The sequence below is a fragment of the Capra hircus genome, chromosome 5, assembly GCF_001704415.2.
Source record: "Capra hircus breed San Clemente chromosome 5, ASM170441v1, whole genome shotgun sequence".
Lineage (NCBI taxonomy): Eukaryota > Metazoa > Chordata > Mammalia > Artiodactyla > Bovidae > Capra > Capra hircus.
Window position 1 is genome coordinate 27,095,969 of NC_030812.1, and position 71,309 is coordinate 27,167,277.

At 43.8% G+C, this 71,309-nt stretch overlaps 4 protein-coding genes across 4 annotated transcripts; all 4 read left to right on the plus strand.

Moving 5' to 3' along the window:
* KRT5 (keratin 5) lies at nt 288-6,544 on the plus strand. Its single transcript, XM_018047718.1, is given in 11 exon segments — nt 288-1,099; nt 1,664-1,878; nt 2,638-2,698; nt 2,809-2,851; nt 2,854-2,903; nt 3,507-3,671; nt 4,019-4,144; nt 4,373-4,593; nt 5,366-5,400; nt 5,873-5,958; nt 5,960-6,544. Coding segments are annotated over 11 exon segments (1,779 nt in total). The 5' UTR covers nt 288-541; the 3' UTR covers nt 6,179-6,544.
* KRT6A (keratin 6A) lies at nt 18,451-23,854 on the plus strand. The gene is made up of 9 exons (XM_018047719.1): nt 18,451-19,194; nt 20,112-20,326; nt 20,670-20,730; nt 20,869-20,964; nt 21,090-21,254; nt 21,729-21,854; nt 22,644-22,864; nt 23,081-23,115; nt 23,227-23,854. The coding sequence occupies exons 1-9, from the start codon at nt 18,655-18,657 to the stop codon at nt 23,448-23,450; spliced, it is 1,683 nt and encodes a 560-aa protein (XP_017903208.1). The 5' UTR covers nt 18,451-18,654; the 3' UTR covers nt 23,451-23,854.
* On the plus strand, nt 35,495-40,748 carry LOC108635997 (keratin, type II cytoskeletal 6A-like). The gene is made up of 9 exons (XM_018047721.1): nt 35,495-36,109; nt 37,007-37,221; nt 37,562-37,622; nt 37,763-37,858; nt 37,985-38,149; nt 38,592-38,717; nt 39,540-39,760; nt 39,977-40,011; nt 40,123-40,748. Exons 1-9 carry the CDS (start codon nt 35,570-35,572, stop codon nt 40,344-40,346), a joined length of 1,683 nt encoding a protein of 560 aa, XP_017903210.1. The 5' UTR covers nt 35,495-35,569; the 3' UTR covers nt 40,347-40,748.
* LOC108633262 (keratin, type II cytoskeletal 6A-like) lies at nt 55,140-60,400 on the plus strand. The gene is made up of 9 exons (XM_018047723.1): nt 55,140-55,763; nt 56,661-56,875; nt 57,216-57,276; nt 57,417-57,512; nt 57,639-57,803; nt 58,246-58,371; nt 59,193-59,413; nt 59,630-59,664; nt 59,776-60,400. Exons 1-9 carry the CDS (start codon nt 55,224-55,226, stop codon nt 59,997-59,999), a joined length of 1,683 nt encoding a protein of 560 aa, XP_017903212.1. The 5' UTR covers nt 55,140-55,223; the 3' UTR covers nt 60,000-60,400.

Genomic DNA, 71,309 nt, shown 5'->3' on the forward strand with positions numbered 1-71,309 from the left:
CTCCCTAAAGGAATAAGCAGAGCAGACCACTGCCAGTGGGGGACTCGCTCTGCCCCCCATTCGTGGACAGTGTGCAATGTGCTGCGATGTTTGATGACATTCCTGATCCTGGAAGGATCCTTCAGGACCTTGGCCAAATGCCCCCTTGCTTCCCAGCACCCTTCTTTGGGCTACTCACAGCCCCAGGCCCCGGTCGAAAGATTTGCTGGCAGCATGGCCTATTCGCTGCCAAGATATCAGGGCTGCGAGGCAAGTTTATCCCTAGCTGAGCAGAGCCTGCCAGGAAGACAGCGTTTGCACCCCACACCGCTGCGCAGGTGTGTCGGTGAGCTCACAGCTGCCCCCCAGGCATGCCCAGCCCACTTAATCATTCACAGCTCAACAACTCTCCCGCCCAAACCAGGTCTAGAGGATAAAAGCGGGGCTTGCGGCTCCCAGGTAACAGAGCCGCCTTCCGCGTCCTGTCCCGCGCTGCTCTTTCTCTCCAGCACCTCGCGACCGCTAGTTCCCGCTACTCTTACTCCACTAGGAACCAGCCATCATGTCTCGCCAGTCAACCGTGTCCTTCCGGAGCGGGGGCAGCCGCAGCTTCAGCACTGCCTCTGCCATCACCCCGTCCGTCTCCCGCACCAGTTTCACCTCCGTGTCCCGCTCCGGGGGTGGCGGCGGTGGTGGCTTTGGCAGGGTCAGCCTCGGGGGTGCTTACGGTGCCGGTGGCTTTGGCAGCCGGAGCCTCTACAACCTAGGGGGCTCCAAGAGGATTTCCATCAGCGCCAGCGGCGGTGGCTTCAGGAACCGATTTGGTGCTGGTGCTGGAGGCGGCTATGGCTTTGGAGGTGGAGCCGGGAGTGGATTTGGTTTTGGCGGTGGAGCTGGCGGTGGTGGCTTTGGGCTCGGTGGTGGAGCTGGCTTTGGAGGTGGCTTCGGTGGTCCTGGCTTTCCTGTGTGCCCCCCTGGAGGCATCCAAGAGGTCACCGTCAACCAGAGTCTCCTGACTCCCCTCAACCTGCAAATCGACCCCACCATCCAGCGGGTGAGGACTGAGGAGCGGGAGCAGATCAAGACCCTCAACAACAAGTTTGCCTCCTTCATCGACAAGGTGAGAACTGATTCTTGGTCGAAAACCACCATGAATGTGGGGTATGTGCTAAAGAAGTGGGAAGAGGGGAGATTTCCTGACCTTGCACAAATATCTTCCTATGTTTTTCTCTTTGTGTCCTGGATTTGTGGCCCACTTTCTTAATTAGACTGGCAGCTTGGAAGAGAGGGTCTTAATTCATCCCCTTCATAGTTGACCCCCTGAAGCCTCTTTACTGACTGTTGGGAAGAGAGATGCATCCTGTGCTCCATGTAACGGGGCTGATTGCATGAAAAGGTGGATCTATTCACTGGACAGTAGCCTGAGCGCCTTTACAGCCACCCCTGCCTGGGCCATGCTCCGCCCAGCCACAGCCAGTGCTATTTGTGCCCTGAATAAGTGTCCTGTCTCCCCTAGAAGAGTGAGTTTAGATGCTTCACTCTGGACCTGTCCTCCTCGGCCCAGGTCCAAGCACTGCCCATGGGAAGATTTAGGGGGACAGCATGAGACGGGAGGAAAACTGGAAAGCTGATCATTGAAACGTGAAATTCAGACGTCTCTGTCTTCAAACTCTGCCCCCTCCAGGTGCGGTTCCTGGAGCAGCAGAACAAGGTCCTGGACACCAAGTGGACCCTGCTGCAGGAGCAGGGCACCAAGACCGTGAGGCAGAACCTGGAGCCTTTGTTTGAGCAGTACATCAACAACCTCAGGAGACAATTGGATGGTATCCTTGGGGAGAGAGGCCGCCTGGACTCGGAGCTCAGGAACATGCAGGACTTGGTGGAGGACTTCAAGAACAAGTGAGCTGGGGTAGAATGGAGACAGGGCGAGTCTTTGCACCAAATATACTTTATAACCAGACCACTGCTTATGCCTTTCCCAAGGACTGAAAACAGATACATTTCATGGACATCTAAAGTGCCGGGGAAAAAATTAGGTCCATGGTTAGAAAGTTCTAGCTGCAAGCTCAGTCCTTCTGTAAGATACTTCGCCTCCAGCCAGAGTAACAAGCTCAGTGCCCTTGGCATGACCTGGTGAAAAAAGCAGTCATGTAATCCTTGCTTTGGGGGACCTTCCTCCCCAATATACTCAAAGTACACAACATGGACTTTTTGATGGATTCCCCTCAAAGCAGGAACTGATGATGTAACCTAGGTTGGTCTAAGTACTAAACAATTTCTTTAGTCCTTATGAACCAGCAGCTGGGCTGCTAGTTTTTTGTTTTTCAAAGGCCATGAAAGCTGAAAAATTAAGCACTAGAGAAATGGACTAGATGTGAAATTTGAATGAAGCTGTATAGCTTTTCTACAGGAATGTTCCTGAAGTGACTGAATTACAGATTAATAGAATAGCTATCTGCTAGGCAATTACAGAAGAAACAGTATCCTAATGGGTAGGGAGCTTGCCCGAAGGTTCTTGCTCCCGGTGTCCCTCCCTCTCTGTCCATATAATGTGAGAGGCCTCTTCCAGGGGGAAGGTAGGCTCACAGTTGACTATGTGCAGCACAGGCCCTAGGCCTCATCCTCTGATAAGCACTTCCCATTCCTTTTTACTACCAGGTATGAAGATGAAATCAACAAGCGTACCACTGCCGAGAATGAGTTTGTGATGCTGAAGAAGGTATGTGGGTAGCAGAGAAACTGTCGCCTGTGGTTATGCTCATTTAAGGTATTGTTCATTTAAGTCAGAGTGGAAATGGGGTGCAGTGCCAACCACCCATGTTTCTCTAGGATGTGGACGCTGCCTACATGAACAAAGTGGAACTAGAGGCCAAGGTGATGCACTGATGGACGAGATCAACTTCATGAAGATGTTCTTCGATGCGGTAAGAAATGTCCCTTGTTCAGGAGCCAGAGAGATGGTCACTGGGACATCACCAGGGATTAGGGTCTCTAGGAGTAAGTGACTTTCAGTGGTTCCTGTGGCATGGGCACATATTTGTCTTTTCTACTTTTTCAGTACTATTCACACTCTATTACTTAATAAACCCAATTCTCTCTCTCTTTTTAAAGTTAAAGCAAAAGACCTCTACAATAATCAGTCTGCAGAGTGAGATTTAGAGTGAGGTATTAGAAGCCCAGGTATACTTTTCCTAGCCATCTCCCTTTTCTGGAATACTATCCTGTCTCTGCTAACTCCCAGCATGGCAAACCACACCATCAAGTTCTTTCCAGATCAATTTTGACCTAAGAAGAGTCAAGTCTGAGAGGTTACATGGTAGGGGTTTCTTGATGTTCAGAGTTATTAAATTTAAAATATAAATTTAGTAGTGATTTGAATTATTTATTAACTGACCTAAGTTTTTCATTAATAGGTAGGAGGTTATTATTTTTTTCCTCAGGTTGACATAGAACAATGAATAGAAGATTTGAATGGAATGATATTAAATAAAATGGACTCATATGATTGACTTCAAATCTCCCTGCAGGAGCTGTCCCAGATGCAGACGCACGTCTCAGACACATCCGTGGTCCTGTCCATGGACAACAACCGCAGCCTGGACTTGGACAGCATCATTGCTGAGGTCAAGGCCCAGTACGAAGACATTGCCAACCGCAGCCGCACAGAAGCTGAGTCCTGGTACCAGACCAAGGTGGGTGCTGTGGCAAAGTGTCCTGAATGAGGGAAGGACACATGTCAAGTATTCCAGGCCTTGACCAAAGGCTAAGGATGGGGCTCCTGAGACCTGCTGAGGCCTATTGGGAGGAATTATGAGACATGCATACATCTGCCACATAAATTCAAGAATCTTATAGAGAATCTCACTGTTTCACACCAGTGTCTACAGAAAAGCAAAGGGGCTAAAGAGGAAATTAAGACCGGCTCCAGGCTCCCCAAAACTATGCCACTTACCGCCTTGTGGTAGCTCCTACCTGTGAACTTGGGAAAGCATTTCCACCCTCGTGTAATGGACTCTTTCTTCTTTTCCGTTGGCATCAGTATGAGGAGCTGCAGCAGACTGCAGGTCGCCATGGCGATGATCTCCGTAACACCAAGCATGAGATCTCTGAGATGAACAGGATGATCCAGAGGCTGAGATCCGAGATCGACAACGTTAAAAAACAGGTAGGGAAAGAAGGCAGGGAAGGAGCTTGAGTTCTTAAAGGGGAACCGACTTTGTTTTGCTTTCCAAACATATACACGCAGAGCTGGAGCAGGTACCAGCACTTCAGTATTCCACCATCCACAATGACCAGGGCAAATGTGCTGGCTTCTCTATGCAATCTCAGAAAGAGACATCTCAGGCCCAGGTGATCCTCTAAAGTGTCCCACCCTTCCTTCCTTCCCCTCTAGTGTGCCAACCTGCAGAATGCCATCGCTGACGCTGAGCAGCGTGGGGAGCTGGCCCTCAAGGATGCCAGGAACAAGCTGGCGGAGCTGGAGGACGCCCTGCAGAAGGCCAAGCAGGACATGGCACGTCTGCTGAGGGAGTACCAGGAGCTGATGAACACCAAGCTGGCCTTGGACGTGGAGATTGCCACCTACAGGAAGCTGCTGGAGGGCGAGGAGTGCAGGTGGGTGACACGGCTGACGTCACAAATCCACAGTGGCCTCACGTTTGATAAAGTAGAGCTTCTGCTCCACTACCAGCTGTCAAAACACACACACACAAGTGGCCACTACCTTGTACCTGGTGATTATCCATCATGAATCCAATGATCAGATCCAGCCCAATCTGACACACTGACATACAGCTGACCTACACAATGTGACCTCAACTCACTTTTCTGACCCACCACCAGTATTCTTCGATGCTGCCTCTCCTTCAAACAACTTAGCAACCTCACACACATCTTTCTCATTCTTCAAGTGCTTCTTCCTCCAGGAAGCCTTTCATGATTACTCCAGTTGAGTTAAACTCATCTGCCTTTGGATTCTCAAACTACTGCATTTTCTTCAGTCTTCTGACTGAGCTGACTGCCCATTGCCTACTTCCTCCTTAATGTATTTCTGTCCAAGCCAAGTCTTCTCACAAGATGTGGCTCCTATAACGCAACAATATACATATGTATAGTTCCCACAGCCTCTCCCTCACATTTTCCAAGTAATGGGTAGAGGAGAGTGTGAATTATAATCTTCCTTTGATAACCTGTTCCTAGGTTGAGGCCTATTCTTTTAGCAAGTCTCTCCAGAGAGCTATCTCTTTCTCTAATTCAAGCAGTTTTTCAGGCGTGCAGTCTCCTAGCTCAGAGAACAAGCTCTAAACATGACTACTGGAGTTATCCACAGAGATTACTGCTGTCTTTTGGGGTGGGATTTTAACTCATTTCAAATTTTCCCTTTCAGACTGAGTGGAGAAGGAGTTGGACCAGTCAACATCTGTAAGTAACTTTGAACAGACATTAACAATGATGACAATTCAGGGTATTTGGTGCGACTCAGAGTCCCACTGTTTCTAGCTACCAGACATGCCCATCTCCCAAATGGTTGTTTAATATACTTAGTGAGAAGCAGGTGGTACAGGCACAAAAACACAGGTTGAGACAGGAAGCAACAGGGCTCGTGTCTTATCTCCTAAAGGGTGGGCCCTGTATCTTACCCATCTTGGACGGTGCCCCCAGCCTTGCCCTGACCCCCATTCCCTGGGGGGACTTAGCACCGTCCCTTGCCTACAGTGTTCACCAGCTTCCTATTAGGGAGCTTCACTAAATGACTTAGTTCTTCTGGGCTTCATCTGCAGCTGTCTAAAAGGGGCCACGTACAGTGCTAACAGCAGCAGGATCAAATAAATTAGATGCATAGGAACAATCTGCCAGGCTGGTCTCACCAAGTTTTTCCCTCCTTTCTCTGCAGCTGTCGTCACAAACACCGTTTCCTCAGGCTATGGTGGTGGCAGTGGCTTTGGAGGTGGCCTGGGCGGTGGCCTGGGCGGTGGCCTGGGAGGAGGTCTGGGGCGGAGGTCTTGGCGGAGGTGGCAGCAGCAGCTTCTACTCCAGCAGCAGCGGGGGTGTTGGCCTAGGCAGTGGGCTCGGTGTCGGGGGCTCTGGCTTCAGTGCAAGCAGTGGCCGAAGCTTGGGCTTTGGCAGTGGTGGGGGCAGCAGCTCCAGCGTCAAATTTGTCTCCACCACTTCCTCTTCTCGGAAGAGCTTCAAGAGCTAAGAGCCTGCAGCAAGTCACTGCCTCCCAAGCCCAGCAGCCGGCCGTGGCATCCACCTGTGGCATCCACCTCTTCTAGGTGGTGTCTCAAGCCACGTTTCCTCCTCTTCTGGAGTCTAGTCAATGAAGCCTATCGCAGACCCACATTCTTTGGTTCCTGGAAGGCCCAACCCCCAGTCTCTAGCCTGGTGTGTCCTGATTCTATGCTCTGCTCCCAAGCAGCCTTTGAGTCTCTATAGCCTGGTCCTCGGTGACAGAAGAATCCAATGTTTTCCAGTATCTAAACCATCAAAACGGAGTCCTCACCCCAATCCCATCTGGTCTGACTATCTCCAGAATGTGTTCAATAAAACGCTTTCATAATATAAACTGTTGGGAAGAATTGTTTTTTCAAGATCTACACCCAACCTAGAGATTCACTGAGGGTCCATCTGTCCAGATGTGATTGGTTCCTTTGATTCACAGGGGGACAGAATGGCCTTGAAAGGAAAGTGACCATTGTGGGTGGTTCAGAGACTCCAGGAGGCATGAGAGGTGGATGCTAATGCCTCTAGGATGAAGGAGTCTCTGGAGGGCATGAAGGGGAAGCTTCCTTGACTTGTAGCTTATATAGATAGTAGAGCTGCTTGTTGGAGGGGGGCCCATTCAAGTTGGACTGATTTTGCAAGTTGGCTTAAGTCGAATTTGTAAATAAGGAATTTATTGTCTTGAAGCCTCCAAAAGGCATATAGACACCTTTTATAGATGTTGGTCCTGTTCTAATAATGTGGGTGCTTACAGGGTCAGTAGCTTATAGTTCCTCAATAGTGTCAGGGATGCAGGGGCCTTCAAATGAGCAAATATTTCAGGAATTTAATGGAGATGGCCAGAATTTGCACTATGTGTGGGATCATGGCCCATCCTCTTTTCATGAGCTTGTCTTTGCTGATCCTGAATGAGGGTGTTTAATGAATCTCTTCGAACAGGAATTCATCAGTGCAATGTCATGCCTGCACTCCTGGCATGCATTTAAGATCTTGCCTGCAAAGACTGTGTGATGGCAGGGTTGCTGAGGTGCCCCATCAGCATGTGGGGGGAGATGGATTGTGTCCCTTCAGAGATGAAAGCACTGTGACAGAGGCTGTTGCAATGGGCATTGAACAGAACATTTATCAACCAAATCCTCAAGAGTGAAATATTTACCACTTGCTGTTTGAACAGAGCCAACCATTTCAGAAATATTGGGTAGGGACCTTAACAGGTATGACAATGGCATTAGGATTTTGGTAACCCACTGTGAGGCATCTTTATTCTTTCCAAGTTTAAAAATAGGCCAAACTGAGTTGTTGAATGGAGAAACAGTGGGCATAATCACCCCTTCTCTAAATATATTCCCTATAATGGGTTTCAATTTTGAAGGCCCTGTTTTCATTTACACTGGAGCATATTAACTATACCCAAAAGTCCATGAAGTCCTATTGTTACAAGCCAGTTTTCAAGTGTGGAGGACTTAATTTAATTTTAGTGTGTTGCTCATTGGATCAGAGTGTCCATGACTACTGTGAGATATATTGGGGGCGGGGAGCAATAAGTGGTAAGATCATGTGAAATTGAGGCAAGTCAGTAGTTCTGATAATTAAGGTGAGGTGTACTTGTTTGCTCTCTCTTTGGTGCTCAATGACTTCTTCAAGATTACAGGCGAACCTTGTTTAAATTTAGTGAGATTACCAGTGTAATTTGAGCTCCAGTATGGATTAAGGCCATGAAGATTGGCCAACTGGTGTATTTCTGCAGACATTAAAGTCAATTTAGAACCTGTGTGGTAGACGTGCAGAGCCAGTACACATCCCTTTTGATCTTTCTAATGTATGATTTTTTTGGTAAATTTCAGATTTCCAATTGGATCAAATTGTGTGTGTGTGTATTTGTCTCTTTGTTTCCTCCCCCTGTTTTCAGGTTTCTTTCTTTCCTTGCTTCCTCACTCTGATTCTCTTCCTTCCTTCTTTCCTTCCTCCCTCTCTCCTCCCAGTTCCCTCTTCCCTCCCTTGCCGTGCCCCCTCTCTTTTCTAGGGTTACTAGATTTACTTGTGAGAGGAATTCTTGCTACCCTGCTCATATCTATACATTTCTTCCTTCAGAAGGCCTCAAATAAGTATCATCAGGGTTTGAGACTTTTCCCACAGTTGGTTTAACCCCTTACTTGTGCCACCAGGGTGCCCAATGTATTTTCCTTGGGAAAATACAATTTTGTATGTGGGGAAATACAAATACAAGAAGAGAATTTTCTTGGCAACAGAGGCATAGGCAGCAGCAGCAGCAGCAAAGCATTTTGTAGGGTTCTCATACACTATTTGCCTTTAAGAGTGTGGTCTCAGTATGCTACGGTGTAATTGCCCTTCCACCCAATGAGTGATCACCTGATAGGGTCATATATTGCAGTCTTTCCCCTGAGTACTTCATAGAATGCGGGCCAATGCCTGCTTAAGATACTCAAAAGTCTTCACAGAACAAGAGTCATTCCCTTGAGCTTGGCATCAGTCATTGTTTATAAAGGAATCGAGAAACACAACTCAATATGAGACATACAGATAGGTCTGGACTGAGACACATGACACTTTAAGGAGGGCTCCTAATTGTCCCATCATTGTCTCCAGATGACAACGACTGAAGCTTCTGATATAGGTCAGCTAAGTCTATAACAGAGGCCGGGATAGAATTCAGTAAATGTAGCACAAAGCAGTACAGCTCAAGTGCAAGCTTGACAGAAGGTGGCAACACAGCTCAGAGAGCCCACCAGCCATAATGCAGCAGCTCAAAGTGCATATTGCCATACTGCAAGCCAGAACAAGAAAAGAAAGATCCCAGTGATAGCAGTCATCATCTAGACATCTGGCTCACAACACCAGTTATTGTGAACACCCTCACTCAAAATGTAGTTCTACCGTTGAGACTGATGACTTCACACACACACACACACAGATGGTATGAAAATGACATTACTCACATAAAAGGGCATTCTGGAAAGAGCAGGGCAGGCCTCCCAAGCGGGTTCACTATTGTTTAAAAGAGACCAGAGTGGGTTTTTTACGGTGATTAGGGATGGGGCCAGGCCAAGGAACCCCGCACATACTTCGAAATTTCCACTAGTTATAAAGGAGGGGTCACCCTGGCTTGCTTACCAGTTTTCTCAGCTGTAGGCAGAAGGGGAAAGGGGATGGGTGGGGCTTAGAAGCTGTCAACATTCATCAGAGTAGAAAGAATGAAAGTGTACAATCTATGTTCATATCAAAAATATAAATAAATCAGAAATGAATAGCAGATAACTGGCTATACCCCCAGTACAAAATAAAAAATTTAAAGGGTGAAAAAAAATTAAAACCTTCTGCTCTGCAAAAGCTATTGTCAAGAGAATGAGAAATCAAGCCACAAACTAGGAGAAAATATCTGCAAAATACATATCCTTTTAAAAGACTGTTATCTGAAATATATAGAGCTCTTGAAACTCAACAATAAGAAAACTAATAATCCAAATAGAAAATAGGCTAAAGATCTTAGCAGATATTTCACCAAAGAAAATATACAGATGGCAAACAAACATATGAAAAAAATGCCCACATCATATTTCATTAGGGAAATTCAAGTTAAAGTAATGAGACACTACTTCACACCACTAGAATGGTAAAAATTCAAAACCCCAAGAATACCAAATGCTGTCCAGAATGTAGAACAAGAACTCTCATTCACTGTTGGCCAGAATGCAAAATGATACAGCCACATTGGAGTCAATTTGGGCATTTCTTAAAAAACATAGTCTTACCGAGCACCCCAGCAATTGCACAAATTAGTATTTATCCAAGTGAGCTGAAATTTCGTTCACACGAAAACCAGTTATGTGATGTTTACAGCAGTGTAGATTCATCGTCTGTAAAAAATGTACCACTCTGATGTGGGATGTTGATGGTGGGGAAGGCTATGCTTGTGAAGGGTCAGGGACTATATGGGAACTCTGTACTTTAAGCTCAATTTTGCTGTGAACCTAAAATAGCTCTAAAAATTGCAGTGTATTTAAAAAATGATTCAATCATTTTTGAAAACATAGACATTTACTTGTGTGTAAATGTGTGTGTGTGTGTGTGTGTGAGAGAGAGAGAGAGAGAGAGAGAGAGAGAGGGGAATGGAATTTACTATGGTTCTGGTTATGTACACACACCATGTAGCTGGCTGGACTGGTTGTACATTTACTGTTGATGCAACTACATTCCTAGGTATTTATTTAAGCAAAATGAAAATGTATGTCAACACAAAGACTCACAAGTATGCTTACAACTGTTTTATGGAAGGTAACTTCAAACTGGAAATATTTTAGGAAGCCATCAGTCAAAATGGGTAAAGAAACTGTGGTTTGTTCATACAATGGTACTTCACTCAGTAATAAAAAAGGATGAACTACCAATATTCACAGCCATCTGGATGAATCTCAAAAACATTTTGCCGACTGAAAAAAATCTAGACACACAAATATATACATATATATTTACAAATATGTACGTATAGGCTGTATGATTCCATTTATATAAAATTCTAAAATAAATTGATTCAAGGTGTAAACATCAACACAATGATTGTTTAGGGGCAGTTCAGTTCAGTTCAGTTCAGTCACTCAGTCGTGTCCGACTCTGCGACCCCATGAATCACAGCACACCAGGCCTCCCTGTCCATCAACCAACTCCCGGAATTCACTCAGATTCACGTCCATCGAGTCAGTGATGCCATCCAGCCATCTCATCCTCGGTTGTCCCCTTCTCCTCCTGCCCCCAATCCCTCCCAGCATCAGAGTCTTTTCCAATGAGTCAACTCTGCATGAGGTGGCCGAAGTACAGGAGCTTCAGCTTCAGCACCATTCCTTCCAAAGAACACTCAGGGCTGATCTCCTTCAGAATGGACTGGTTGGATCTCCTTGCAGTCCAAGGGACTCTCAAGAGTCTTCTCCAACACCACAGTTCAAAAGCATCAATTCTTCGGGGCTCAGCTTTCTTCACAGTCCAACTCTCACACCCATACATGACCACAGGAAAAACCATAGCCTTGACTAGACGGACCTTAGTCGGCAAAGTAATTTTTGAATATACTGTCTAGGCTGGTCATAACTTTTCTTCCAAGGAGTAAGTGTCTTTTAATTTCATGGCTGCAGTCACCATCTGCAGTGATTTTGGAGCCCCCCAAAATAAAGTCTGACACTGTTTCCACTGTTTCCCCATCTATTTCCCATGAAGTGATGGGACCGGATGCCATGATCTTCGTTTTCTGAATGTTGAGCTTTAAGCCAACTTTTTCACTCTCCACTTTCACTTTCAGCAAGAGGCTTTTTAGTTCCTCTTCACTTTCTGCCATAAGGGTGGTGTCATCTGCATATCTGAGGTTATTGATATTTCTCTTGAATCCAGCTTGTGTTTCTTCCAGTCCAGCGTTTCTCGTGATGTATTGCAGTGGGCTTAAAGAGAAAAAGCACAAAAGAATTTTCTGGAGAAATGGAGATGTTACATATCTTGATATTGTGTGGATACTGAAGTGTGAAAATTTGTCAAAATTGATTGAACGCTACACTTGAGTTCTGTGCTTTTCACTCTATATAAATTATACCTCAAGAAAAAAAAAAGTTAAGACAAAGAATATTTCAGGTTTCAAGCTTCTAAAGGGGAAATGGGAAAGAAAAAAGTAAATTGGGAATAGAATCTAGATTAGCCAAATCAACAGTTTCTGCCACAGAGTCCAAACTTTTCTAGCCATCTTAAGCACTGTTCTGGGCCTATCAGAAAAACCCAAGGTATTTTCTGGGAGTGGCTGAGGGAAGAGCAGAGGAAAGGAAGTTAAATGTATCAGATCCCCCTGAGGCCTCCTGTGCAATGTTAGTTGTGCAGACTTGTGTCGGAGTATCAGTGATCTGTCACTAATTCCAACCCCAGGCCTAAAATGAGATTATAAAGGATTAACAAATGGAAGTAGCCACTGAATGCCAAGAAATCTCAGAAGAGACAGAGGCATGTTTGCTTTCTAGGACATTCAGATGATTTTGAGATGAATTCTTTTTTGGGGGGAGAGGGTAGGAATTACTCCAGATCATCCTGAATTGGTAGGAGGAATTATCCAGTGCATTCATAATCAATCAATATTTTCCCTTTACTAAAATAAAGGGAGCTTGATCAGAAGACAGAGGTAGTAAGACATCAGGTCTAAGGCGGCATCACATCCGCTCATATTGTTTGAATCAGATACTTGGTATGTCTGATTAAAGTTTTGGAGTATTTTCACCCAACTATACTTTTCTTTTAATAACACAGTGTAGTGAGGTGGCTGCTGCAGAAGTGAGGAGATGAAAAACCAGAAGCTCAAAGAGGAGGCAGAAATAAGAAGGAAGATGGGGATGTGAGGGAGGCAGTGGAGAGAGAAAGAAGCGAGTCCACTGGGAGTTCTTGGACACTTCCTTGGTCCCCCCTTGGAGCCCTGCTTTGACCGTCTTTAACCCCTGTTTTTACTGAGAACTGAGGACACATGATAAACAAGCATCTGGCTCCTTGTCCTCTCTCCATGCTCTTTTTTGCTGCTTATCCTACCCATGCTTCACACTAGCCCTGGAGTTCAGCCTGTTCTCTCCCATCCTTACAGCTTCTCTAAAACAGTTCTCATCTCTAGCATCACTATTGCCTCAGAGCATCAAAATGCCTCACTCACAAGATATCCATTGTTCTTCCTCCAACTAGTTTCCCCACATTGATTAGGAAAGCCAGGGGTTATCTCTTCATCCAAATATGCCCTTCAGTCCCAGCCCAATGATGTACTTATCCCTGACTTACACTTTCAAGTGCAAATACCTACCCAATACCAGTATAGAGTATTGTATAGGGCGAGTTGAAAAGAAATGGACACTTTCAAAAATGTATAAGTCAGTAACTAGGTTTTAGAAGAACATGTACTAAAACCAGTTGAAGGAAATAATCAGGTTTTTTTTTTTTTTTTCTATAACTGTACAAACATTCAATTTGTGTCCCTCAGGGCACATGACATGCCCCAATTCTATAAGATTATATTGCACCCCAATTCATTCCAGACCTTTTGCTGCATATTACTTTTGGTTGTTGAAATGGCAGCCACAATGCTTTCCTTCATCTCCTCCAGGCTATGAAGAAGAGGTCGGAAAAATACAAGGTTCTTGACTTATCCCACTGGAAGTCACGTGGAATGACATCTCGGGGTTTGGGACTGCAGTTCCAGAAGTCAATACTTTGAACTGAGCATCACACTGAGCATGGTGGAGGTGTTTTTCCATCATCTCTGGACCCCAAGATCAGCCTATGGTTGAGCCCCATCCTGCTGGAAGAAGGAGTTGACAGAAACTATCTGCAGCCGTGGATAAAGCCACGCAGATATCATATCCAGATATGTGATCTTTCACTGTGTTCTCTGCCAAATATGGGTGGTCTGTGGGTGTGAAATTTGAGAAGGGGGACATTCTACCATACATGCTCATAAACAGCCTGGTTACTAAGTAATACAATTTTGAAAGTTTCAGTATTTTCTGAACCACTCTGTAAATCATAGAAGGCTGCACTTTTCACTCCATCTTTGGTGCTGAGACAAGCTGGGACCTGGGACCCTTTGTTTGCACCTGGACAAACAGCTTCCATGGCAACAAAATACAAAGAAACTAAAAGAGATTAAAAATAACTGTGCACATGGGCAGTTGAGGCAAATTATGAACAATTAAATACAAAAAAGACCAAAAACACACCCCAGCTGCCACTTCTGAAAACCCAGAGCAAAAGCAGAGTGTGTGTGCTCTCTGCATACAACATCACCAGAGGCAGGGGAGGCAAACCACCCAAGCCACCCCTCCGGCTGAACCTCCGGACACACCCTTACTCTCACCCCCTTTAAGGAACCAGCTGGCCCCTGGGCTGACAAGGACTCTTATTGCTTGTTTTCACTCTCCCTTGCTGTAGTGACTTCCCTGGTGGCTCAGACGGTAAAGCATCTGTCTATAATGCTGGAGACCCAGGTTCGATCCCTGTGTGGGGAAGATCTCCTGGAGAAAGAAATGGCAACCCACTCCAGTACTCTTGCCTGGAAAATCCCATAGACAGAGGAGCCTGGAAGGCTACAGGCCATGGGGTCGCAGAGAGTCAGACACGACTGAGCGACGTCACTTTGTTCTTTCGTTCACTTTGTTCTGCTGCAGTAGGAGCCCCAGAAAAGCTTTGCCTGAATTTTTCGTCTGACCTCTGATCAGTTTCTACTGATTAAGAAGGCCAAGAACCCTGATCAGCAACAGATCTCCTGTCCCCGTCCTTCACACATGTGGCTGCATGTGTTTCTCTTTCGATGGGGGCTCCCCTGGGACAGGATTATGTCTGGGATTCCCTGGGAAGGACATCATCCCACACTGGGGTTTGTAGGCTTAGGATTAGGAATCCTACTCTGGAGTTTGCAGGATTAGGCACTTAGTCTTGAGCTTTTGATGGAATGTGACAATGGCTTGGTCCTCCTTCTCATCTGTCAGCTCCACCCAGGGAGGCAGAAAGACAAAACAAACCCTCTTGATGCAGACTTGCCACGGGCTCAGGCTTCAGGGGATCCCTCTTGCCTTTCACCATGCTGGGAAAAAAATGGCAGAGTACACACAGGTTAATCCCTAGGCCCTAGAACAAAAGCCTTCCTCATTCCATGGCCATCAAAGACAGCACCAGCCTGGATGGAGGCTCCCTGGGCACAGAGTAGAGCCTGGACTTGGCAGCCTGCTGGGGAGGAGGCTGGCTGTTGTCAGAGTTACTCATGCTGCTTTGCTTTAGTTTCTCTCACATAGTTGCCTGAACGATCACTCTGTTTTAATCTTATTATGACTGGCTTCCCCACCCTGCTCCTCTGGGAAAATATAACTCCCTTAGGCTCCATTATAGGACATGATCCGGGATCACCGAGGAGATTTCTTCTGTGAAGTCAATTCTCTAACCATCAGTGGGTCCCCATTGCCTATGAATACAACCCTCCCCTGGGCACTAAAGCCGGGGAAGAGTGCAGAGGACCAGACTTGGGAGGAGGAAAGAGGTACAGTTTAGTCCAGGAGGCAGTCTGAAAATGGTTAGGGGACACAGGGCACCTCCCACACCCAGACAAAGACAGGGAAAATCAGGGACAAATGAACCAAGCTCAAACTTGACCTTAAAAGGGTAGTGGGTCTGGGAAAAGGGGGACAGGAATGGATCTGTCACAGGGTCTCTCCTCTCGGACTCCCCCCTCCACTGAATTTCTTGTCTGGCCTCTGATCAATTTCTATTGATTAAGAAGGCCACCTCTACTGTCTCTGGAGCCCTCATCATCTCTCATGAGCCCTGTCAGCGGACCTCACTCAGGGTCAGGGTCCCTGGAACTGGTTCCCAGGACATCATTCCCTGGCAGGTGGTGATGGAGATTTGGGGGAAAAAAGACTTTATATATATATATATATATATATATATATATATATATATATATATATATATAATATTAGAACATATATATATAGAGAGAGTATATATTAGAGCACATGTATGTTCTAATATAGTAATCTAATATATTAGAATATATATATCATGTTAGAACATATATATATATATATGACTAATACATCTACCAGTAGGAGACATACTTGTGTCAGAAAATGAAAGAAACATGATGCTTTACATTGCTGGTGCTGTCTAGTACACAGGCCAAACTTCGCATTGGATAACATGTTGAAGTTAAACCGTCCTCTGATAGGCCCCTTACTAACGTGGCACAAGCCAGCAATACTGGTTGCATTTTCTCCCCCTTCATAGACAAGTATAGGCTGCTCCTGTGTTCAGTTCTTGAAGTGAATGTGCGGTTCCTTCTGCAATTGAATTATACGCTTCCTTTGAGGGTGAGTCTGCTCCCACCCTGGAAAAGACACACACTTAGTCCTAGAAGAGGAACAGATCTGATCACCTATGCTGGCTGATAGAAGCCTGTTTCGGTGTGCACAGCCCGGACAAGGACCCAGCAGAGGGTGGCGCCAGGGAACTCGACTCCACAGGAAGGAGAGGGCAGCCTGCCAGGCTTCTTCCAAGGACTCGGATTCTCCCTCCCTCTGACCACAGGTTTTCTTCCAGCCTCTTGGGCAGGGAGCCTCATCTGCTCTGGAGTAGAACTCTCCTCTGACTGCTGCGGTGAGTGCCAGCAAACTTGCAGATCACACTTCTGACCTCATGCCTCTGCATGGCCTCTGGCAACACTCAGCAAACTTTTATCTGTGGCTTTTGGTCCTTACTAATGTGGTGCAAACCGGCAATGCTGGTTGCATTTTCTCCCCCTTCATAGACACTTGCAGACTGCTTCTGTGTTCAGTTCTTAAAGCTTCTTGTGGATCCCTGAACACACCAAACTTCTTCATACTTCCATTATAACTATGATATTAGCTCATCTTGATTGAGAACTTACACGCATACAGAGTATAAAGACCTTTACATGAATTATTTCACATAATCCTCACAGCACTGTGAGATAGGTACTATTTTCATCCTCAGTTTACAGCTCCAAAAATGAGTAATTTGCATAAAAATATGTGAGCCTAAGTACCTTGCTTGTCTCAAGAGCTCTTGCTCTTAGCCAGGGGTTGGCAAATTTTTCTTTAAAGGGCCACCTAATAAATCTTTTAAGCTTTGCTGGTCATACACCATTCTGTTGCAACCACTACTCAACTCTCCTATTACAATATGAAAGCAGAAACAGACATGGGACATTGACATAGACACAGGGCATTGGAAAAACGGGATGTTGCTCCAACTTGACTTGCTAGCCCTTCCTACCCATCCCGGCCTCATTCATGTCAAGCTTAAAGACTTTATCCCAAGAAAGTAGCTCAGAACACCATGCCATGGGAAGGAAGACTTCTTTCTCAGAATTGGGTGGGAGAATGCTTCTTGGTAAGGCATTGTGCAACCAGGGTGGAGGAAGAGGAGCTGCTTCTATGGCCTTGAGAAGATATCTCCTTCCTGCCAGATGCTGAATAAGCACTTCTTTGGGTAGGGAATGCCCTGCTCCACTGGAAACTGCCTCCATAACACTGGAGAGATTGAATTGCTTATAAAATAGTCGCAAGAGCTTTTCTCAGGCTCATCTCAGTGTGGGAGTTGGTCTTTCCTCCCCTGGCTGTCCATTTAATCAGATAGTCCTATAAAACACCCTGTCTACAATTGCTCTCAATACTCCTCCATAGTGCTTAATTTATGGACTAAAACAATCAATCTCCTTCCCCCTTAAACCAAACACCATGATCACTTGACAGCCTTCCCTCCCTCTAAGAATGTGCCTAGAGATTTAAGATTTCAAGCACTGAGATTAGGAATATAAATTTGGAAGTTACTTGTGACATCATCATACCTGTAAAGACACATTTTTATGATTCACTGTTTCTATATGCCCCTCAACTTTCTGTATACACCCCATTAAGGTGTCTGATCTTGACTCCTAAAAAATGTCAGCATCTATGAGAATATAAATTCAGTGAATTCCATTAATGATTTTTGTCCTACTCATTTTAGATTCTTAAAATTAAGTTCTAAGTGAACATTCCAAAAAACTGGAGAAAAGGGTGCCTGTGAATTCCATTTGGTAGGGAAGAAAAAGTGTACACAGTCACCAGCTTAATGGGAAAGCAAACACTGGGGAGGAAGGTGCAGGCACGGGTAGAAACCATGAGAAGTCAGCTTTTGGGGCAGAGTGGGCTTGCGTGATCTCTTATACTATATCAGGAAACTGCCAATTCCACACAAGACAAGCTTGTTCTTATGCTGTAAAAACGCATCTCCTTTGTCCCTCTTGCCTTTCAAAGGAATGTCATGTCCCCAGAGTAGCCCCCAATTCCCAGGCCAGGCCACCAGAAAGGCAATCAGGAGATCCAGAAGGACATGTTCAAACATGGCCCCAAACCACCACAAGACACTTCTTGCTCAGACCACAGGGCAAATGCCTATTAGACCTCAGAGACAGTTCAACCTGATGAGAAGGGTGGTGTGAGTGGAGGAGAAAACCTGTGTGGGAAGGGGGCAAGAGAAGAGTGTCTGAGTAAGCAGAAGGAGGGGACAATTATCACAGATCAGCTCCTTGTCTCCTTTGTTTGAGAACATGACTAACCCATGACTTCAGTGAATTTACATCCAGTGGTATTGTGTTGGGATCAAGTCAAGGCTAGAAGCCAGAAGAGTTTCTCCATGACTAAAGGAAACCAAAGAAGCAATATTCATACTTCATACCTTTCTAGAGGCAGGGGGTGATCTCACTATTTGTAAAGCCCAGCCCTTTCCAATCTGCAGGCTCACCTTCCAGGACGGAGCCCGGCCCATTTTTTCCATATATAAGCTGCTGCCGGGAAGCTCCTCTCATAGATCTGCTCCTTTCAGCTCTGCCTTCCACCTCTCACACCCTTCTCAACCTCTTCTTCTTCAGGAACCATGTCTTACAAATCCACTGTGAAGACCCAAAGCATCAGCCGCAAGGGCTTCAGTGCCGGCTCAGCCAGAGTCCCTGGCGTGTGCCGCTCTGGCTTCAGCAGCGTGTCCCTGTCCCGCTCCAGGGGCAGTGGCGGCCTCGCTGGAGTGTGTGGAGGAGCTGGCTTTGGCAGCCGCAGCCTCTATGGCCTGGGGGGCTCCAAGAGGATCTCTATTGCAGGGGGCAGCTGTGCCATTGGTGGTGGCTACGGCGGCAGAATTGGAGTTGGCTATGGCTTCGGAGGTGGAGCCGGGAGTGGAATCGGTTTTGGTGCTGGGGCTGGTAGTGGCTTTGGGCTCGGTGGTGGAGCTGGCTTTGGAGGTGGCTTCGGTGGTCCTGGCTTCCCAGTATGCCCCCCTGGAGGCATCCAAGAGGTCACCATCAACCAGAGTCTCCTGACTCCCCTCAACCTGCAAATCGACCCCACCATCCAGCGGGTGAGGACTGAGGAGCGGGAGCAGATCAAGACCCTCAACAACAAGTTTGCCTCCTTCATCGACAAGGTAAGCTGGGAGCGTCTGCCTCCAATGGGGATTGCAGAGTGCTCAAGAGAGACCCAACCAATGTCCGACCAGAGGGAGCCTCGGGATATTCAAGAGAGAGGGGACTCAGGCTAGCTCTCCACTGGGATGCAGGGCAGGCTTCATGGGGACCCCAGGCAGAAGGTGATGGTAACCATTTACAATTACTGATCTCTTAAATGTCTTCCATAATTGTGAGGGAAGCATTCACAATTCTTGATAACCCTGAAGCAAAGAAATGAAATGAAAGAATGGAAAGAGTTAGCTTGATCTGTTGAACAGTGTAAGAAATAAAAAAGGGAATTACAGTGGAAAATGTACTTCAGCCTTAGTTGAGCTGGTGGGTGTAGGGGCAGAGAGAAAGAACATTTTTTAAAAATGGAAATTCCAAGGGAAAAAAAGACTCAAAAATATGTGAATAACCATAGAAATACTCAACTCGTAGAACCAGATCATAACCACTAAGAGAGTTTATTTTAGAGGGACTCATACTCTAAATAGGAAACAGGATTAAATCCAATTATTAATAGGATTGGAATTTAATCATTAGATTATAGACATTTTAACATCCCTTTAACTGAGATATGCTCTTTAAAAACCTCCGTGCAGTATATGAGACAAATATGATTTTTAAATTACATTTGTGATTGTGCTTATCAAAAGGAAGAACAGAAAGGTGAAAAGTCACTGACAGACGTCTCCAGAATTGAGAGGGAGGGAACATCTGACAGCTCACTGGGGAAACTTGGCCATGAGACCTGTGTGGTGTGAAGCCAAAGAGTCAGGGGAGCAGAACTGTCAGCCTCTGTACAGGATCTGGAGCAGCCCAGCACCACCAGGACCACCAGATTGGCCCGGGGACTTGTCAACTCACAGATCACCATCTGGTCTTCCTGCAGGTCCGATTCCTGGAGCAGCAGAACAAGGTCCTGGACACCAAGTGGACCCTGCTGCAGGAGCAGGGCACCAAGACCGTGAAGCAGAACCTGGAGCCTTTGTTCGAGCAGTACATCAACAACCTCAGGAGACAGCTGGATAGTATCCTTGGGGAGAGAGGCCGCCTGGACTCGGAGCTCAGGGGCATGCAGGACACGGTGGAGGACTTCAAGAACAAGTGAGTTACAGGAGAGAAAACACCTTAGATTCCTGAAGCCCACACTTCAAGCTAATTATATGATCAGATTCAAATGAGGGCATGATCTTAGTAAAACATGCCCATGAAAATGAAACCACAGTTCTTACTTAAAGAGAAACTCTGGAAAAACATAAGGGCCATGCAGGTAGATGGGGAGAGTAATGGAGTAAATAATATAGTGACCACAAAGTTCACCTTTGAAGATTACTGGCAGGAAAGTCCCATTTGCATATATCCATTCTGGGAAGTTGAAATTCCAAGCTGCCTTTTCTGTATCATCTTCACCCCTGACTCAGTTAGATTTTATCCTTTCTAATTCCAGGTATGAAGATGAAATCAACAAGCGCACAGTAGCAGAGAATGAATTTGTGAATCTGAAGAAGGTGAGAGGAGTCAGATCGGGGTTCTGGTTTCTTTGCTGAAGGGGAGGACTCTGAGAAAAGTGTATCAGGGAGACCAAACTGAGCAGCAGACTGGGCAGGAAAGCTCGTCTGATCCCAGCCTGTTGGCTTCTTCCCCAGGATGTGGATGCTGCCTACATGAACAAGGTTGAACTGCAGGCCAAGGTAGACGCTCTCACAGATGAGATCAACTTCCTAAGAACCTTCTATGACGCAGTAAGCATCTTTTCATATTCTTCTTTATTGATTATACTGAGATTTGCAAAGGGTGGAAAATCTCTGGCTGGGTACCTCTTTAAACGGCATGACCAAAGATGACTGAATGATCTCTTGTTCTGCAGGAACTGGCTCAGATGCAAACCCACATCTCAGACACTTCTGTGGTCCTCTCCATGGACAACAACCGCAACCTGGACCTGGACAGCATCATCGCTGAAGTCAAAGCCCAGTATGAGGAGATCGCTCAGAGGAGCCGGGCTGAGGCTGAGTCGTGGTACCAGTCCAAGGTGAGTGGGGAGGCGGCAGCTGACGAGGAATCCCTGTGCCTCCTCTGTGAGCATCAGTGAGGCTGTAGACTTCAGTGGGGAAACTACAACTAAGAAGTGGGGGGGCCTCTCAAAAGACATGTACCCTGATCTAACAGGGTAGATCTTTTGGGTAATTATGCCCAAGTCTCGTAGGTCAAAGACCTAAATGTAAGACAAAAGATACTGTAGATAAAGGCAGAGTGATCTTTGCTTCACATTTACCCTGATGCTGGTTCTCAGCAACAGTACAGAACATTGCTTGTCCTGAAGAGAACCAGTCAGTCAGTGGTACTACCAAAGATGATATGTGATGGGTACACAGCGTCAATGACCTAGTAACACCGATTCTCATACAATGTCTTGTGGAGAAACCATTAGTTCTGACTTGATAAAACCTTGATTAGTGTTCTGTGAAGCCCATGGACAGCCCCCTTGTCTCCCTCTGGTTCATAGTACGAGGAGCTGCGGGTGACGGCGGGCAGACACGGGGATGACCTGCGCAACACCAAGCAGGAGATCTCTGAGATCAACCGCGTGATCCAGAGGCTGAGATCTGAGATTGACCACGTCAAGAAGCAGGTATGGAGGGGTCCACAGAGCAGAAAAGCATCGTTTCCTTCCTAGACCATCAGGTATCATCAACAATCATGTGGGAAATTTCTGGGCACTGAGGGAAAAGCAAGAAGAGCTCCCTCAGGTTAGAGATACGGAGCCCAACTTACAAGCAGGAAACAAACTCAAGACAGACCAGTTCCCACTGGTCAGTGGGACAAAGATACAGTCTAGAGGCATTGAAATGAGATTCTGAAAGGGGAATGATTGATTTGGGAATACAAGACACGTGTAGGCAAAGAAAATTTCAGGTCAGAAAGTGTGAAGAAGACTGCTGCAAATATGCTCAGATTCAATATGAAAAAGAATCTGAGAAAAGACACAGGACGAATGAGGGTTATCCAAGACTGTAAATGGAAGGAAGGCAAGGTCTCAAGGGTTTGAAATGAAATTGTCTTCTCAGTGAGGATGTTTGTGGTTTTGTATAAGTTATTGTATATCCACATGAACTTACCCAAGCTGTCAACATTCAACACAAGGCAGCAGTTCCATTTCTTCCCATGTCCCCGGCTTCATTCTGCTGTGGCATGTCCCAACCCCATCCTCAGTGATGTGGTTAACACAAAGGGAAATAGGCTTTCATTAGGGACACTGAGACTAGTTAATGTTTGTAGGTTGGAGAAAGATTGGACAATGAATCAAACCTCCATTTCTGTGAGGTCTGGGCTCTAGAGCTCTTCCTCACTGGGAATGTGGAACGACGTTTCCTCTCCCCTGGAGTCCAGATTCAGGCTCCCCTGCCCTCCTCCCCTCTAGTGCGCCAGCCTGCAATCCGCCATCGCCGACGCCGAGCAGCGTGGGGAGCTGGCCCTCAAGGACGCCAGGAACAAGCTTGCTGACCTGGAGGACGCCCTGCAGAAGGCCAAGCAGGACATGGCCCGGCTGCTGAAGGAGTACCAGGAGCTCATGAATGTCAAGCTGGCCCTGGACGTGGAGATTGCCACCTACAGGAAGCTGCTGGAAGGCGAGGAGTGCAGGTGAGTAACTCACACAGCCTCCGCAACCACCTGGCTCCGTCTCCAAGAAGTCCTGCCAATGAGCCCAGGTGGAAGGCACTCTAGTGGTGGTCATAGTGCTACTCCCAGAAGAGCACTGAGAAGGCGGCTCCTGGGGACTCTCCTCACACGGAGGTTTCCCATGCGGGGCCAGCTGTGGCTCCGGGTCTCATCATGGCTGTGTCTTCTCTCTCCTAGGCTGAGTGGGGAAGGCGTTGGACAAGTCAACATCTGTAAGTACCTTCACCTGCCCCCATCCCTTGCCCTGGTGTCCCTCTGACTGGACTCTGTGTGGCAGAGTGAGCTCACCATCTTGTCCTGACTTTGTCTCTTCACCTCCACAGCTGTGGTGCAGTCCACTGTCTCTGGTGGCTATGGTGGTGCCAGCGGTCTCGGCAGTGGTTTAGGCGTAGGCGGAGGAAGTGGCTACTCCTACAGCATTGGAGGTGGCTTCAGTTCTGGCAGTGGTAGAGCCATAGGGGGTGGCTACGGCTCCTCTGGGGGCAGCAGTTCCACCATCAAATACACCACCTCCTCCTCCTCCAGCAGGAAGAGCTACAAGCACTGAAGTCCTGCCATGGGCTCAAGCTCCCACAATGTCTCAGACTCCCTCTCTAGCTTCACCGCCCTCTCCTCCAATTACTTCCTCTCTTCTGCTCCCTTCTTCTCTTACTCCTTGAATTAGAACTGAAATTACTGATTACCCTCATCTTCTCTCTCCCAAAACCTGTTACCCATGAGGTTCCATTGTTCAGCATTGGAAGGTCACCGCTTGGGTCCTATTCCATAACAGGGCAATCCTACTTGCTTTCCACTGGCCCAGGAGACCCCATCTCAGAGATGTTGTGTTCCTCCCTTGCAGTGATCATTAAAGTACAAGTGGTTCTTTGATGTACAGGGTTTGTATCCCTGTGGTGCTTCCTCTGCTCTTTCCCCCCTTGTATTGCTAAATAAAGCAGATTTATAATATAATGCGTGGTTTCATATAGCCTTTCTTTGTCACCAGTGGTTCTTGACGTTTTCATCTGATAAATGCCTTCTCGGGAATGAAGCATATGCCCAGGCCCCATGTGCTTCACTCTCCGTGTTTAGGTAAATTCAAGAAACAGCAGTTTGGCATCCTGATGCTCAGCAGTCCTCCCATAACACTTTGGCATGCGGAGTGGGAAGGATCTGGCTCCATCATCATAGTGAAGTCTGGTTTTACCGCTCGGATCAGGTCTCAGCAGTTTAGTTTTTCTGACTTGTCTTTATGATTCTACCTCCTTCTGCACCTGTTGTCATTCATCATCCTCAGAGAATCATATTACAGTTTAATTAGATCAGAAAAACATTGATTAGAGGGTAAGATGTTTGATATATTCTAAAATGCCTCATGACCAAGAAACTGTGCCTGACAACATGTATCAAGAGTAATTCAAATGCCCACATTCCTGAATTGAAAGTATGCTTCTAGCAATGTATCCTGAGGAAACAGTACAAATGCGAGAATTTTACTTCTTGGATGAAAGTGAAAGTGAAGTCGTGGCCGACTCTTTGCAACCTGGTTGACTGTAGCCCACCAGGCTCCTCTGTCCATGGGATTCTCCAGGCAAGAATACTGGAGTGGGTTGCCATTTCCTTCTCCAGGGGATCTTCCTGACCCAGGGATCGAACCCAGGTCTCCTGCATTGCAAGGCAAACACTTTAACCTCTGAGCCACCAGGAAGCCCATATGAATCCCAATAAACTCTCTACCAGGAAATATTGGAAACACTGGTTAATTTCAGGATCCACAGACTCAGAAACAAAATGCAGGTGCTAATTTTTTGAAGTGTGGAGACAAAATAGGAATGGGAAGGCCTTCTTCCTCACCCCAAAAGCCTCTCACAGAGACTCAAAGAAGTCGAGTCTTTGCTGCTCCAAAGACATGGTCTTGAAACCTCTCTCAGCTGTGTCTTGGCTTCCTTTGACTTCTATGAATGGGAAAGGAAATGTCAGGATACAGTGCAAGGTAAATCAGTCATCTTCTTCCTGAGAGTCAGTCACTGCTTTGTCCATGTCCCTAATTCCAGTTTACACCTCTGGAAAATTCCACCTAATACCTTTAGGAATTAAAGTTCCCTTCTGAGGAATTAAGGAGATATAGGAGATTCAAGAAATCAAGGAGATTCTAGGAATGGGGTGAAATATATACAAAGATGATCTTGGAGCATCTTTTAGTGCCAAAAAGTGAAGAAATAGTCAAAAAAAGACGCTGTAAGAACTCTTAGTAGCCAAAGTGGAACGACTTGAGCCATAAATAGATAGAACATAATGCATTGGAATAAAATACAAATTGTGAAATAATTATTCATGGAAACTACTGATGTGAATGTGGTTGACTAAATTAATTAATAAGGGATGATTGTCAAGTCTCAGGCAAAAGAATTTCCTTTAATTACATATGTGGTTCCCATTCAAAGAAGGAGTGAACAAGTACTCCCTGCTGTGTGGGCTGGGCACAATGAACTCCTTCCAAAGAGTACAGTCTAAAAATGGGGGGAAAGAGTGACTTTACTGCAGAGAAATCAATCAAACACTTCCTCGGCCAAGTGATCAAGGCTAATACCAACAGCAATAAGTTTTTTTCATAGCATGTATCCTGATATGATGTGAGAGAAGTGCAGGACACGTCTGTGGTCTTCCTCCCAAACACCATAACTCCAGTCTATTCATGAGACAACATCAGAAAAATCCCAGTTTTGGACATCTACAAAACACCTGGGCAGAGTTCCTCAAAGCTTTCTAGGTCATGAAGACAAGAAAAATCTAACAAAGTTTGTTACCCAAAGAGGGTCTAAGGAGACACATGACTAAATGAAAAGTAGCTATTATGAAAAACACTTAAGCTATGGGGCTCAAGGTATCACCTGTATTTTTTACTAAACTAATTTTCACACAAAATCAAAGCAAGAAAGGTAGAGAAAGAGTCACAAAGAAACAGAAAGACAGCTGGAGGGACAGAGATGCAGAAAAATTATTGAATGACATGTAAAAATAATATTGATAATCTCGTGTTGATTTTAACTCCATTACTGTATTTTTTTTAAGTTGTGTACTTTCTATATTTTCTGATGTCGAACCTTGTTATTTCAAAAGAGAAAGTGTATTCCCCATGATGTCCTCATTCTATGACATCTGAGATTAAATGTGGTTACACTTTCTGGTATTAAGGAAGAAAAGATTCAATCTCTTGATTAAGGTGCATGAGATTAAAACTTTCAGAATTATTTATTTTGCCCATTGATGACTGAATAAGAAGAAACATATTTCTTTTGAAACAGCAGAGACTTGTTTTTGAAACAAGGAAGAAATCAGTAGTACCAAAGGTGGTTAGATACTGGATTTGACTCCTAAGGAGGCTAGCCAATTGCCTCCTTCAATATCAGGTCTGTATACCTGGAAAATACGGAAAATACATCTTTTAAATAACAACCTGGAATAGAATAATTTTTTCCAGTTAGAAGCTATATCCAAAATTCACCTTATCTGAATCCTCTGTGATCCGGGATGATCACTTGCAAGCCATACAAGGTAGATTCTAGCTACGTTGGCTAGAATCCCCAGCACAGATTAATGAATGACATCACAGCTCATGGTGGGGGCAGAGGGTTCAGCACAGCAAGAGGAGGGAACATTTCTACAGGTTCTGATTTCTCTGCCTGCTGCATGCACCAGGAGGCATCCCTATGGACTCCCATGATAGCTAACTCTTCATTATACTTGGCCTTGAGAAAACCTAACAGTAGACCTCAGGACGAGAGGAAAAAGGTGTTAAGGAGTCCATCCCTGACAGCAGCTGGATCCCTTGGACCATGACTTTCTCCGGGCCATCCTTTCTCTTCAAGGCTGTCACTTGCTGGACTCCAAGGGTATTCCTTTAGCACTAGAAAGTGAGTAGGGGAGGAAAACCATCCTCTTTGGGTCTTGGAGGCTGGTCCACTCAGATGTGCTATTTCCCAACACTCTTACTGTCCCCAGACTCCACACGTAACTATAGGGCCCCTTCTTGAGCCCCACTGCCATCTGTATCTGTACTCTCTCACTTAAGACAACTCCTCTCCATCAAATTGAATAATGGAAGACCAATCTTTTCCTGCTTCTGTTTGCAACTGCAAGGCTAGAGTTTATCTGGATTCTGATGAAAGTTTCCCTTCATCCCCATTTTCTGTCTCTCCATTCCTCTTGCCTAGTCTGACTTTTTCATAACACGTGGAGAGTGTAACCGCAAAGAAATCAGAAATTGCATTTGGTAGACCTTTCTTTTGTCTTAGTATCAGCGCTGTTATTTTGCTACTGGCACAGGTTTGTTGTAGGGTAGAGCAAATAAGCTAATATGTCATTCAGAGCTGAGCTTTCCACAGTTCATGAAATAAATACAGTTTTAAAAATCATCCTGTTTTCTTCTATTAAAACTTGAAATATAGCTACAAACTTCTGATTTAAGTATTTTCTAATAAGTTTTTACATATTTCAACCTCTGTCTTTTGAAAAAGACTTCAAATCTAGAAGAACCCAGTAATGAAGAGCATGCATAGCATGAAAATTCTAGCTTATAAATATCACTTCCCAGTAAAGACACCAGAACTACTCACAGAAATGGCTAATTTCATGTCTGTTTCAAGATAAGTATAAGATAACCTTAAGAGAGTTGTTCCTGTCAACAAAGAAGCTTTCAGAGTCTAATGGGGCCCTATCAAAAAGACGCAGGAGCCAATCTGAAGAACTCAAGTAGCCTAAAATGGGATGGTTTATGCACCAAAAGGATTAATGCCTGCAATGGACTGAAACATATCAAATATGTTTTTTCAACTGTGAGTTTATAATTATACAAAACCAAACTAACAAGCTAAACTTCCTTGATTGCATTTGGAAATTACTGTGGTCCCAAATCAGTATTATAAAAAATTCAAAAGTACAAGAAAGAAGCACTTATTCTGCCTTTCCTGTCTGAATAATATACATACTAGGTTATCTAAAAAGTAAACACTAAATATTCCATCTTTATAGATGACTCCCAGTTGATAAATGAGGAGGAGGGATATTAAATTCAAAATTGCGAATTTGCAATGTCTAAAGAAATAGTCAATGTGGGAATTGACCAATGAATGTTAAAATATTAGATGACAGATTTACTCAGCACTTTTTAATGAAAGGATAAGGCTGGAACTACAGCTAAACTACAGATCAGTCTTAACATCACTAAACTGGACAGCTAGTATTATGTGTCTTACAATTTCATGCAATATAAAGCACACAGGACTAGCTGGGACATAATTTTTCCTGAAACAATGGGATAAATTTAATTTGCCCATAGAAATAGTACACAGGAAAAACTGGGGTTAGAAGTTATATGACACCAACAGGAAACAATGACCCAAATCCAGAGTGTAGATATACTAGAAAAACAACAACAACAACAACAACAACAATTTGTCCACAGAAGAATGGCATTCAAAAGGGATCTATTACAGTATGAAAGAATCTTAAGAGACACAAGACTCTACTTAGGATGTTCCTTCAAGTAACCAGCATAAAAAGACATCTTTTAAATGATCAGAAGAGTGTGAACATAAATGGGCAGTTTCATTATGAAGCAACTGTTGCTATTGATATAAAACTGTTATACAGTTAGATTAAAAAGTCATTCTTACTTAGGCATGTATGCAAATATCAAGTGAAGTGTCTTAACGTCTTAATTTTCTTGAAGATACATCAACAAAAAAGTAGAAGATTTCAATAGGAGAAGTAGGGGAATTAGATGAAATAATACCAAGAAACATGGATCAGTATTTAATATGGGAGATTGGTGCATGGCTGTTTGTTTACACCCTATTCCCTCTCATTGTATCCACTGGACTTCCAATGATGCAAATTTTGATTAAGTAGTAAAGGAGGCTGTTCCACTGAGAACACTAATATATTTGGGAATGAAATTTCTGATGATGGTAAATCTGATGTATTGTAGACAACTTTCAGGTGACCCCATCAGGTTCAGGAGGGGGGCCCTGAGTAATGATGTCTTCATTGAACCCAATAGTTTCCATGCAGTGCAGGAAAGGAAAAGTAATATTTCTAGCAGCAATTATTACTTAATATTTTAAATGCTGTGTGTTTTAAATATAAATATAAGAATGAGAGACTTTTGAACATAACCAAATGGAGGAAACAAGAATATCTCCTTCTTAGAAATTGCCTTAAACCAAACAAGGAGAACAAGAATCATAAAAGTAATCTCCACCCTCAGCCACCAAAAGGAAAACATCTTAAATTCTTTCAATTAAAAAAAAGAAAGAAAGAAAGAACAGAAAACTCTTCCCACAGAAAGAGAGAAATAAATCACAGATGTTGGGAAAACTCAGAGAGAAGATGCCCTCAATGCACATCTCAGAAAATCCAGTGAAGAGCACTCTCAAACAGACGGATCAAAACTAAGCAACGTGGGAAACACAGAACAGTACACTAAGCTAACCCTGAGGTCTTCCTGTTGCCAGGCACCTCTGACTCATGCGACTCCTACTACGTGAATATGAAGAACACGTCCTCAGGTGCATAACCAAGAGTCAAAGAATCAGTCTTTGCAACAGTCACAAGTGGGTGTGTGGGCTATAGGCAGGGCCCATTTGCCCTGAAGTTTCAAGACACAGGGAAGGCAGGGTTGAGTAAGGAATCAGAGGCAATGCCTATTGGCAGCTTGTTGTTGGAGAAGTAAAGAAAACTGAGACTGAACTGTGAGCCGCTCTGCAGACATCTTCCTTGGCTTGGATGAATTAAAATTAAAGGAACTATTTACACAGCCTGTGTCCTACTGAGAATTCCTGTTATTCTGGTTGTGGCCTCTCCTCCCAGGAGACTATCTGTAAAGGCAAGTCCAGAAGGATCTGAAATCCTTCAGAGATGAGCCCTTGTTAGGAAGGAACCATTCCAAGTCCCACGAAGGACACTTTACATTAAAGCAAACAATAAACAGGCAAACAAAAAACACAAGGAAAAGGGAAAGCAAGAGGCACTTGAAAAGCATTCAACAGAAAAAAGTCAAAATGAAGTATTTCCTAAAAGGCAGTGAAATAAACACCATGATGAAATAAGAAAGCCAAGGGGCAATAGATTGAGAAATAAATGATTAAATATTAGCAGGTAGAGCTCAGATAAACAGCAGAGAAAAAAAGATAAAGCCACAAGAGAAATGAAGGCCAAGCTGAAAAAAACACAAGACCTTGCCGATGCACAACAACAGACCACAGGATAAAGCCGAAGAAAACAACCCGTAGGAAATAGCACTTGAGACTGCCATATGAGAACTGAGAAAAAACAGAGATATGGGAGAAAAAGTACATAGAGTATAAGCATAATTGCAAAAGAGAATATATATGTGTTTCATATATATGTATCAGTTCGGTTCAGTCACTCAGCCCGACTGTTTGCGACCCCATGAAGCACAGCATGCCAGGCCTCCCACCAACTCCTGGAGTCCACCCAAACCCATGTCTATCAAGTCGGTGATGCCATCCAGCCATCTCATCCTCTGTCGTCCCCTTCTCCTCCTGCCCCCAATCCCTCCCAGCATCAGGGTCTTTTCCGATGAGTCAATTCTTCGCATGAGGTGGCTAAAGTATTGGAGTTTCAGTTTCAGCATCAGTCCTTCCAATGAACACCCAGGACTGATCTGCTTTAGGATGGACTGGTTGGATCTCCTTACAGTCCAAGGGACTCGCAAGAGTCTTCTCCAACACCACAGTTCAAAGGCATCAATTCTTTGGGGCTCAGCTTTCTTCACAGTCCAACTCTCATATCCATACATGACCACTGGAAAAACCATAGCCTTGACTAGATGGACCTTTGTTGGCAAAGTATTGTTTCTGCTTTCCAATATGCTGTCTAGGTTGGTCATAACTTTCCTTCCAAGGAGTAAGCATCTTTTAATTTCATGGCTGCAATCACCATCTGCAGTGATTTTGGAGCCACCCCAAAATAAAGTCCGACACTGTTTCCACTATTTCCCCATCTACTTCCCCATGAAGTGATGGGACTGGATGCCATGATCTTCGTTTTCTGAATGTTGAGCTTTAAGCCAAATTTTTCACTCTCCTCTTTCACTTTTATCAAGAGGCTCTGTAGTTCCTCTTCACTTTCTGCCATAAGGGTGGTGTCATCTGCATATCTGAGGTTATTGATAGTTCTCCCAGCAATCTTGATTCCAGCTTGTGCTTTCTCCAGCCCAGCGTTTCTCATGATGTACTCTGCATATACGTTAAATAAGCAGGGTGACAACATACAGCCTTGATGTACTCCTTTCCTGATTTGGAACCAGTCTGTTGTTCCATGTCACAGTTCTAACTCTTGCTTCCTGATCTGCATACAGGTTTCTCAAGAGGCAGGTCAGGTGGTCTGGTAGTCCCATCTCTTTCAGAATTGTCCACAGTTGATTGTGATCCACACAGTCAAAGGCTTTGGCATAGTCAATAAAGCAGAAACAGAGGTTTTTCTGGAACTCTTTTGCTTTTTGATGATCCAGAGAATGTTGGCAATTTGATCTGGTTCCTCTGCCTTCTCTAAAACCAGCTTGAACATCTGGAAGTTCACAGTTTATGTACTGCTGAAGCCTGGCTTGGAGAATTTTGAGCATTACTTTACTAGCGTGTGAGATGAGTGCAATTGTGTGGTAGTGTGAGCATTCTTTGGCATTGCCTTTCTTTGGAACTGGACTGAAAACTGACCTTTTCCAGTCCTGTGGCCACTGCTGACTTTTCCAAATTTGCTGGCATATTGAGTGCAGCACTTTCACAGCATCATCTTTCAGGATTTGAAACAGCTCAACTGGAATTCCATCCCCTTCACTAGCTCTGTTTGTAGTGATGCCTTCTAAGGCCCACTTGACTTCACGTTCTAGGATGTCTGGCTCTAGGTGAGCGATCACAGCATCGTGATTATCCGGGTTGTGAAGATCTTTTCTGTACAGTTCTTCTGTGTATTCTTGCCATCTGTTCTTAATATCTTCTGCTTCTGTTAGGTCCATACCATTCCTGTCTTTATGGAGCCCATCTTTGCATGAAATGTTCCCTTGGTATCTCTAATTTTCTTCAAGAGATCTCTAGTCTTTCCCATTCTGTTGTTTTCCTCTATTTCTTTGCATTGATCGCTGAGGAAGGCTTTCTTATCTCTCCTTGCTATTCTTTGGAACTCTGCATTCAGATGCTTATATCTTTCCTTTTCTCCTTTGCTTTTCGCTTCTCTTCTTTTCACAGCTCTTTGTAAGGTCTCCTCAGACAGCCATTTTGCTGTTTTGCATTTCTTTTCCACGGGGATGGTCTTGATCCCTGTCTCTTGTACAATGTCACGAACCTCCGTCCATAGTTCATCAGGCACTCTTTCTATCAGATCTAGTCCCTTAAATCTATTCCTCACTTTCACTGTATAATCATAAGGGATTTGATTTAGGTCATACCTGAACGGTCTAGTGGTTTTCCCCACTTTCTTCAATTTCAGTCTGAATTTGGCAATAAGGAGTTCATGATCTGAGCCACAGTCAGCTCCCGGTCTTGTTTTTGCTGACTATATAGAGCTTCTCCATCTTTGGCTGCAAAGAATGTAATCAATCTGATTTCAGTGTTGACCATCTGGTGATGTCCATGTGTAGAGTCTTCTCTTGTGTTGTTGGAAGAGGGTGTTTGCTATGACCAGTGCATTCTCTTGGCAAAACTCTATTAGCCTTTGCCCTGCTTCATTCTGGACTCCAAGGCCAAATTTGCCTGTTACTCCAGGTGTTTCTTGACTTCCTACTTTTACATTCCAGTCCCCTATAATGAAAAGGACATCTTTTTTGGGTGTTAGTTCTAAAAGGTCTTGTAGGTCTTCATGGAACCGTTCAACTTTAGCTTCTTCAGCATTACTGGTGGGGGCATAGGCTTGGATTACCATGATATTCATTACCATGAATGGTTTGCCTTGGAAACAGAGATCATTCTGTCATTTTTGAGATTGCATCCAAGTACTGCATTTCAGACTCTTTTGTTGACTGACCATAATGGCTACTCCATTTCTTCTAAGGGATTCCTGCCCACAGTAGTAGATATAATGGTCATCTGAGTTAAATTCATCCATTCAAGTCCATTTTAGTTCGCTGATTCCTAGAATGTCGACGTCATTCTTGCCATCTCCTGTTTGACCACTTCCAATTTGCCTTGATTCATGGACCTGACATTCCAGGTTCCTATGCAATATTGCTCTTTAAAGCAACAGACCTTGCTTCTATCACCAGTCACATCCACAACAGGGTATTGTTTTTGCTTTGGCTCCATCCCTTCATTCTTTCTGGAGATATTTCTCCACTGATCTCCAGTAGCATATTGGATACCTACTGACCCGGGGAGTTCCCCTTTCAGTATCCTATCATTTTGCCTTTTCATACTGTTCATGGGGTTCTCAAGACAAGAATACTGAAGTGGTTTGCCATTCCCTCCTCCAGTGGATCACATTCTGTCAGATCTCTCCACCATGACCCACCCGTCTTGGGTGGCCCCACAGGGCATGGCTTAGTTTCATTGAGTTAAACAAGGCTGTGATCCGTGTGATCAGACTGGCTAGTTTTCTGTGATTATGGTTTCAGTGTGTCTGCCTTCTGATGCCTTCTTGCAAACACCTACCATCTTGCAAACACCTACCATCTTACTCGGGTTATTCTTACCTTGGACGTGGGGCATCTCTTCATGGCTGCTCCAGCAAAGCACAGCCGCTGCTCCTTACCTTAGACGAGGGGTATCTCCTCACGGCCACCCCTCCTAACCTTGAACGTGGAGTAGCTCCTCTCGGCCGTCCTGTGCCCCTGCATCCGCCGCTCCTTGGACGTAGCGTTGCTCCTCTCGGCCGCCGCCCCTGACCTCGGACGTTGGTAGCTCCTCTCGGCCGCTCGTGTGCTGACGCAGCCTGGCACTCTTGGTCGCCGCCCCTGACCTTGGTAGCTCCTCTCGGCAGCGCTTCTGCACGGTCCTTCGCAGCCGGCGCACTTCTACGCGGTCCGTTGCAGCCAGCGACATATATATGTATGTATATATTCAAAATATCTTCTCACATGCATCACATGTGATGCTTCAGTCGTGTCTCTCTGTGACTCCAGTGACTGTAGCCCCTCAGGCTCCTCTGTCCATGGAATTCTCTAGGTAAGAATACTGGAGTGGGTTGCCCAGCTCTTCTCCAGGGAATCTTCCAGACCCAGAGTTTGTACTAGCATCTCCTGCAGCTCCTGCGTTGTAAGCAGATTCTTTACCACTGAGGCACTGGAAAGCCATATGCATCACACATGCCCCAGGAAAAGCACAGAAACATTCAAATGAGGTCACTACAAGGATACACAGGGAAGTAGCCAATACTGCATGATCTTCCTATACAGGATTGGGGAACGGCCTTCAGCATGTAATTTTTTCCTCAGCTATGTATTACTTATTAAATATTTTAAATAAATAGGAGATGTCTAATATCAATATTCTGCATCTAAATAGACACTCTATGACATTTATATCTGTAATATTTAAAGTGATAGCATATTAAACTTCTACTTTGAATTGTCACTTCATAGGATACACGAAGGACACAAGACCACCTAAAACAAGATGACATGATTATGCAGGTTAAACACTCCAAGATGGGACAACTGCAGAAAACAAATACCCTGTTTTTTCTTTGTCACAAATAAACTGTAAGGGGAAAGGTGGACGCAGATTTATTGACCCGCAATATTATAAAGACATAATACATTAAAGACATATGACCCAAACACAAAATAAATGGAATTTATTAGGATCTTGATTTGGGAAAATAAAACATGAATAATACACAGATGTACTTCAAGGTTGAATAAATACTCCTTGATGTTAATGAACATCTAGTGTTTAAGGATATATAAATGGTCGTTAGTAATTTTAGAGAGTAACTCATTTAAATTTAAATATTACATTGTATTCTAAAGATATAATAAGATATCTGGAAATTGCTTTCCCATATATTAAGGTTAATGAGTAATTGCATGGTAGCATAGAAGAAATAAGGCTGACCATGAGATAATTTTTATAAAAATAGATAATCTATAGATTATTATCTATAGATAATAATACCTATAATAGATATTCAGAGACTCATTATATTACAGTCCTATGCTCCTATCTGTGGGAAATTTTTAGAGAGCTAAAAAGTCACATTAACTTCACTAATTAATGACAATTACTAAAGTTATAGGAAAAGCAATAGGTATTTTGCTTTCCAGGATCTCTGGCTGGTGGGTGAAACACCATGGGAAAAGAACTCTACATTTCACACACGAGCATTACATGGAGAACCTTTCTGTGAGCTGCTGACTAACTCCCAGCTCACTGAGTTGAGACTAGTCTTACTGTACTCAGAGCCCTCAAAGCTGGAAGGCAGGAGAAGTTTTCCCTGACTAAAGGAAAACAAAAATGCAATCTTCACATTTCATAACTTTTCTAATAAACCAGTTGTGATCTCACTCTTTGTGAAGCCTGGCCCTTCCCAACCTGCAGGCTCACCTTCCAGGACTGAGCCCAGCCCATTTTCTCCATATATAAGCTGCTGCTGAAGTTCCTCTTACAGACCTGCTCCTCTCAGCCCTGCACTGCACCCCTCGCTCCTTCCTCAGTCTCTGCTTCTTCAGGAACCATGTCTTGCAGATCCACTGTGAAGACTCAAAGCATCAGCCGCAGGGGCTTCAGCGCCGGCTCAGCCAGACTCCCTGGGGTGTGCCGCTCTGGCTTCAGCAGCGTGTCCCTGTCCCGCTCCAGGGGCAGTGGCGGCCTCGCTGGAGTGTGTGGAGGAGCTGGCTTTGGCAGCCGCAGCCTCTATGGCCTGGGGGGCTCCAAGAGGATCTCCATCGCAGGGGGCAGCTGTGTCATCGGTGGTGGCTATGGCGGCAGAATTGGAGTTGGCTATGGCTTCGGAGGTGGAGCCGGGAGTGGAATTGGTTTTGGTGCTGGGGCTGGTAGTGGCTTTGGGCTCGGTGGTGGAGCTGGCTTTGGAGGTGGCTATGGGGGCTATGGCTTCCCTGTGATCCCCCCTGGAGGCATCCAAGAGGTCACCGTCAACCAGAGTCTCCTGACTCCCCTCAACCTGCAAATCGACCCCACCATCCAGCGGGTGAGGACTGAGGAGCGGGAGCAGATCAAGACCCTCAACAACAAGTTTGCCTCCTTCATCGACAAGGTGAGCTGGGAGTGTCTGTCCCCAATGGGGATTGCAGAGGGCCCAAGAGAGCCAACTAAGAGACCTGTTCTACTGGAGGGGAGACTCGGGGGAGAGGGGGTGGGACTCAGGCGAGCTCTCCACTGGGATGCAGGACAGGCTACATGTGGACCCCAGGCGATGACGGTGATGGAAATCATTTATAACTACTCATCCCTCACATGGCCCCATTCCTGTCAAGGAAATAGTCACAGTTCTTGATAATCCTGAAGGAAAGAACAGAAAATAAGAGAATACAATGAGATGGCTTGATCTTCTGGATGGTCTAAGAAAGTTAAAAGGGTATTGCAGTGGAAACTCCATTTGAGTCATAGATGGATGAGGGATGGAGGAAAGAAAGCAAAAAACTACAGGGAATTTGAGGGAAAACAACTCAAATATATATCCATAGAAATAGTCACCTAAGAACCAGAAAATGAGCATTAAGGGACTTTGTATCAGCCGGATTCGGGCACTATATGGGAAACAAGGTTAAATCTAATCATTAATAGAATTGGAATCTAATCATTAGACTATAAACATCTGATATCCCTTTAACTGAGGTATGTGCTTTGTAAAAGGTCTGCGCAATATGAGAAAAATGCGATGATAAAGTACATTTGTGCTTGTTCTTGTCAAGAGGAAGACAGGAAGGGTTGAAAGTCACTGACTGACAGACTCCATAAGTGAGAGGGAGGGAACATCTGACAGCTCCCTGGGGAAACTTGGCCATGAGACCTGTGTGGTGTGAAGCCAAAGAGTCAGGGGAGCAGAACTGTCAGCCTCTGTACAGGATCTGGAGCAGCCCAGCACCACCAGGACCACCAGATCGGCCCGGGGACTTGTCAACTCACAGATCACCATCTGGTCTTCCTGCAGGTCCGATTCCTGGAGCAGCAGAACAAGGTCCTGGACACCAAGTGGACCCTGCTGCAGGAGCAGGGCACCAGGACCGTGAGGCAGAACCTGGAGCCTTTGTTCGAGCAGTACATCAACAACCTCAGGAGACAGCTGGATAGTATCCTTGGGGAGAGAGGCCGCCTGGACTCGGAGCTCAGGGGCATGCAGGACACGGTGGAGGACTTCAAGAACAAGTGAGTTACAGGAGAGAAAACACCTTAGATCCCTGAAGCCCACACTTCAGTCTGTTAGATGACCAGGTCCAAATGAGGGCATGGTTCTTAGGAAAACATGTCAATAGACATGACATTACAGTTGTTACTAAACACAAACCCTGAAGAACAAAAGGGCCATAAAAGTTGAATGGGAAGAGTAATGGAGTAAAGACATTGGAAACCACAAATTACAACCTTTAGGCTTATTGGCAAAAGTCTCATTTGTATGTACCCGTTGTGGGAAGCAGAGATCCAAGGCTGCTTTTTCTTGTATCATCTTCACCCCGACTCAACTGGATTGTATTCCTTTTAATTCCAGATATGAAGATGAAATCAACAAACGCACAGCAGCAGAGAATGAGTTTGTGAAATTGAAGAAGGTGAGACTGAGTCAGATCAGGGGTTCACGCTCCTTTCCTGAAGGAGAGGGTTCTGAGAAAAGAATCACTGAGGAGGCTAAAACAGGAGCAGACTGCATAGGAGGGCTCATCTGATCCCAGGCTGTTTGCTTCTTCCCCAGGATGTGGATAGTGCCTACATGAACAAGGTTGAACTACAAGCCAAGGTAGATGCTCTCACAGATGAGATCAACTTCCTAAGAACCTTCTATGATGCTGTAAGTATCTCTCCACATTCGGTTTCATTGCCTTTAAAGAGATTTGTGAAGAGTGGAATATCTTTGGTGTAGGGGCCTCTCTAAACACCATGAGCAAAGATGGTCAGATGATCTCTTGTTCTGCAGGAACTGGCCCAGATGCAAAGCTACATCTCAGACACTTCTGTGGTCCTCTCCATGGACAACAACCGCAACCTGGACCTGGACAGCATCATCGCTGAAGTCAAAGCCCAATATGAGGAGATCGCTCAGAGGAGCCGGGCTGAGGCTGAGTCGTGGTACCAGTCCAAGGTGAGTGGGGAGGCGGCAGCTGACGAGGAATCCCTGTGCCTCCTCTGTGAGCATCAGTGAGGCTGTAGACTTCAGTGGGGAAGCTACAACTAAGAAGTGGGGGCCTCTCAGGGTCGATCTTTTGGGTAGTTATGCCCAAGTCTCGTAGGCCAAAGAACCCAAGCTAGCATGAAAGCTAAAGTAGATCAAGGTGAGTGACCTTTGTTTTAGCTTTATTTCAACGTTGACTCTCAGCAATAGTACAGAACATTGCTTGTCCTGAAGAGAACCAGGCAGTCAGTGGTCTTCCCAAGGATGGTGTGTGATGGGTGAAGAGCATCAATGACCTAGTAACACCAGTTTTCTTTAAATGTCTTGTGAAAAACTATTAGATTCCTTTTTGAAAGCCTAGCTTGTGTCTCTGAAGCTTATGGACCTCACTTTGTCTCCCTCTGGTTTACAGTACGAGGAGCTGCGGGTGACGGCGGGCAGACACGGGGATGACCTGCGCAACACCAAGCAGGAGATCTCTGAGATCAACCGCGTGATCCAGAGGCTGAGATCTGAGATTGACCACGTCAAGAAGCAGGTACAGTGGGGACCATGGAAGAGAAAAGCATCCTTTCCTTCCTAGACCATCAGGTATCATCAAACATCATGTGGGTAGTTATTGGGCACTGAGGAAAAAGCAGAGAGAGGAGGACATGTCATGGTTGAGTTTTCCTAGGTTAGAGAGATGAAGCCCAACTCAAGAGCAGGAAACAAACTCAGGATAGGATGAATCTCAGCTGGTCAGTGGTTCATACAGACAGTCTCGAGGCATTGAAATGAGATTCCATAAGGAGAATGATTGAGTTGGGGAGGCAAGACACAAGTTGGCAAAGAAAAGCTCAGGCTAGAAAGTACAGGGGAAGAATGCTGCAAGTATGCTCATACTCAATGTGAAAAAGAATCTGAGAAAAGACACAGGACGAATGAGAGTTGTTCAAAAAAAAATCTGTGAAGTGAAAGGAAGGTGAGGTCTCAAGAGTTTGAGATAAAATCGTCTTTCAGGGAGGATGTTTGTGGTTTTGTATAAGCTGTTGTACATCCATGTGAACTTATCCAAAGTGTCAACATTCAAAACTAGGCAGTAGGTCCATTTCTTCCCATGTCCCCTGGTCTTCAGTCTGCTGTGGTATCTTCCAGCCCCATCATCTTTAGGATGGTTAACAGAGAAGGGAATAGATTTTCTTAAAGGACTCCAAGACTTAGTTACGATTAGCAGCACTGAGGAAAACTGGACAAAACGAATCAAACCTCCATTTCCGTGAGGTCTGGGCTCTAGAGCTCTTCCTCACTGGGAAAGTGGAACGACGTTTCCTCTCCCCTGGAGTCCAGATTCAGGCTCCTCTGCCCTCCTCCCCTCTAGTGCGCCAGCCTGCAATCCGCCATCGCCGACGCCGAGCAGCGTGGGGAGCTGGCCCTCAAGGACGCCAGGAACAAGCTTGCTGACCTGGAGGACGCCCTGCAGAAGGCCAAGCAGGACATGGCCCGGCTGCTGAAGGAGTACCAGGAGCTCATGAATGTCAAGCTGGCCCTGGACGTGGAGATTGCCACCTACAGGAAGCTGCTGGAAGGCGAGGAGTGCAGGTGAGTAACTCACACAGCCTCCGCAACCACCTGGCTCCGTCTCCAAGAAGTCCTGCCAATGAGCCCAGGTGGAAGGCACTCTAGTGGTGGTCATAGTGCTACTCCCAGAAGAGCACTGAGAAGGCGGCTCCTGGGGACTCTCCTCACACGGAGGTTTCCCATGCGGGGCCAGCTGTGGCTCCGGGTCTCATCGTGGCTGTGTCTTCTCTCTCCTAGGCTGAGTGGGGAAGGCGCTGGACAAGTCAACATCTGTAAGTACCTTCACCTGCCCCCATCCCTTGCCCTGGTGTCCCTCTGACTGGACTCTGTGTGGCAGAGTGAGCTCACCATGTTGCCCTGACCTTGTCCCTTTGCTTTCACAGCTGTGGTACAGTCGACCGTTTCCAGTGGCTATGGTGGTGCCAGCGGTCTCAGCAGTGGCTTAGGCATAGGCGGAGGAAGTGGCTGCTCCTACAGCATTGGAGGTGGCTTCAGTTCTGGCAGTGGTAGAGCCATAGGGGGTGGCTACGGCTCCTCTGGAGGCAGCAGTTCCACCATCAAATACACCACCTCCTCCTGCTCCAGCAGGAAGAGCTACAAGCACTGAAGTCCTGTCATGGGCTCAAGCTCCCACAATGTCTCAGACTCCCTCTCCAGTTTCACCACCCTCTCCTCTGGTTGCTTCCTCTCTTCCACTCCCTTCATCTCTTGTTTTAAGTTAGAACTGAAGTTACTGAGTGCTTTCATCTCCAGCTACCAATACCTGCTCTACCTGAGCTTCCATTGTTCACCATTGGAAATTAACTACTTGGTCCTAGTCCAGACAGGGAATCCTCCTTGCTTTCCACTGGCCCAGGAAGTCCTGTCTCAGAGGTGCTGTGTTCCTCCATTTCAGTGATTGCAAAAGCAGGAGTGACTGGTTCTTTGATGTACAGGGTCTGTATCTCTGTGTTGCTTCCTCTGCTCTTTGCTCACTTCTATTGCTAAATAAAGCAGATTTATCACATAATGTGTGGTTTCACATAGCTTTTCTTTGTCGCCAATGGATCTTGAGGTTTTCTTCTGATAAATGCCTTCTCAGGAGTGAAGCATACCCCCAGTGCCCATGTGCTTCACGCTCCTCCTTTAGAGAACTTCAACAGACAGCAATTTAACATCCTGATGCCAGCAGTCCTCTGAGAACAACTTGGCATGTGGAGTGCGAGGGATCTGGGTCCATCACAGTAAAGTCTGGTTTTACTGCTCAGATGAGGTCTCAGCAGTTTAGTTTCTCTGACTTGTCTCTATGATTCTACCTCCTTCTGCTGCAGTAATCATCCATATTCCTCAGAGAATCATATTACAGTCCAATTAGATCAGAAGAACATGACTAGAGTGTAAGATGTCTGATTTATATTTTAAAATGCCTTATGACCACAAAGTGTGCCTGACAACATGTATCAGGTGTAATTTAAAAGTATATAGTTCTGAACTGAAAGTATGCTTTTAGCAATGCATCCTGAGGAAACAGTACAAATGAAAGAGCTCGTACTTCTGGGATATGAATCCCAATAAAGCTGTACCTGGGAAATAATGGAAACATTGGTTAATTTCAGGATCTTACAGACTCAGAAACAAAATGCAAGTGCTGATTTTTTTAAGTATGGAGACAAAATAGGAAGGCCTTTTTCCTCACCCCAAAAGCCTCTCACAGAGACTCAAAGAGGTCGAGTCTTTGCCACTCCAAAGACATGGCCTTGCATTCTCCCTCAGCCATGTCTTGGCTTCCTTTGACTTTCTGAATGGATAAAGAAATCTCATGATACAGTGCAAGGTTGGTCTGAGAGTCAGGCAATGTTCCTGAGATTTAGTCATTGTTTCCAGTCTGTTTTGTCCACAGCCTTAATCTCAGATAATTTCTCTGGAGAATCCACCTAATACCATGCAAGTTCTCTTCTGAAGAATCAAGGAGATATGTCTGATTCTATGAATGGGGAGGAGTATAAGCAAAGGTGATTCTGGAGCATCTTTCAGCGCAAAAAGTGAAGAAATAGTCACAGAAGACACTGAAAGAGCTATTAGTAGACAAACTGAAACTTCTTGAGCCATAAATAAATAGATAAATGAATCATATTTGGGTTGAAGCCCAATTATGAAAGAATTACTCATGGTATCTACATTGACAAAACAGACTGGCAGAGTTCCTCAGAACTTTCTAAGTCACAAAGACAAGGAAAATCGGACAAACTGTGTTAAACCAAGAAGGGTCTAAGGGGACACAATGACTAAATGAAACGTAGTTATTATGGAAAACATTTAAGGCAAGGGGTTCAAAGTATCATCTGTATTTTTTACTAATTTTCATACAAAATTATAAAACAAGCAAGGTAAAGAAAGAGACAGAGTCACAAAGAAACAGAAAGACAGTTGGAGGGACAGAGATACAGAGAAATCATTGGATGGCTAATGATAAAACAATAATATTGACAATCTCATGTTGGTTTTCACTCCAGGAAACTGTATGTTTTTAATCTGTGCATTTCCTAAATCTTTTGATGTTGAACCTTGTTATTTCAAAAGAGAAAGTGTGTTCCTCATGATGTCCTCACTGTATGACATCTGAAATTAAAAGTGGTTACAATTTTGGTATTAAGGAAGAAAAGGTTCAGTCTCTTGATTAACGTGCATGAGATTAAAACTTTCAGATTGATTTCTTCTGCTCTTTGAGGGCTGAATAGGAAGAAACATTTTTTTCTGTTGAAAGAGTAAAGTCTTGCTTTTGAAGTAAGGAAGGACTTGGCAGTACCAAAGGTTGTTAGATACTGGATTTGGCTCCTAAGGACACTAGTCAATTGCTTCCTCCAGTATAGGGTCTAGGTACCTGGAAAATACAGAAAATACATCTTTTTCATAACAATCTCAAATAGAAGAACTTTTCCTACTTAGAAGCTATACCCAAAGTTCACCTTACCTGAATCTTTTGTGATCCAGGATGATCACTTGTGAGCCATACAAGGTAGATTCAGCTATGTTGGCTAGAGTCTCCAGCACAGACTAATGAATGGCATCACAGTTCGTGGGGGCACAGGGTGTGGCACAGGCAGAAGAGGGAACATTTCCAAAGGTCCCGAGAGCAGATTGCTCTTCTCTGCCCGCGGCATGCCCCAGGAGGCATTCCCTACAGACTTCCTGCTAACTAACGCTTCACCATACTTGTCCTTGAGAATAGCTAACAGTAGACCTCAGGATGGGAGGCAAAAGGTGTTGAGGAGTCCATCTTTGAGAGCAACTGGATATCTTGGACCAGGACTTTCTCTAGGCCATCTCTTCTCTTCAAGGCTGTCACCTTGAAGACTCCAGGGATGTCCCTACAACACCAGAAAGGGAGTTCGGTTCAGTCGCTCAGTGGTGTCCAACTCTTTGCAACCCATGAATCACAGCACACCAGGCCTCCCTGTCCATCGCCAATGCCCAGAGTTCACTCAAACTCATGTCCATCGAGTCGGTGATGCCATTCAGCCACCTCATCCTCTGCCGTCCCCTTCTCCTCCTGCCCCCAATTCCTCCCAGCATCAGGGTCTTTTCCATTAAGTCAGCTCTTCACATGAGATGGCCAAAGTATGGGAGTTTCAGCTTCAGCATCAGTCCTTCCAAAGAACACCCAGGACTAATCTCCTTTAGGTTGGACTGGTTGGATCTCCTTGCAGTCCAAGGGACTCTCAAGAGTCTCCTCCAACATCACAGTTCAAAAGCATCAATTCTTTGGTGCTCAGCTTTCTTCATAGTCCAACTCTCACATCCATACATGACCACAGGAAAAACCACAGCCTTGACTAGAGGGAGCTTTGTTGGCAAAGTAATGTCTCTGCTTTTGCATATGCTATCTAGGTTGGTCGTAACTTTCCTTCCAAGGAGTAAGCGTCTTTTAATTTCATGGCTGCAGTCACCGGCTGCAGTCACCATCTGCAGTGATTTCAGAGCCCCCAAAAATAAAGTCTGACACTGTTTCCCCATCTATCTGCCATGAAGTGATGGGACGGGATGCCATGATCTTTGTTTTCTGAATGTTGAGCTTTAAGCCAACTTTTGCACTCTCCTCTTTCACTTTCATCAAGAGGCTTTTTAGTTCCTCTTCACTTTCTGCCATAAGGGTGGTGTCATCTGCATATCTGAGGTTATTGATAGTTCTCTTGGCAATCTTGATTCCAGCTTGTGCTTCTTCCAGCCCAGCGTTTCTCATGATGTCTCTGCATATATGTTAAATAAGCAGGGTGACAACATACAGCCTTGATGTACTCCTTTTCCTATCTGGAACCAGTCTGTTGTTCCATGTCCAGTTCTAACTGTTGCTTCCTGATCTGCATACAGGTTTCTCAAGAGGCAGGTCAGGTGGTCTGGTAGTCCCATCTCTTTCAGAATTGTCCACAGTTGATTGTGATCCACACAGTCAAAGGCTTTGGCATAGTCAATAAAGCAGAAACAGAGGTTTTTCTGGAACTCTCTTGCTTTTCGATGATCCAGCGAATGTTGGCAATTTGATCTCTGGTCCCTCTGCCTTTTCTAAAACCACCTTGAACACCTGGAAGTTCACAGTTTATGTACTGCTGAAGCCTGGCTTGGAGAATTTTGAGCATTACTTTACTAGCGTGTGAGATGAGTGCAATTGTGTAGCAGTGTGAGCATTCTTTTGGCAATGCCTTTCTTGGGATTGGAATGAAACCTGACCTTTTCCCATCCTGTGGCCACTGCTGAGTTTTCCAAATTTGCTGGCATATTGAGTGCAGCACTTTCACAGCATCATCTTTCAGGATTTGAAACAGCTCAACTGGAATTCCATCACCTCCACTAGCTTTGTTCGTAATGATGCTTTCTAAGGCCCACTTGACTTCACATTCTAGGATGTCTGGCTCTAGGTGAGTTGATCACACCATTGTGATTATCTGGGTCGTGAAGCTCTTTTCTGTACAGTTCTTCTGTGTATTCTTGCCATCTCTTCTTAATATCTTCTGCTTCTGTTAGGTCCATACCATTCCTGTCCTTTATCGAGCCCATCTTTGCATGAAATGTTCCCTTGGTATCTCTAATTTTCTTCAAGAGATCTCTAGTCTTTCCCATTCTGTTGTTTTCCTCTATTTCTTTGCATTGATCGCTGAGGAAGGCTTTCTTATCTCTCCTTGCTATTCTTTGGAACTCTGCATTCAGATGCTTATATCTTTCCTTTTCTCCTTTGCTTTTCGCTTCTCTTCTTTTCACAGCTCTTTGTAAGGTCTCCTCAGACAGCCATTTTGCTGTTTTGCATTTCTTTTCCACAGGGATGGTCTTGATCCCTGTCTCTTGTACAATGTCACGAACCTCCGTCCATAGTTCATCAGGCACTCTTTCTATCAGATCTAGTCCCTTAAATCTATTCCTCACTTTCACTGTATAATCATAAGGGATTTGATTTAGGTCATACCTGAATGGTCTAGTGATTTTCCCCACTTTCTTCAATTTCAGTCTGAATTTGGCAATACGGAGTTCATGATCTGGGCCACGGTCAGCCCCCGGTCTTGTTTTTGCTGACTTTATAGAGCTTCTCCATCTTTGGCTGCAAAGAATGTAATCAATCTGATTTCAGTGTTGACCATCTGGTGATGTCCATTTAGAGTCTTGTGTTGTTGAAAGAGGGCGTTTGCTATGACCAGTGCGTTCTCTTGGCAAAACTCTATTAGCCTTTGCCCTGCTTCATTCTGGACTCCAAGGCCAAATTTGCCTGTTACTCCAGGTGTTTCTTGACTTCCTACTTTTACATTCCAGTCCCCTATAATGAAAAGGACATCTTTTTTGGGTGTTAGTTCTAAAAGGTCTTGTAGGTCTTCATAGAACCATTCAAATTCAGCTTCTTCAGTGCTACTGGTCAGGACATAGGCTTGGATTACCGTGATATTGAATGGTTTGCCTTGGAAATGAGCAGAGATCATTCTGTCATTTTTGAGACTGCATCCAAGTACTGCATTTCGGACTCTTGTTGACCATGATGGCTACTCCATTTCTTCTGAGGGATTCCTGCCCACAGTAGTAGATATAATGGTCATCTGAGTTAAATTCACCCATTCCAGACCATTTTAGTTCACTGATTCCTAGAATGTCGACGTTGACTTTTGCCATCGCTTGTTTGACCACTTCCAATTTGCCTTGATTCATGGACCTGATATTCCAGGTTCCTATGAAATATTGCTCTTTAAAGCAACAGACCTTGCTTCTATCACCAGTACCATCCACAAATGAGTATTGTTTTTACTTTGGCTCCATCTCTTCATTGTTTCTGGAGTTATTTCTCCACTGATCTCCAGTAGCATATTGGGCACCTACCAACCTGAGGCGTTCCCCTTTCAGTATCCTATCATTTTGCCTTTGCATACTGTTCATGGGGTCCCTTCTCCAGTGGACCACATTCTGTCAGACCTCTCCACCATGACCCTCCCGTCCTGGGTGGCCCCACTTGGCATGGCTTAGTTTCATTGAGTTAGACAAGGCTGTGCTCCGTGTGATTAGATTGGCTAGTTTTCTGTGATTATGGTTTTAGTGTGTCTGCCCCCTGATGCCTTCTTGCAACACCTACTGTCTTACTTGGGTTTCTCTTACCTTGGACGTAGGGTATGTCTTCATGGCTCCTCCAGCAAATCACAGCCGCTGCTCCATACCTTGGAGCTGGGGTATCTGCTCACGGCCACACCACCTGACTCTGAACGTGGAGTAGCTCCTCTCAGCAGAAGGAGCAGCAGAAAGGGAGTAGGGGTGGAAATTCATCCTCTGTCATCTTAGAGGCAGGTCCACGCAAATGTGCCATTTTCTCCAACACTCTTACTGTCCTCAGCCTTTTTTTTTCTCTCCTTTATTAATTTTTTTTATATACAACACAGATTTTTATTTTTTATTAAATGTTTATTTTTACTTTCTTTTGCTTTACAATACTGTATTGGTTTTGCCATACATTGACATGAATCTGCCATGGGTGTACGTGAGTTCCCAATCCTGAACCCCCCTCCCACCTCCCACCCCATATCATCTCTCTGTATCATCCCCGTGCACCAGCCCCAAGCCTCCTGTATCCTGTATCAAACATAGACTGGCAATTCGTTTCTTACATGATAGTATACATGTTGCAATGCCATTCTCCCAAATCTTCCCACTCTCTCCCTCTCCCACAGAGTCCAAAAGTCCGTTCTATACATCTGTGTCTCTTTTGCTATCTCGCATACAGGGTTATCATTACCATCTTTCTAAATTCCATATATATGTGTTAGTACACTGTATTGGTGTTTTTCTTTCTGGCTTACTTCACTCTGTATAATAGGCTGCAGTTTCATCCACCTCATTAGAACTGATTCAAATGTATTCTTTTTAATGGCTGAGTAATACTCCATGGTGTATATGTACCACAAATTTCTTATCCATTCATCTGCTGATGGGCATCTAGGTTGCTTCCATGTCCTGGCTATTATAAACAGTGCTGCGATGAACATTGGAGTACACGTGTCTCTTTCAATTCTGGTTTCCCTTGTGTGTATGCCCAGCAGTGGGATTGCTGGGTCATAAGGCAGTTCTATTTGCAATTTTTTAAGGAATCTCCACACTGTTCTCCATAGTGGCTGTACTAGTTTGCATTTCCAAAACTGAACCAGGAAGAAATAGAAAATCTTAACAGACCCATCACAAGCACCGAAATTGAAACTGTAATCAGAAATCTTCCAGCAAACAAAAGCCAAGGTTCAGATGGCTTCACAGCTGAATTCTAACAAAAATTTAGAGAATAGCTAACACCTATCCTACTCAAACTCTTCCAGAAAATTGCAGAGGAAGGTAAACTTCCAAACTCATTCTATGAGGCCACCAACACCCCAACACCAAAACCTGACAAAGATGCCACACAAATGAAAACTACAGGCCAATATCACTTATGAACATAGATGAAAAATCCTTCACAAAATTCTAGCAATCAGAATCCAACAGCATATTAAAAAGATCATACACCATGACCAAGTGGGCTTTATCCCAGTGATGCAAGGTGTCTTCAATATCCGCAAATCAATCAATGTAATTCACCACATTAACAAATTGAAAAATAAAAGCCATATATTATCTCAATAGATGCAGAGAAGGCCTTTGACAAAATTCAACATCCATTTATGATAAAAACTCTCCAGAAAGCAGGAATAGAAGGAACATACCTCAACAAAATAAAAGCTATGTATGACAAACCCACAGCAAACGTTATCCTCAATGGAGAAAAATTGAAAGCATTTCCCGTAAAGTCAGGAACAAGACAAGGGTGCCCACTTTTACTACTACTATTCAACATAGTTCTGGAAGTCTTGGCCACAGCAATCAGGGCAGAAAAAGAAATAAACAGAATCTAACTTGGAAAAGAAGAAGTAAAACTCTCATTGTTTGCAGATGACATGATCCTCTACATAGAAAACCCTAAAGACTCCATCAGAAAATTACTAGACCTAATCAAAGAATATAGTAAAGTTGCAGGATATAAAATCAACACACAGAAATCCCTTGCATTCCTATCCACTAAGAATGAGAAAGTAGAAAGAGAAATTAAGGAAACAATTCCATTCACCATTGCAACGAAAAGAATAAAATACTTATGAATTCATCTACCTAAAAAACTAAAGACCTATATATAGAAAACTATAAAACACTGATGAAAGGAATCAAAGAGGACACTAATAGATGGAGAAATATACCATGTTCATGGATCAGAAGAATCAATATAGTGAAAATGAGGACACTACCCAAAGCAATCTACACATTCAATGCAATCCCTATCAAGCTACCAATGGTATTTTTCACAGAGCTAGAACAAATAATTTCACAATTTGTATGCAAATACAAAAAACCTCGAATAGCCAAAGCAATCTTGAGAAAGAAGAATGGAACTGGAGGAATCAACCTGCCTGACTTCAGGCTCTTCTACAAAGCCACAGTCATCAAGATAGTATGGTATTGGCACAAAGACAGAAATATAGATCAATGAAACAAAATAGAAAGCCCAGAGATAAAGCCACATACCTATGGACACCTTATCTTTGACAAAGGAGGCAAGAATATACACTGGGTTAAAGACAATCTCTTTAACAAGTGGTGCTGGGAAAACTGGTCAACCACTTGTAAAAGAATGAAACTAGATCACTTTCTAACACCATACACAAAAATAAACTCAAAAAGGATTAAAGATCTAAATGTAAGACCAGAAACTATGAAACTCCTAGAGGAGAACATAGGCAAAACACTCTCTGACATAAATCACAGCAGGATCCTCTATGATCCACCTCCTAGAATACTGGAAATATAAGTAAAAACAAACAAATGGGATCTAATTAAAATTAAAAGCTTCTGGGCAACAAAGGAAACTATAAGCAAGGTGAAAAGACATCCTTCAGAATGGGAGAAAATAATAGCAAATGAAGCAACTGACAAACAACTAATCTCAAAAATATACAAGCAACTTATGCAGCTCAATTCCAGAAAAATAAACGACCCAATAAAAAAATGGGCCAAAGAACTAAATAGACATTTCTCCAAAGAAGACATACAGATGGCTAACAAACACATGAAATTAAGACACTTACTCCTTGGAAGAAAAGTTTTGACCAGCCTAGATAGTATATTCAAAAGCAGAGACATTACTTTGCCGACTAAGGTCGGTCTAGTCAAGGCCATGGTTTTTCCTGTGGTCATGTATGGATGTGAGAGTTGGACTGTGAAGAAGGCAGAGCGCAGAAGAATTGATGCTTTTGAACTGTGGTGTTGGAGAAGACTCTTGAGAGTCCCTTGGACTACAAGGAGATCCAACCAGTCCATTCTGAAAGAGATCAGCCCTGGGATATCTCTGGAAGGAATGATGCTAAAGCTGAAACTCCAGTACTTTGGCCACCTCATGTGAAGAGTTGACTCATTGGAAAAGACTCTGATGCTGGGAGGGATTGGGGGCAGGAGGAGAAGGGGATGACAAAGGATGAGATGGCTGGATGGCATCACGGACTCGATGGACGTGAGTCTGAGTGAACTCTGGGTGTTGGTGATGGACAGGGAGGCCTGGCGTGCTGTGATTCATGGGGTCACAGAGAGTCGGACATGACTGAGCGACTGAACTGAACTGAACAAACACATGAAAAGATGCTCAACATCACTCGTTATCAGAGAAATGCAAGTCAAAACCACAATGAGGTACCATTTCACACCTGTCAGAATGATTGCGATCCAAAAGTCTACAAGCAATAAATGCTGGAGAGGGTTTAGAGAAAAGGGACCTCTCTTACACTGTCTCCAGTCTTTTCATGCAACTGTAGCAGCCCCTTTCTGAAGCACATTGCCATCCATATCTGTACTCCCTCACTTAAGAAACTTCTCTCCAACCATTGTAATAATGTTTTTCCTGCTTCTATTTGCAACCACAAGGCTACAGTTAATCTGGATTCTCATATTGTTGTGAAAGTGAAATTCACTCAGCTGTGTCTAACTCTTTGTGACACCATGGACTATATTCTCCAGTCTGGAATACTGGGGTGGGTAGCCTTTCCCTTCTCCAGGGAAATCTTCCCAACCCAGGGATAGAACTCAGGTCTCCTACATTGCAGGCAGATTCTTTACCAGTTGAGCCACAAGGGAAGCCCAAGAATACTGGAGTGGGTACCCTATCCCTTTTCCAGTGGATCTTCCTGACCCAAGAATCAAAATGGGTCTCCTGCACTGCAGACCAATTCTTTACCAACTGAGCTACCAGGGAAGCCCGGATATCAGGTTTGTTGTAGGACAGAGCGAATAAGGAATACGCCATTCAGAGCTAAGCTTTTCAGATAGAGTAAAAAAAAAAAAAAATACAGTTATAAAATCATCCTATATTCTCCCATTTGAATTTGAAATATATCTACAAACTTCTGATTTAAGTATTTCCTAATATGTTTTCACATATTTCTAGATCTGCATTTTGAAAAGACTTCAAACCTAGAAGAACCCAGTAACAATGAACATCCATAGCATAAAAATTCTAGCTTATAAATATCATTTCCCAATAAAAGGCACCTTAGCTACTCACAGAAATGACTGATTCCATGTCTGCTTCAAGGTAAGAACAAGGTAAATTGAGACGTCTTCTCCTGGTCAACAAAGAAGCTTTCAGAACCCAATGGGCCCCTGTCAAAAAGACCCAGAAGAAAATCTGAAGAACTCAAGTGGCGTAAAATGGGTCAGTTTAAGTACCCAAAAGGTTTAATGCCTGCAGTGGACAGAAACATATTAAATATATATTTTTGAACAGTGGATTTACAATCATACAAAATCAAAATAACAAACAAACAAAACTTCTTCAATTATATTTGGAAATTATGGTGGTCCCAATACACTGTTTTGAAAATTACAAAATTCTAAGAAAGAGGCACTGATTCTGCCTTTCCTGTCTGAATAAAATATATATTACTATCTAAAAAGCAAACAATACAGATTTCTTCTTTATAGATGCCTCCAGATTGATAAATGAGGAGGAGAGATGTTAAATTCAAAATTAAACATTTGCAACCTCTAATGAATAATCAATGTGGGACTTGACCAATGAATGGTAAAATATTAGATGACAAATTTATTTGGCACTTTTTAATGGAGGGATAAGGCTGGAACTACAGCTATACTACAGATCAGTCTTAACATCACTAAACTGGACAGCTAGCATTATGTGCCTCACAAGCTGAGGCAATATGGGCACACAGGACCAACTGGGACATAATCTTACCTGAAACAATGGGAAAAGTCTAATTAACTCATGCAACTACTATATAGGAAAAACTGGGGTTAGAAGTTAGGTGGCACCAACAGGAAACAATGAAGCAAATCAAGTGTAGACGTACTAGAGAAAAAAACAATTTTTCTACAAACCAGTGGTGTTAAAAAGGGATCTATTACAGTATGAAAAACTCTTAAGAGACCCAAGAATCTAGCTAGGATGTTGTTTCTAGAAAAACAGCATAAAAAGACATCTTGAAATAATCAGAGAAGTATGGACATAAATGGACACTCAGCTTCATTATGAAGCAACTATCATTACAGATACAAAACTGTTATACTGTTAGATTAAAAAGTCATCCTTTCTTAGGCATGCTTGCAAATACTGACAATTGAAATGACTTAATGTCTTAATTTTCTTGACAATACATCAACAAAAACATAGAAGATTTCAATAACAGAAGTAGAGGAATTAGATGAGACAATACGGAAAAATATGGATAAGTGTTTAATCTGGGAGACTGGTACATGTTTACATACTATTCTCTCTCACTGTATTCACTGGACTTCCACTGATACAAATTTTGATTAAGCAGTAAAGGAGGTTGTTCCACTGAGAAGAACACTAATATATTTGGGAATGAAATTTCTGATGATGGTAAATCTGATGTATTGCAGACAACTTTCAGGTGACCCCATCAGGCTCAGGAGGGGGCCCTTGAGTAATGATGTCTTCATTGAACCCAACAGTTTCCATGCAATGCAAGAAAGGGAAAGTAATATTTCTAATAGCAATTATTACTTAATATTTTAAATGCTATGTATTTGAAATATAAATATATGAATGGGAAACTTCTGAATGTAGCTGAGATGGAGCCATCTCTCTGTATTAGAAATTGCCTTAAACCAAACAAGGAGAACAAGAATCATAAAAGTAATCTCCACCCTCAACCACCAAAAGGAAAACATCTTAAATTCCTTCAATTTAAAAAATAAAGAATACAAAACCTTCCTACAGAAAGAGAGAAAGCAATCACAGATGTTGGGAAACACTCAGAGAGAAGATGTCTTCAATGCACATCTCAGAAAATCCAGTGAAGAACACTCTCAAAAACAGACAAATCAAAACTAAACAATGTGGGAAACACAGAACAGTACACAAAGCTAACCCTGAGGTCTTCCTATTGCCAGGCACCTCTGACTCATGCAAATCCTACTACGTGAATATGAAGAACACGTCCTCAGGTGCATAACCAAGAATCAAAGAATCAATCTTTGCAACAGTCACAAGTGGGTGTGTGGGCTATAGGCAGGGCCTATTTGCCCTGAAGTTTCAAGACACAGGGAAGGCAGGGTTGAGTAAGGAATCAGAGGCAATGCCTATTGGCAGCTTGTTGTTGGAGAAGTAAAGAAAACTGAGACTGAACTGTGAGCCGCTCTGCAGACATCTTCCTTGGCTTGGATGAATTAAAATTAAAAGAACTATTTACACAGCCTGTGTCCTACTGAGAATTCCTGTTATTCTGGTTGTGGCCTGGCCTCTCCTCCCACAAGACTGTCTGTAAAGGCAGGTCCAAAAGGATCTGAAATCCTTCAGAGATGAGCCCTTGTTAGGAAGGAACCATTCCAAGTCCCACAAAGGACACTTTACATGAAAGCAAACAAATAAACAAGCAAACAAAAAACACAAGGAAAAGGAAAAGCAAGAGGCACTTAGAAAACATTCAGTAGGAAGAAGTCATGGTTAAATATTTCCTAAGAGACAATGAAACAAACATAATGAAATAATAAAGCCAAGGGGCAATAGAGTGAGAAATAGAAGATTAAAATATTAGCTGGTAAACTGCAGATAATTCGTGGAGAAAAAATAAAGCCACTATAGAAATGAAGGCCAGGCTGAAAACAGCCCAAGACCTTGCTGAAGCACAACAATGGATCACAGGTAAAGTGAAGCAAACAACCCATAGGAAATAGCACTCAGAGAATGCTGCATGAGAACTGAGAGAGAACAGAGCTATGGGAGACAAAGTACATATACCATGCGCATAATTGCAAAAGAGTATATCTATATATCTCATATATATGCGTGTATTCAATATATATTCTCACATGCTTCACATATGCCCTAGGGGAAGCACAGAAACATTTAAGTGAGGTGACTACAAGGATACACAGGGAACAGTAACACCTTTACCTGTCTTACTATATAGGACTGGGGAATGGCCTTGAGCATGTAATTCATGTATTACTTATTTAATATTTTAAAATGAATAAGTCGATGTGTAAATATCAATATTATGTATATGAATAGGCATTCTGACATTTATATCTGTAATGTTTAAAGAGATAGCATATTAAGCTTCTAGTTGGAACTGTCAGTTCATAGCATACAAGAAAGTCTTGAGACCACTTTAAGAAGATGACACGATTATGCAAATTAACACTGCCATGTTGGACTACTGAAAAACAAATAAAACCATTTCTCTCTTTTTTTCTTTTCACAAATAAACTGCAAGTGGAAAGATGGAGGCAGATTTAATGACCTGCAATATTATAAAAATATAATACGTTAAATATATCACCCAAACACAAGATTTATGGAACTTATTAGAATCCTGATTTGGAAAAGCAAGACACAAAATATAAATAACAAAAACAGACTTTCCCAAGATTGAATAAATGCTTCTGGACGTTAACAAACATCTAAGTATTTAAGATATAGAAAAGGTATGTGTGAAAGAACAACTCACTTACAGATAAATATTGAATTGTACTCTAAAGATAAAACAAGATATTTGGGGACTGCTTTTCAGTATATTAGAGTTGATAGGGATTTGCATTAGAGTGTACAAGAAATAAGAAAAAGGCAATGGCACCCCACTCCAGTACTCTTGCCTGGAAAACCCTAAGGACGGAGGAGCCTGGTAGGCTGCAGTCCATGGGGTCACTAAGAGTCGGACACGACTGAGCGACTTCACTTTGACTTTTCACTTTCATGCATTGGAGAGGGAAATGGCAACCCACTCCAGTGTCCTTACCTGGAGAATCCCAGGGATGGGGGAGCCTGGTGGGCTGCCGTCTATGGGGTTGCACAGAGTTGGACACGACTGAAGTGACTTAGCAGTACAGGAAATAAAACTGACCATGAGAAATTAATTTTTATAAAATCCAGTGATAGGCATACAGAGACCCATTTATATTGCAAATCTATATACCTACCTGTGGAAAATTTTGAGGAAAGCAAAAAAGTCATGTTTAATTTCTGTAATTCATGACAAACATAATAATTACTGTTATAGGAAAAGCTAGGCTATTTTGCTCTCCAGCATTCCTGGCTGGTGGGTGAAACACCAGGGCAGATGAGCCTCAGTACATTTCACACACGAGCATAACATGGAGAACCTTTGTGTGAGCTGCTGACTAACTCCCAGCTCACTGAGTTGAGACTAGTCTTACTGTACTCAGAGCCATCAAAGCTGGAAGGCAGAAGTTTCCCCTGACTAAAGGAAACCAAAAATGCAATCTTCACATTTCATAACTTTTCTAATAAACCAGATGTGATGTCACTCTTTGTGAAGCCTGGCCCTTCCCAACCTGCAGGCTCACCTTCCAGGACTGAGCCCAGCCCATTTTCTCCATATATAAGCTGCTGCTGAAGCTCCTCTTACAGACCTGCTCCTCTCAGCCCTGCACTGCACCCCTCGCTCCTTCCTCAGTCTCTGCTTCTTCAGGAACCATGTCTTGCAAATCCACTGTGAAGACCAAAACCATCAGCTGCAGGGGCTTCAGCGCCGGCTCAGCCAGACTCCCTGGGGTGTGCCGCTCTGGCTTCAGCAGCGTGTCCCTGTCCCGCTCCAGGGGCAGTGGCGGCCTCGCTGGAGTGTGTGGAGGAGCTGGCTTTGGCAGCCGCAGCCTCTATGGCCTGGGGGGCTCCAAGAGGATCTCCATCGCAGGGGGCGGCTGTGTCATCGGTGGTGGCTATGGCGGCAGAATTGGAGTTGGCTATGGCTTCGGAGGTGGAGCCGGGAGTGGAATTGGTTTTGGTGCTGGGGCTGGTAGTGGCTTTGGGCTCGGTGGTGGAGCTGGCTTTGGAGGTGGCTATGGGGGTTATGGCTTCCCTGTGATCCCCCCTGGAGGCATCCAAGAGGTCACCGTCAACCAGAGTCTCCTGACTCCCCTCAACCTGCAAATCGACCCCACCATCCAGCGGGTGAGGACTGAGGAGCGGGAGCAGATCAAGACCCTCAACAACAAGTTTGCCTCCTTCATCGACAAGGTGAGCTGGGAGCGTCTGTCCCCAGTGCGGATTGCAGAGGGCCCAAGAGAGCCAACTGAGAGACCTGTTCTACTGGAGGGGAGACTCGGGGGAGAGGGGGTGGGACTCAGGCGAGCTCTCCACTGGGATGCAGGACAGGCTACATGTGGACCCCAGGCGATGACGGTGATGGAAATCATTTATAACTACTCATCCCTCACATGGCCCCATTCCTGTCAAGGAAATAGTCACAGTTCTTGATAATCCTGAAGGAAAGAACAGAAAATAAGAGAATACAATGAGATGGCTTGATCTTCTGGATGGTCTAAGAAAGTTAAAAGGGTATTGCAGTGGAAACTCCATTTGAGTCATAGATGGATGAGGGATGGAGGAAAGAAAGCAAAAAACTACAGGGAATTTGAGGGAAAACAACTCAAATATATATCCATAGAAATAGTCACCTAAGAACCAGAAAATGAGCATTAAGGGACTTTGTATCAGCCAGATTTGGGCACTATATGGGAAATAAGATTAAATCCAATCATTAATAGAACTGGAATCTAATCATTAGATTATAAACATCTGATATCCCTTTAACTGAGGTATGTCCTTTGTAAAAGGTCTGCGCAATATGAGAAAAATGCGATGATAAAGTACATTTGTGCCTGTTCTTGTCAAGAGGAAGACAGGAAGGATTGAAAGTCACTGACTGACAGACTCCATAAGTGAGAGGGAGGGAACATCTGACAGCTCCCTGGGGAAACTTGGCCATGAGACCTGTGTGGTGTGAAGCCAAAGAGTCAGGGGAGCAGAACTGTCAGCCTCTGTACAGGATCTGGAGCAGCCCAGCACCACCAGGACCACCAGATCGGCCCGGGGACTTGTCAACTCACAGATCACCATCTGGTCTTCCTGCAGGTCCGATTCCTGGAGCAGCAGAACAAGGTCCTGGACACCAAGTGGACCCTGCTGCAGGAGCAGGGCACCAGGACCGTGAGGCAGAACCTGGAGCCTTTGTTCGAGCAGTACATCAACAACCTCAGGAGACAGCTGGATAGTATCCTTGGGGAGAGAGGCCGCCTGGACTCGGAGCTCAGGGGCATGCAGGACACGGTGGAGGACTTCAAGAACAAGTGAGTTACAGGAGAGAAAACACCTTAGATCCCTGAAGCCCACACTTCAGTCTGTTAGATGACCAGGTCCAAATGAGGGCATGGTTCTTAGGAAAACATGTCAATAGACATGACATTACAGTTGTTACTAAACACAAACCCTGAAGAACAAAAGGGCCATAAAAGTTGAATGGGAAGAGTAATGGAGTAAAGACATTGGAAACCACAAATTACAACCTTTAGGCTTATTGGCAAAAGTCTCATTTGTATGTACCCGTTGTGGGAAGCAGAGATCCAAGGCTGCTTTTTCTTGTATCATCTTCACCCCGACTCAATTGGATTGTATTCCTTTTAATTCCAGATATGAAGATGAAATCAACAAACGCACAGCAGCGGAGAATGAGTTTGTGAAATTGAAGAAGGTGAGACTGAGTCAGATCAGGGGTTCACGCTCCCTTCCTGAAGGAGAGGGTTCTGAGAAAAGAATCACTGAGGAGGCTAAAACAGGAGCAGACTGCATAGGAGGGCTCATCTGATCCCAGGCTGTTTGCTTCTTCCCCAGGATGTGGATAGCGCCTACATGAACAAGGTTGAACTACAAGCCAAGGTAGACGCTCTCACAGATGAGATCAACTTCCTAAGAACCTTCTATGATGCTGTAAGTATCTCTCCACATTCGGTTTCATTGCCTTTAAAGAGATTTGTGAAGAGTGGAATATCTTTGGTGTAGGGGCCTCTCTAAACACCATGAGCAAAGATGGTCAGATGATCTCTTGTTCTGCAGGAACTGGCTCAGATGCAAAGCTACATCTCAGACACTTCTGTGGTCCTCTCCATGGACAACAACCGCAACCTGGACCTGGACAGCATCATCGCTGAAGTCAAAGCCCAATATGAGGAGATCGCTCAGAGGAGCCAGGCTGAGGCTGAGTCGTGGTACCAGTCCAAGGTGAGTGGGGAGGCGGCAGCTGACGAGGAATCCCTGTGCCTCCTCTGTGAGCATCAGTGAGGCTGTAGACTTCAGTGGGGAAACTACAACTAAGAAGTGGGGGCCTCTCAGGGTAGATCTTTTGGGTAGTTATGCCCAAGTCTCGTAGGCCAAAGAACCCAAGCTAGCATGAAAGCTAAAGTAGATCAAGGTGAGTGACCTTTGTTTTAGCTTTATTTCAACGTTGACTCTCAGCAATAGTACAGAACATTGCTTGTCCTGAAGAGAACCAGGCAGTCAGTGGTCTTCCCAAGGATGGTGTGTGATGGGTGAAGAGCATCAATGACCTAGTAACACCAGTTTTCTTTAAATGTCTTGTGAAAAACTATTAGATTCCTTTTTGAAAGCCTAGCTTGTGTCTCTGAAGCTTATGGACCTCACTTTGTCTCCCTCTGGTTTACAGTACGAGGAGCTGCGGGTGACGGCGGGCAGACACGGGGATGACCTGCGCAACACCAAGCAGGAGATCTCTGAGATCAACCGCGTGATCCAGAGGCTGAGATCTGAGATTGACCACGTCAAGAAGCAGGTACAGTGGGGACCATGGAAGAGAAAAGCATCCTTTCCTTCCTAGACCATCAGGTATCATCAAACATCATGTGGGTAGTTATTGGGCACTGAGGAAAAAGCAGAGAGAGGAGGACATGTCATGGTTGAGTTTTCCTAGGTTAGAGAGATGAAGCCCAACTCAAGAGCAGGAAACAAACTCAGGATAGGATGAATCTCAGCTGGTCAGTGGTTCATACAGACAGTCTCGAGGCATTGAAATGAGATTCCATAAGGAGAATGATTGAGTTGGGGAGGCAAGACACAAGTTGGCAAAGAAAAGCTCAGGCTAGAAAGTACAGGGGAAGAATGCTGCAAGTATGCTCATACTCAATGTGAAAAAGAATCTGAGAAAAGACACAGGACGAATGAGAGTTGTTCAAAAAAAAATCTGTGAAGTGAAAGGAAGGTGAGGTCTCAAGAGTTTGAGATAAAATCGTCTTTCAGGGAGGATGTTTGTGGTTTTGTATAAGCTGTTGTACATCCATGTGAACTTATCCAAAGTGTCAACATTCAAAACTAGGCAGTAGGTCCATTTCTTCCCATGTCCCCTGGTCTTCAGTCTGCTGTGGTATCTTCCAGCCCCATCATCTTTAGGATGGTTAACAGAGAAGGGAATAGATTTTCTTAAAGGACTCCAAGACTAGTTACGATTAGCAGCACTGAGGAAAACTGGACAAAACGAATCAAACCTCCATTTCCGTGAGGTCTGGGCTCTAGAGCTCTTCCTCACTGGGAAAGTGGAACGACGTTTCCTCTCCCCTGGAGTCCAGATTCAGGCTCCTCTGCCCTCCTCCCCTCTAGTGCGCCAGCCTGCAATCCGCCATCGCCGACGCCGAGCAGCGTGGGGAGCTGGCCCTCAAGGACGCCAGGAACAAGCTTGCTGACCTGGAGGACGCCCTGCAGAAGGCCAAGCAGGACATGGCCCGGCTGCTGAAGGAGTACCAGGAGCTCATGAATGTCAAGCTGGCCCTGGACGTGGAGATTGCCACCTACAGGAAGCTGCTGGAAGGCGAGGAGTGCAGGTGAGTAACTCACACAGCCTCCGCAACCACCTGGCTCCGTCTCCAAGAAGTCCTGCCAATGAGCCCAGGTGGAAGGCACTCTAGTGGTGGTCATAGTGCTACTCCCAGAAGAGCACTGAGAAGGCGGCTCCTGGGGACTCTCCTCACACGGAGGTTTCCCATGCGGGGCCAGCTGTGGCTCCGGGTCTCATCGTGGCTGTGTCTTCTCTCTCCTAGGCTGAGTGGGGAAGGCGCTGGACAAGTCAACATCTGTAAGTAACTTCACCTGCCCCCATCCCTTGCCCTGGTGTCCCTCTGACTGGACTCTGTGTGGCAGAGTGAGCTCACCATGTTGCCCTGACCTTGTCCCTTTGCTTTCACAGCCGTGGTACAGTCGACCGTTTCCAGTGGCTATGGTGGTGCCAGCGGTCTCAGCAGTGGCTTAGGCATAGGCGGAGGAAGTGGCTGCTCCTACAGCATTGGAGGTGGCTTCAGTTCTGGCAGTGGCAGAGCCATAGGGGGTGGCTACGGCTCCTCTGGAGGCAGCAGTTCCACCATCAAATACACCACCTCCTCCTGCTCCAGCAGGAAGAGCTACAAGCACTGAAGTCCTGTCATGGGCTCAAGCTCCCACAATGTCTCAGGCTCCCTCTATTGCTTTGCTCTCTCCTTCAGTTGCTTTATTTTTCCTGCTTCCTTTTCTTACTTCTTGAATTAACACTGAAGTTGCTGAGTGTCCTCATCTCCTCTCTCCCAAAACCTGTTGCAACTGTGCTTCCATTGTTAACCATTGGACAGTCGCTACTTGGGTTCTAGTCCAGACAGTGTAATCCCTCTTACTTTTTACTGGCCCAGGAGATCCCATCTCAGAGATGTTGTGTTCCTCCCTTGCAGTGATTGTGAAAGCGCAAGTGACTAGTTCTTTGATGTAGAGGATTTGTATCCCTGTGTTTCTTCCTCTTCTCTTTGCTCACTTGTATTACTAAATAAAGCAGATTTATCATATAATGTGTGGTTTCACATAGCCTTTCTTTGTCACCAATGGTTCTTGAGGTTTTCATGTGACAAATGAAGCATACTTCTCAGGCATGAAGCACACTCCCCACCCCCATGTGCCTCGCTCGCTTCCTGTAGAGAACTTCAACAAACAGCAGCTTGGGATACTGATAATCAGCTTTCTCTCACGGATACAATTTAATCCCAATGTTTGGCAAGTGTAACAGGAGGACTCTGGTCCAGCATCATGTATACTCTGCCTTTTATTGTTGGGGCCAAGTGTAATCAATTAGTTTCTCCTCCTAAGACCACTCAACCCACACTCAAGGGGTCAAGTCTTAATGTTCATTACAGGAATCATGTTTCTGGTCCATCAGAGCAGAACATTTAGCAATTAAATAGGATATTTTTGATTTTTACTTTGAGTTGACTTCCTGACCTACAAACTTGCCTGAGAAAGTATATCAAATATAATTAAAGTGTATATACTTTTGAACCAAAATTCTATTTCTGTGTATGTATCCTGAAGATAGTACAAACACAGGAAGAAGTAGATACATGGATGTGAATTCCAACCATCTTTCCAGCATGGGAAAACTGAAATAGGGGGAGTTGGTCACATTCAGCAGAAAACTCAGATGCTGGTTTCTCAAAGCGTGAAGGCAAAATAAGAATGGTAATTTCCACCTTCTCACACCCTAACACTTTCTAGGAGATGGACGAACCTGAGTCTTTCATCTATCCAGTGTGCTCTGGCTGCTGTGACTTCTCTGAATGGGGATAATTTAAATTCAGGATATCGTGCAAGGCTCCTCATTCATTGACACTGTCTTTTGGCCATAGCAGTCCCTATTTCCTCATGAGTGACCATTATCTCCTTTACTCCTAGGCTCTTACATCATGAGAGAAAGTTTCTTGGTTTCAATAACATGGAGAGGGTGCCTCTGGATCCTCTTATCAGTATACTGCTTTGTTCACCTATAACCATTCCCCTAGAGAGGTGGGTAGCCTCTCACATTGGTACCTTCTCACTCTCCCCAGCACTTCCCCAACAGCAGGTATGTGATGACTGGGTTCCAAAATCCATGCCCACTTAGTGTCTGTAATATTATGTACTTATGAGAAGTAATGGAAAGAAAATACTGACTAGGAAAAATACATAGAATACAACAATGAATAATAAGCAGATTGCAAAATAATATGTAAACATGGATTTATCTAATGAAAATCTTAAGGTGCAGGTGTTGATAGCAAAATAGCAGACTAGAAAGCACCAAACTCTACTTTTGCTAAAGAAACATTGAGATAAAAACCAGAAGCTGTCTGAAGATTGTAGGAGCTCTGGAAAACACTCAAAATTTGCAGTAGCCAAGCAAATGCCCTCTCAAGAAAATCCATCTTCCATATTACAGCAAAATGTCATGACAATGTTCCTAGCACTTTCCCTCCCCTATATGCAGTGCAGTTGTGGTCTTGAGCAGACAGCAACCTTGTTTGTAAACTATTTTTCCAATCCCCCTCCCACACTCCAATCGCCCCTCAAACCCATTTGTTCCTCTTGGTCACCCTCCACCCCCCAGCACATGCATCTTGAATCAAAGATGCAGATGCAGACTATTTGCAAATTATCATGCAAGTCTCTTCAAACACATCTGGGGGGCATTCCTGAAGAAATGTTGCAAGGCTCTCATCTTCATTTCCCATAAATTCAGATGCAGGCAAGAGAAGTAGCAGGAACACTCAGTAAAAACTACAGGGCAAACTACAAACAAATTGACATGTGGGGCAAAATACTAAGGGAGAAGACACACAATAGACCCTCTGACCATCCAAGGTCCAGAGGTTAAGCTGCAGTGAGACTCTTTGGGAAATGAGGACATTCAAAGGCAGCTGTGTATAGGAGAACATTTAGAAAACTGTGCCTAGGTCCAGACAAAATACATGTTCAGAAATGTCTTGAGAAGTCTTAAGCATTCACCTGGGACTGCTCTCTAGGTTCAGAGCAAGCCCTGCTATGTGGTGAAGGAGTGTCCCATCTCAGGGAGAGCTGGTTGTTCTCAGTCTGCTGTTTTGGCTTTTTTTATTGTTGTTGTTTTTCAGCTCCTAGTATACAAAAAACATCTTCATCAAAAACAGTAGCTGAACACACGCTATAGGAGCAGCATGCCAGGCGTGGTTGACTCATTTAACACTACTAGTCAATGTGAAGCATAGGTCCTCAGGCACAAATCCAAGAATCTCTTGTTTGCAAAAGTCATGGGGTGCATGCATGACCTGAGGCAGGACCCTGTTAGTCATGAACTTTCTAGAAACTGGGAAGTAGAATTGGATAACAAACCAGAGACATTTGTTTGCCTATTGGCAGCATTTTGTTAAACAAGAGGGAAAAAAGCAGAGGCTGTGAATTGTAAGTTATTCTGCAATGATTCATTGGGCAAGGCTTTTTTTAATTTTTAATTTTAATTTATTTATCTTAATTGGAGGCTAATTATTTTACAATATTGTATTGGTTTTGCCATACATCAACATGAATCTACCACGGGTGTACACGTGTTCCTCATCCTGAACCTCCCTCCCACCTCCCTCCCCATACCATCCCTCTGGGTCATCCCAGTGCACCAGCCCCAAGCATCCTGTATCCTGCATTGAACCTGGCCTGGAAATTCATTTCTTATATGATATTATACATGTTTCAATGCCATTCTCTCAAATCATCCTACCCTCTCCCTCTCCCACAGAGTCCAAAAGACTGTTCTATACATCTGGGTCTCTTTTGCTGTCTCGCATACAGGGTTATCATTACCATCTTTCTAAATTCCATATATATGTGTTAGTATACTGTATTGGTGTTTTTCTTTCTGGCTTACTTCACTCTGTATAATAGGCTCCAGTTTCATCCACCTCATTAGAACTGATTCAAATGTATTCTTTTTAATGGCTGAGTAATACTCCATTGTGTATATGTACCACAGCTTTCTTATCCATTCATCTGCTGATGGACATCTAGGTTGCTTCCATGTCCTGGCTATTATAAACAGTGCTGCGATGAACATTGGGGTACACGTGTCTCTTTCAATTCTGGTTTCCCTAGTGTGTATGCCCAGCAGTGGGATTGCTGGGTCATAAGGCAGTTCTATTTCCAGTTTTTTAAGGAATCTCCACACTGTTCTCCATAGCGGCTGTACTAGTTTGCACTCCCACCAACAGTGTAAGAGGGTTCCCTTTTCTCACACCCTCTCCAGCATTTATTGCTTGTAGACTTTTGGATAGCAGCCATTCTGACTGGCGTGAGATGGTACCTCATTGTGGTTTTGATTTGTATTTCTCTGATACTGAGCGATGTTGAGCATCTTTTCATGTGTTTGTTAGCCATCTGTATGTCTTCTTTGGAGAAATGTCTGTTTAGTTCTTTGGCCCATTTTTTGATTGGGTCATTTATTTTTCTGGAATTGAGCTGCAGGAGTTGCCTGTAAATTTTTGAGATTAGTTGTTTGTCAGTTGCTTCATTTGCTATTATTTTCTCCCACTCTGAAAGCTGTCTTTTCACCTTGCTTATAGTTTCCTTTGTTGCCCAGAAGCTTTTAATTTTAATTAGATCCCATTTGTTTATTTTTGCTTTTATTTCCAATATTCTGGGAGCTGGGTATGTCAGAGAATGTTTTGCCTATGTTCTCCTCTAGTTTTATAGTTTCTGGTCTTACATTTAGATCTTTAATCCATTTTGAGTTTATGTTTGTGTACAATGTTAGAAAGTGATCTAGTTTCATTCTTTTACAAGTGGTTGACCAGTTTTCCCAGCACCACTTGTTAAAGAGATGGTCTTTTCTCCATTGTATATTCTTGCCTCCTTTGTCAAAGATAAGGTGTCCATAGGTGCATGGATTTACCTCTAGGCTTTCTGTTTTGTTCCATTGATCTATATTTCTGTCTTTGTGCCAATACCTTACTGTCTTGATGACTATGGCTTTGTAGTAGAGCCTGAAGTCAGGCAGGTTGATTCCTCCAGTTCCATTCTTCTTTCTCAAGATTGCTTTGGCTATTCGAGGTTTTTTGTATTTGCATACAAATTGTGAAATTATTTGTTCTAGCCCTGTGAAAATACCATTGGTAGCTTGATAGGGATTGCATTGAATCTATAGATTGCTTTGGGTAGTATACTCATTTTCACTATATTGATTCTTCCAATCCATGAACATGGTATATTTCTCCATCTATTAGTGTCCTCTTTGGTTTCTTTCATCAGTGTTTTATAGTTTTCTATATATAGGTCTTTAGTTTCTTTAGGTAGGTATATTCCTAAGTATTTTATTCATTTCATTGCAATGGTGAATGGAATTGTTTCCTTAATTTCTCTATTTTCTCATTATTAGTGGATAGGAATACAAGGGATTCCTGTATGTTGATTTTATATCCTGCAACTTTACTATATTCATTGATTAGCTCTAGTAATTTTCTGGTGGGGTCTTTAGGGTTTTCTATGTAGAGGATCATGTCATCGGCAAACAGTGAGAGTTTTACTTCTTTTCCAGTTTGGATTCCTTTTATTTCTTTTTCTGCTCTGATTGCTGTGGCCCAAACTTCCAGAACTATGTTGAATAGTAGTGGTGAAAGTGGGCACCCTTGTCTTGTTCCTGACTTTAGGGGAAATGCTTTCAATTTTTCGCCATTGAGGATAATGTTTGCTGTGGGTTTGTCATATATAGCTTTTATTATGTTGAGGTATGTTTTAGAATTATTCACATAGCCTGTTAGCCTGAATATGCTCCCAGCTCACTCCCCATAATATTTTCTGCCAACAACTCATCTAGAAGGAGTTCACCTCTTTCAAAGATGAGCACTAGTCAGAAGGAAACCATCCCAGGATCAACAAAAGAGATACACATTCAAAAATGAGATGAATAGGAAAATAAAAAGGCAGATAATGAGCACCCATCAGAACAAAGTCATCATAAAATATTCCCAAAATAAAATAAATCCTCTATAAAATTCAAGGAAAAAGCAAATAATGACAGAGTAAGATATAAAACATTACTTAGAGAAGTCAGATATGAGGCAGAGAGAAAAATAAAACTAGCAGGGAGATGAAGGTCAAGCTGATGTCAGTACAAAGGGCAATACACATGCTGAATGCACAGCAAAGAGCATAGGGGAGAATATTGAGGAAAGAGAATCAGGGGTCTTAGTGGGAGTTAATAAGAGATTAAAGAAAGATCAAGAGGATATAGGATAAACAAAGGATACAAAGGAGATTCAACACAAGCATAATTTGAACACCTAACGGAAAAGAGTGTACACACACATACACAACCTCACACACACAAATGGTCCCTCCCAAAGCACAGAAACATCTTCAATTAAGTGGTTGGGGATTTGTGCTGAGATTCATTTTGACAAATAAATATAGGCAAATGTGTGTAATTTAGTCATTTTAAAATATGTAAAACCTTTCTTACTTGGAGAATCCCAGGGATAGGGTCGCACAGAGTCAGACACAACTGAAGCAACTTGGCAGCAGCAGACAGCATATTAAAAAGCAAAGACATCATTTTGCCAACAAAGATCCATCTAGTCCAATGGTTTTTCCAGTAGTCATGTACAGATGTGAGAGTTTGACCATAAGGAAAGCTGAGCACCAAAGAACTGATATTTTCAAATTGTGGTGTTGGAGAAGACTCCTTAGAGTCCCTTGGACTGCAAGGAGATCAAACCAGTCAATCCTAAAGGAAATCAATCCTGAATATTCATTGGAAGGACCGATGCTGAAACTCCAATATTTTTACTAGCTGATGCAAAAAGCCAACTCATTGGAAAAGACCCAGATGCTGGAAAAGATTGAGGGCAGGAGGAGAAGGGGAAGACAGAGGATGAGATAGTTGGATGGCATCACTGACTCAATGGACATGAGCTTGAGCAAACTTCAGGTGAGAGTGAAGGACAGGGAAGCCTGGCATGCTTCAGTCCATGGAGTTGCAAAGAGCTGGACATGACTTAGTAACTGAACAACAAATATCATATATGGGTATAAAGAATGAAGTCTTGCAGCTTGTGACAACATGGATGTATCTCTAGGGCTTTACGCTAAGTGACATAAGTCAGACAGAGAAAGACAAGTATTGCAAATCTCTTGTATGTGAAATCCAAAAAGCAAATGCATTTTCAAAAATTTAAAAACTAAACTCATAGATGCAGAGACCAGATTGGTGGATACCAGAGGTGGGGAGATGCGGGAGAGGTGAGAGAAATGGGTGAAATGTTTTTGCAGGTTTTAAGTTTAAATAAATTAAAAAAAAAAAAAAACACAGAGATACAATCATATATTCTTAGAATGTGATGGCTAACCTCGCAATAATTGAGGATACCAAGGCAACAATATGGAGCAACTGGAACACTCATACACTGCTGTGGAAAGAGAAAATGATGCAAGCATTCTGTAAATATATATACATATATATTTATACATTTGCCTATACCCATATATCTATATAGGGCTTTCTTGGTGGCTCAGATAATAAAGAATCTGCCTGCAATGCAGGAGACCCGGGTTCATATGGAATGATATCAGAGAAGGCAATCACAAAAGCCAAAGAGTGGAGAACTCAAGATAGGTTGCTGTTATTGCTTGGTCACTAAGTTATGTCTGACTCTTTGCAACCCCATGGACTAAAGCATGCCAGGCTTCCCTGTCCACTCTCTCCTAGAGTTTTTCAATCATGTCCATTGACTTGGGGATGCTATCTAACCACCTCATCATCGGTTGTGCTCTTCTCCTTCTGCCTTCAATCTTTCCCAGCATCAGGGTGGTTTCTAATGAGTCAACTCCTCACATCAGGTGGCCAAAGTATAAGAGTTTCAGCTTTGGCATCAGTCCTTCCAATGATTATTCAGGGTTGATTTCCATTAGGATTGACTGGTTTGATCTCCTTGCTGTCCAAGGGACTCTCAAGAGTCTTCTCCAGAGCCACAATTTGAAGGAGTCAGTTCTTTGGTGCTCAGCTTGCTTTATAGTCCAACTCTCACATCCATATGTGACTATTGGAAAAACCATATGTTTGACTATATGGACCTTTGTAAACAGGCAACATACTTTATTTAACAAATAAGTGGCCAAAAAATTAAGATCAAAATTATATAAAGGATGCATTATTTAAAAGATATATCACCCAAATAAACATGCATGGACATTATTTAGACCCTGAGTTGAACAAATTATAAAAATAAAGGGAAATTTGAATGTTCACTAAACTCCTTGATGTTAAAGAATTATTTTTAACTTTTTAAGGTATAAAAATAGCATTTTGGTCATTTTCTAAAGAGTCTATTGTTTAGACATAAACATTGAATTGAATATGAAACTCTATGACCTTCCTTCTGGAATTTCCTTTCAAATAATTTAAGATGGATGAAGAAATTGGGTGGAGTTATAGATGAAATAAAGTTGACCTTGAGATAATAATCACAAAATCTGCATAATGGGCACCCATCCATAATAGATCAATAAGGACCTATTATGTTGTTCCTATACTTTTCTATCTGTTAATTTTTACAGAATGGGAAGAGCAAGTCAAATTTAAGGTATTTATAATCACTGGGAAAATGGTAATCTTTCTGTTAGAGCATAAACAATAGAGTGCTCTTAGATTTCCAAGTTCTCAGCTATTACAAAAGATCAGATTGGAATTACGGATGAAGCAAAGCTAGCCTTGACATAATAATTGCAAAATCAAGGTAATGGGCATGTACATTCTGATACACAAGCATATTGAATGCATAAATTCATAAAATTCATAAAATCCATAATTCAATGCATATTGAACCTTTGTTTGAGACAAAGTCTAACTCCTAGCCTCAGTTAATTGAGAATAGTCTTGTACTGATATCAAAGATCAAAGGCAGGAGAATTTTTTCCTTTGTTAAAGGAAGCCAAAAAGCAGCCTTCTTATTTCTTATCTTTTCTAATAACCAAAGTATCATCTCATTGTTTATAAAGCCCAGCCCTTCCCAATCTCAGGCTCACCCTCCAGGGCTGAGCCCAGCCCATTCTTCCTTTCACACTAGCTACTGGAAGCCCATCTCATACTTTTCCTCTCATGCCCTTCTTAACCTCTTCTTCTTCAGGAACCATGTCTTGCAAATCCACTGTGAAGACCAAAAGCATCAGCCACAGGGGCTTCAGTGCCAGCTCAGCCAGAGTCCCTGGGGTATGCCACTCTGGCTTCAGCAGCGTGTCCCTGTCCTGCTCCAGGGGCAGTGGTGGCCTTGCTGGAGTGTGTGGAGGAGCTGGCTTTGGCAGCCGCAGCCTCTATGGCCTGGGGGGCTCCAGGAGGATCTCCATCACAGGGGGCAGCTGTGTCATCGGTGGTGGCTATGGCAGCAGAATTGGAGTTGGCTATGGCTTCGGAGGTGGAGCCGGGAGTGGAATTGGTTTTGGTGCTGGGGCTGGTAGTGGCTTTGGGCTCGGTGGTGGAGCTGGCTTTGGAGGTGGCTATGGGGGCTATGGCTTCTCTGTGTTCCCCACTGGAGGTATCCAAGAGGTCACCGTCAACCAGAGTCTCCTGACTCCCCTCAACCTGCAAATTGACCCCACTATCCAGCGGGTGAGGACTGAGGAGCGGGAGCAGATCAAGACCCTCAACAACAAGTTTGCCTCCTTCATCAACAAGGTGAGCTGGGAGCATCTGCCACCAATGGGGATTGCAGAGTGCCCCAGAGAGACCCAACCAATGTTCTACCAGAGGGAGCCTCGGGATATTCAAGAGAGAGGGGACTCAGAGGAGCTCTCTACTGGCATGCAAGTCAGGTTCCATGTGCATCACAGGCAGGAGATGATGGAAATCATTTAGATCCTGCAAATTTCTCTCATTCCTGCCTAGGAAACATGGTCAACTCTTAATAACTCTGAAGCAGAGAAAAAGAAAGGAAAGAATGAAATAGATTAACACTTACCACTAATAGGTCTACAATGGGATACAAACAAAAGGCCAGTCACTACCTACTCTGAGATTCTGGCCCACCTTTCTAGTAGGAAGAAAAAAAAAGAGAAGAAAAGAAAAAAGAAAAAAAAATTCCATACAGATGAAAAAAAGAAGTGTTTGAGATGTGTAAATATTTATAATTTGCTTTTGAAAAGAAGTTATTCTAGAAACAGAGCATGGCCACCTATAACAATGCTTTAGAAGAGATACAAGCATAAATGTGAGTTTAGATTAGTATTTAATCATTACATAACATTTAACATCCCTTTTACTGAAATCCAGTAAAAATAAAAGCTTTGTATATTATATCAGACAAAAACCATTTTAAACTGAAATTTTGATTCTGCTTGCCAAAATAAAGAGAGGAAATGATGAAAATTCACTGATATAGGCACACTTACCTAAAGGGCAGGAACAGCTCAAAAATCCATGAGGGAATTTCATCAGCGAGATCTGTCAGTTTAGAAGGAAGAAGATTAGGGGAGCATACCTCCCAATCTGAGTCTCTGTTTTCTCTTAGTAGCCCAGCACCATGGACACCACTCCAGCCTCCTTGGAAACCTAGTAACACGGACACTTGTTGCTCTCTATCTCCAGCAAATGACTCTCTTGCCTTCTTCCAGATGTAGTTCCTGGAGAAACAAGTGCCTGGACACCAAGAGGACCCTCCCTAAGGAGCAGGGATCCAAGCCCGTGAAGCTGACCCTAGTGACTATGTTTGAGCAGTACATCAACAACCTCAGGGAGTGGAAGGATTATCTTCTCTTTTTTTAGTGACTGCCCAGATTCAGAGTTCATGCAGGATCTGGTGGAGAACTTCAAGAACAAGCAGATTACAGGAGAGAAATCGTTCAGCTTTCTGAAACTCACACTTAGTCTACTGAGTGACTAGGTTCAGTTGTGGGCATGATTGCTTAAGAAAAATATACAGTGGAAATGAAAATTGTAAATTGTTGTCTAAACAGGAACAGACTCACAAACTTAGAGAAGGAAATTATGGTTCCCAGGATTGGGGCGGGGGGGGGGGTGGGGAAGATGGGGGAAGGGACAGTAAGAAAGTTTGGGAAGGTTGTATTGTAATACTGCTGCATTCAAAATGGATAACTGACAAGGACCTACTGCATAGCACATGTAACTCTGCTCAATGTTATATGGCAACCTGGATGGGAGGGGAGTTTGGGGGAGAATGGATATATGTATATGTATGGCTAAGTCCCTTCACTGCTCACCTGAAATTATCACAACATTGTCAATCAGCTATACTCCAATACAAAATAAAAAGTTTTTTTAAAAAATAGATAACTAATGAGAACTTACAGTGCAGCACAGGGAACTCTACTCAGTGCTCTGTGGTGACCTAAATGGGAAAGAAATCCAGAAAAGCAGGGATATATGTATACATATAACTGATTCACTTTGCAGTAGTAGAAACTAACACAACATTGTAAAGCAACTTTATTCCCATAAAAATTAATTAAAAATAAATACATTGCCTAAGAAAAATATGAAGAACAAAATGGGCAATAGACTTCATTATCAAGTACATATCCCCAATACTAGGGGAAAAGATGAGAGAATAGTCACTTCTCAGGCTCTTTGGACTGATAGTTCCATTCAATAATTATCCATTTAATGAAAAATGTTGGGTCAGGACAGGTTCTTTCAAAATCCTTTATGAATTGGCTCAAGCATTTCTCCTCATCCTCTCTTTCTGGAAATGAAGAAATAAATAAGCACCAAATCAATTTGTAACACTGAAGAAAGTGAGCTTAGCAAGGTTAGGTGTCCCCATCCTTTTGTTGAAGGCTAGAAGAGCCCACATCTGGGAAGAGAAGATGTTGGGTGGGCTGGGCGTGGGGGTCAGCTGAGTCTGAGTTGTTCCTCCTCTCCCAGGAGGTAGATGCTGCATGAATGAGGCTGAACTGCACACCAAGATAAGTACCTTTAGC

Excerpts from the sequence above, each read along its gene's own strand:
- LOC108635997 (XM_018047721.1), top strand. The coding sequence starts at position 35,570 with ATGTCTTGCAGATCCACTGTGAAGACTCAAAGCATCAGCCGCAGGGGC. Across the intron at positions 36,110-37,006 it reads TTGCCTCCTTCATCGACAAG|GTCCGATTCCTGGAGCAGCA; the intron begins GTGAGCTGGGAG and ends GTCTTCCTGCAG. Across the intron at positions 37,859-37,984 it reads TAAGAACCTTCTATGATGCT|GAACTGGCCCAGATGCAAAG; the intron begins GTAAGTATCTCT and ends CTTGTTCTGCAG.
- KRT6A (XM_018047719.1), top strand. The coding sequence starts at position 18,655 with ATGTCTTACAAATCCACTGTGAAGACCCAAAGCATCAGCCGCAAGGGC. Across the intron at positions 20,731-20,868 it reads AATTTGTGAATCTGAAGAAG|GATGTGGATGCTGCCTACAT; the intron begins GTGAGAGGAGTC and ends CTTCTTCCCCAG. Across the intron at positions 23,116-23,226 it reads CGTTGGACAAGTCAACATCT|CTGTGGTGCAGTCCACTGTC; the intron begins GTAAGTACCTTC and ends TCACCTCCACAG.
- LOC108633262 (XM_018047723.1), top strand. The coding sequence starts at position 55,224 with ATGTCTTGCAAATCCACTGTGAAGACCAAAACCATCAGCTGCAGGGGC. Across the intron at positions 57,513-57,638 it reads TAAGAACCTTCTATGATGCT|GAACTGGCTCAGATGCAAAG; the intron begins GTAAGTATCTCT and ends CTTGTTCTGCAG. Across the intron at positions 59,665-59,775 it reads CGCTGGACAAGTCAACATCT|CCGTGGTACAGTCGACCGTT; the intron begins GTAAGTAACTTC and ends TTGCTTTCACAG.